General features: G+C 33.6%; 2 protein-coding genes across 2 annotated transcripts; both read right to left on the bottom strand.

The window, feature by feature from the left end:
• Positions 1-42,916: 42,916 nt before the first annotated feature.
• LOC139853355 (tubulin gamma-1 chain-like) lies at positions 42,917-57,895 on the bottom strand. The gene is made up of 6 exons (XM_071842743.1): positions 57,603-57,895; positions 54,326-54,400; positions 54,193-54,237; positions 53,910-53,994; positions 45,200-45,219; positions 42,917-45,113 (listed from the first exon to the last, which is right to left on the bottom strand). Exons 1-6 carry the CDS (start codon positions 57,642-57,644, stop codon positions 45,045-45,047), a joined length of 336 nt encoding a protein of 111 aa, XP_071698844.1. The 5' UTR covers positions 57,645-57,895; the 3' UTR covers positions 42,917-45,044.
• A 1,588-nt stretch (positions 57,896-59,483) lies between these two features.
• LOC139853354 (tubulin gamma-1 chain) lies at positions 59,484-65,398 on the bottom strand. Its single transcript, XM_071842742.1, has 12 exons — positions 65,146-65,398; positions 63,742-63,942; positions 63,514-63,625; positions 63,025-63,425; positions 62,886-62,939; positions 62,683-62,787; positions 62,287-62,361; positions 62,155-62,199; positions 61,927-62,055; positions 61,521-61,625; positions 61,362-61,439; positions 59,484-59,776 (listed from the first exon to the last, which is right to left on the bottom strand). The coding sequence occupies exons 1-11, from the start codon at positions 65,272-65,274 to the stop codon at positions 61,371-61,373; spliced, it is 1,425 nt and encodes a 474-aa protein (XP_071698843.1). The 5' UTR covers positions 65,275-65,398; the 3' UTR covers positions 59,484-59,776; positions 61,362-61,370.
• Positions 65,399-72,089: the final 6,691 nt, after the last annotated feature.

Raw genomic sequence — 72,089 nt, 5'->3', positions numbered from 1 at the left:
GTTTGAATGATTGGTGGTTCTAGAGGAAAGATTAGTGGTTCAGGATCTCTGAATTGTCCCTGAATATCTTCCGGGTTCTCAATTGTGAGGTCGGGTTCAAAAAATGGATTATCAGAAATTTGAATTGGAGTACTTAGTTGACTGGATGACGATTCTAAAGAAAAATCAACGGCGACAATATTTGCTAGATGTCTTGATCGAGTTGCAGGTGGTGAACGTACAAAAGGTGGTGAACGTTTTGCTCGGTGCATTCACTGAATATCCTATTAGTTATAAAAGATAAAAATTATTTAAGTTATCAAATTAACAGACTTTTCTGCTTTTGCCCACGTTTCGAATAGCCAAAAGATGTAGCAGGGAGCCAGAACCCTTTAAATCGGAAGCTCACAACTCAGCCACTAACAAATCCAACTATTACTACGAAGCAGAAAATTTGAATGTCTATCAATTTAACCGCTTAAAATAATTTTTCGTTGAATTTTAAAGAAATTTAGAGAAAAAAATAGAAAATTCTATGTCCTAAAAACTAGAGCGGCGAAAAATAAGAAAGAAAAAGAGCGCGTCGAAAAAACGTCGAAAAATAAAAATCGAAAAATAAAAATAAGAAAGTAGCGCGTCGAAACTTAAAAAGGAACTAAAAACTAAGAATTAAAAGTTGCGTCTAAAAATATTAAAGCTTAAAAGAAAAACTATATCCCAAATGGCAATAACTTAAAAAGGTACTAAAATATATAAAACGGCGTCGCAAAATTCTAAAGCACTTAAATCTTAGTCTAAAGAAAAAGCACTTAAGGGATTTTACAGCAAAGCCTAAAAATCTAGAAATAAAAATAACTATGGCAAAATACTACACTTAAAACTAAATACGAGCGAAAAATACAAATATTATGCTAAAACGAATAAAAAGAAACAAAATATAAAAATAAACTTAAAGTTGTAAAAAGTACAATTTTATAAAAATATTATTTTTATATTATTTATTTTATAAAACTATTAATTTTATATATTAATAAAACTAATTACACTTAATAATACAAATTAATTAAAAACTAAAACAAATAATTATTAAATATAACCCTAATTAGGGTTTTAATTATAATAATTATAATTAAACTAAACCCTAAACAGTCGGCTGAGGTTACCAGGCCTGTCAAGTCAAGCCATGCGATCGCATGGTTTGATAGTTAAAACCTCATGCGATCGCATGAGGTAGGATTTCGGGCCATGATCTGGACTGCTACAGTAACGGGCCAAGAGTGTTTTTATATTTTTTTCCTGTTGTTTTTTCTGTTTTAATGTTTATAAAAAGTATTTATATAAATTAAATAAAACTTATATTTTTACAAACTAAAAATAGAAATAGAAATAGAAATATTTTATAATTTTATATATTTTTGAACAACTCTTAAATATATATATATATATTTTTTTTCTTTTTATATTTTTGAATTTTTAATATTTAAAACGTATATTTTTTTTATACAAAGAACTAAATAAATCATATATATATATATATATATATATATATATATATATATATATATATATATATATATATATATATATATATAGTGTTTCGCTTCCGGCGTTTAAGCAATGTCCCCGGCAGCGGCGCCAAAAATACTTGATGTTATGCGAGGTGTATATGAAATAGTAGTATTTTTACAATGAAATACTATTAAATACGATACAATTTTACACAAGTGATTTATTTATTTATAGAGTGGATATACCTAAACCTTGCTATAACACTTATAGGCAGTGTACCTAATCGTACAGTAGTGTAGTTTTTAGTAAGTCCGGTTCGTTCCACAGGGAGACTTAAACTAGTTCAACGCTATATTAGTTTTAACTTATAATTGCAAAAATACAAAAATATAAATATGTAATATTATTATTATAAAAGGGGGGTTTTTACCGATTAATGACCGGTTTGTCGATTTTAAAACTTTAGTCGCAGTTAAAACCTAATGTAAAATATTAAAAATAAATATAACTAAATTTAAAGCGTAAAGTAAATAACGATAATGAAATTGCGATAAAAATGCGATAAATAAAAAGTACGACAATTAAAGAGTACGATAATTAAAAGTGCAATCAAATATAATGACAATAAATAAAAGTGCGATAATTAAAAGTGCAATTAAATATGAAATATATAAATTATGCTTATTTAAACTTCCGTAATCATGATGTTTGACGTGTTGATTTTAGTTTATTCCCATGGGTTAATTGTCCTTTGTCCTGGATTATTCGATATGTCCATACGGATTTGTCCATAATAGTCCATCAGTCATAATCATAAAGTGCGAAAGTCTTCGTCAAATTATTCTTATTCCCGAAGTCAAATATTCCAACTAATTGGGGATTCGAATTGTAACAAGGTCTTAATACTTTGTTTAATGAATACACCAGGTTATCGACTGCGTGTAAACCAAGGTTTTACTACTTTGTTAACAATTACACCAATTACCCTTGAATGTAATCCACCCCTGTTTCAACAAGTCTATTAACTATTAATCCAGTTCCGTGTCCGGTAAAATGAACAATTATTGGTATTTATAGATATCCCGCCCACCGTGCCCAGTTAAGCGTATGTGGTTATATATAAATACGTCAAATTATAAGTCTATATATTAAATTAACGAGGTATCATTTAGTTAATATAAAGCTCATTAATAGCCCATAGTCTAATTTCCACAAGTGTCGTTCTTTTGTCCAAACCCCAATTATGGTACAAAGCCGAATTACCCAATTTTAATATTTAGCCCAACATCACGATAACTTCAGCATTAAATAAGCATAATAATAACTTAGCTATGAGACATTAATTTAAAAATAACATTAACCATAACTTACAGTGATTAAAAATAGCGTAGGGTTACACGGACAGAATTTCGACTTATACCCTTACAACATTCGCTAACATACCCTTATTATTAGAATTAAAATTAAAATTAAAATTAAAATTATAATATAAATATAAATATAAATATATATACGTTGATAGATGAAAGGAAAAAGATGTGTAAAATCATCACCAAACTGTGAAATTTATAGGACCTGAGCTGAAAAAGTGTGCCATGCGATCGCATGGCTTTTGTGCCTCCAGGCCATGCGATCGCATGGAGGTAGGTACCAGCTCACATGTTTTTGTTCACAAGCTTGTCGACGTTTTAATAAATAAATATAATATATAAATAATTATAAGAATTATTTAAATATTATATTATATTTATGTGCATAGCTGATTTGTAATTTTTAGTCCGTTGCATCGAGCGTTGAGAGATGACTCTGGTTCCGGTTCCGGATTTTCGAACGTCCTTGCGTACAATTTTAATATCTTGTATTTTGCGTTTCGCGTCTTGTACTCTTGTAATTTTGAGACGTTTCTCATCAATAATTGGAACCACTTTGATTGTACTTTGTACTTTTGAGCTTTTTGGTCGTTTGCGTCTTCAATTCGTCGAATCTGTCTTTTGTCTTCACCTTTTATTATTTAAACGAATATCACTTGTAAATAGAACAGTTACAACTAAAAGCTTGTCTTTCTTGAGGGATAATGCTATGAAATATATGTTCATTTTTAGCATTATCAGCCGTTAATGGACTGTTTGGTCGAGGGCTTTTAAATTTCTGTTGGGCCGTGAGTGTTATATCATCATGCATATTTTGTTCAATTATATTAATGGTGACGAAGTGATAACGATTATGATATGATATTATGTGATATTGATGATGATACATGTTGATGATGAACAAAAATGATAAGAATAATGATGACCAACGATTTATGAATGATGATATTGATTCACGATTAGATGATTAAGTTATGATAACAAATAGATTGATGAAGCATGATGATGATTAAGATGGTTTATGTTAAATGGGTTTAGAAAGAGGAAAACAAAAAGTTTCATATACGTTAACTAATTAAATGTACGGGTTTTAACAAGAAAGTAATAGTGGAGCGGTGGTTGGGCGTGTGATTGTTAGATGAGAGGTAATGGGTTCGAACCCGGGCTAAGGCGTTTATTTTTTTTAGGCTTGTCTTCAAAGGTTGTATTCTATTATTATTTTTATTATTATTATTAACCATCATTATTACCTTATTATTTTGTTATTATTAATATAATTATAATTATGAAGTATTATTATTATTAGTGTTATGATAAAATATTGTAAGGATTTTGATTATATATAGATATGAAAATAAGTAAAATTATAAATAAGCCCTGATCTAAACAAAATATTATTATTATTATTATAAGTATTATAAGTATTATCATTATTATTATTAGTATTAACATGATTTTAAGATTATTATTATTATTATTATTATTATTATTATTATTATTATTATTATTATTATTATTATTATTATTATTATTATATTACAACAAATAAAGATTTTGTACATAAAATATACTCATTACATATACTATAAATATATTAATATTTCATACAACTATATATCAAACATAATAATATTATTTACATAAATATTTACATATAACAAATTTATGATTAAATAATATAATACTAATTATATAGATATATATGTATTAGTATAACTATATATATAAATATTAATATATAAAATAAATATATATACAACCTTTAAAATAACAAATATATTACTAAATTAAACTGGTTTGATTATTATTACATGTTAATTATATGTGTTAATATATATATAATTGATATAGGTTCGTGAATCTGAGGCCAACCTTGCACTTGTTTAGTGTCGTCATATGCATAATTACTACGAAATACAGTATAGTGAGTTTCATTTGCTCCTTTTTTAAATGCTTTTGCAATATACATTTTTGGGACTGAGAATACATGCACTGCTTTTATAAATGTTTTACGAAATAGACACAAGTAATCGAAACTACATTATATGGTTGAATGATTGAAGCCGAATATGCCCCTTTTTGCTTGGTAGCCTAAGAATTAGGGAACATCACTAATTTTGAGAATTAGTGCACCCCTAAGTGATGCGAATCCTAAAGATAGATCTATTGGGCCTAACAAATCCCATCCAAAGTACCGGATGCTTTAGTACTTCGAGTTTTTATATCATGTCCGATGGATGTCCCGGAATGATGGGGATATTCTTATATGCATCTTGTTAATGTCGGTTACCAGGTGTTCAATCCATATGAATGATTTTTGTCTCTATGCATGGGACGTATATTTATGAGAAATGGAAATGAAATTCTTGTGCTCTATTAAAATAATGGAAATGATTGATTATGATAAACTAATGACCTCACCAACCTTTTGGTTGACACTTGAAAACATGTTTATTCTCAGGTTTGAAAGAAATCTTCCACTGTGCATTAGCTCATTTTAAGGATAATACTTGGAGTCATTCATGGCATATTTCGAAAGACGTTGCATTCGAGTCGTTGAGTTCATCAAGATTATTATTAAGTCAATTATAGTTAGATATATTATGAAATGGTATGCATGCCGTCAACTTTCGATGTAAAGAAAGTTTGTCTTTTAAAAACGAATGTAATGTTTGTAAAATGTATCATATAGAGGTCAAGTACCTCGCGATGTAACCAAATGTAATGTATTCGTTCAGATGGATTAGGACGGGTCTCTACAGGTGGTATCAGAGCAGTGGTCTTAGCGAACCAGGTCTTGCATTAATGTGTCTAACTGATAGTTGTTTAGACGCATTAGTGAGTCTGGACTTTGACCGTGTCTGTATGTCAAAAGTTTTGCTTATCATTTAGTGTCGAAAATTACCTACTTATCATCCTTAGTAAATTATCAGCTTATCATTCTTAGTCTAGACACATCTTACTGCATTGATTGCCTGAATAGTATATAGACAAAATTTATATCTTAGCGTATCTGCTAATTTATATCTTAGCGTATCTATTACGGTAAACTTTGCCTGATATCTTCCGTAAATTTCTCCGTAATTTAAGGGATCCTGGTACTATATACATCTATGCATATTATGCATTTAGAATACCATCCAACTATCATTTGCTGTCACTAAACGTTTCATACCAAAAATCTTTTCTGCGATCGCGTAAGATGACCTCTACGAAGCGACCAAGTTCATCTGACTCCGAAGATAGCATGACGGGAGCGCACCAACCGATCAACTACCGTGATTACTGGAGAAAATGGGGGTGGGTTCTGATAATGCTAAAAACGAACATATATTTCATAGCATTATTCCTCAAGAAAGACAAGCTTTTAGTTGCAACTGTTCTATTTACAAGTGATATTCGTTTAAATAATAAAAGGTGAAGACAAAAGACAGATTCGACGAATTGAAGACGCAAACAACCAAAAAGCTCATAAGTACAAAATACAATCAATGAGGTTCCAATTATTGATAATAAACGTCTCAAAATTACAAGAGTACAAGATTCAAAACGCAAAGTACAAGATATTAAATTGTACGCAAGGACGTTCGAAAATCCGGAACCGGGACCAGAGTCAACTCTCAACGCTCGACGCAACGGACTAAAATTACAAGTTAACTACGCACATAAATAAAATATAATATTTAAATAATTCTTATAATTATTTATATATTATATTATTATTTATAAACGTCGGCAAGAAAGAAAACAAAGATATGTGACTTCTCCCAGCTGGCCATGCGATCGCATGGCCTGGAGGCGCAAAAGCCATGCGATCGCATGGCTCTGAAATCCAGCCCAGGTCCTATAAATTCAACGCATTTTGGCCAAAATATATCCACCTATCTCTCTATCCTACAAACGTAATATATATGTATATATATATATATATATGTCTATCCTACAAACTTAATATATATGTATATATATATATATATATATATATATATATATATATATATATATATATTATAATTTTAATTTTAATTTTAATTCAAATAATAAGGGTATGTTAGCGAATGTTGTAAGGGTGTAAGTCGAAATTCTGTCCGTGTAACGCTACGCTATTTTTAATCATTGTAAGTTATGTTCAACTTTTTTAATTTAATGTCTCGTAGCTAAGTTATTATTGTGCTTATTTAATCCGAAGTAATCATGATGTTGGGCTAATTACTAAAATTGGGTAATTGGGCTTTGTACCATAATTGGGGTTTGGACAAAAGAACGACATTTGTGGAAATTAGACTATGGGCTATTAATGGGCTTTATATTTTTTTAACTAAATGATAGTTTGTTAATGTTAATATAAAGATTTACAATTGGACGTCCCTATAAATAGCCATATACACTCAATCGGACACGATGGGCGGGATATTTATATGTACGAATAATTGTTCATTTAACCGGACACGGGAATGGATTAATAGCCACTAGAATTATTAAAACAGGGGTGAAATTATGTACAAGGACACTTGGCATAATTGATAACAAAGTATTAAAACCTTGGGTTACACTCAGTCGACATCCTGGTGTAATTATTAAACAAAGTATTAAAATCTTGTTACAGTTTAAGTCCCCAATTAGTTAGAATATTTAAACTTCGGGTATAAGGATAATTTGACGAGGACACTCGCACTTTATATTTATGACTGATGGACTGTTATGGATAAAAACCAGACGGACATATTAAATAATCCAGGACAAAGGACAATTAACCCATGGGCATAAAACTAAAATCAACACGTCAAACATCATGATTATGGAAGTTTAAATAAGCATAATTCTTTTATTTCATATTTAATTTCCTTTATTTTATATTTAATTGCACTTCTAATTATCGCATTTTTATTTATTGTTATTGTATTTAATTGCACTTTTAATTATCGTACTTTTTAATTATCGCATGTTTATTTTATCGCACTTTTATTATTCGCAATTTCATTATCGTTATTTACTTTACGCTTTAAATTAAGTCTTTCATTTATTTAATATTTTACATTTTGTTTTAACTGCAACTAAAGTTTTTAAAATCGACAAACCGGTCATTAAACGGTAAAAACCCCCCTTTATAATAATAATATTACTTATATATATATATTTGTATTTTTATAAAAGTAAACTAATATAGCGTTAAGCTTTGTTTAAAGATTTTCCCTGTGGAACGAACTGGACTTACTAAAAACTATACTACTGTACGATTAGGTACACTACCTATAAGTGTTGTAGTAAGGTTTAAGTATATCCATCCTATAAATAAATAAATATCTTGTGTAAAATTGTGTCGTATTTAATAGTATTTCCTGCTAAAATTTAAAAGCTATTTTATATACACCTCGCATAACATCAAGTATTTTTGGCGCCGCTGCCGGGGAAACGCTTAAAAGCCAGAAGCGCAACGCTAATATAAAAAAAAACAAAAATATAAATATTTTTTTTTAGTTTGGTAAATATTTAAGTTTTATAAAGTTTCTTTATTTCTATTTTTTTTATTTGTAAAAATATAAGTTTTATTTAATTTATAAATATATTTTATAAATATATTTGACAGCAAAAACAGAAAAAAAAAATTTAATTCGGCCTGTACTGTAGCAGCCCATTCTGTGGCCCGAAACCCTAGCCCATGCGATCGCATGGCTGGGCAACTTAGGACTCATGCGATCGCATGAGATCGTCTGACACGCCACAGTTTACCCTAGTACTGCATTAATTACGTAATATTATTTATTATTATACTTTAACCCTAATTAGGGTTATATATTATAATAATTAGTTTAGTTATATTATTTATTTTGTATTTTAAAGTTTAATTAGTTTAATTAAATTGTAAAATTAATAGTTTTATAAAATAAATAATTTAAAAATAATATTTTTATAAAAATTGTAATTTTTACAAGTTTTTATATATTTTTATATTTTGCCCTTTTTAATAGTTTTAGCGTAACTTTTGTATTTTTCACTCGTATTTAGTTTTAATTCATAGTTTTTGCCATAGTTATTTTTATATCTAGAATTTTAGGCTTTGCCGTAAAATTCCTTAAGTGCTTTTTCTTTAGACTAAGATTTAGGTACTTTAGAATTTTGCGACGCCTTTTTAAGTTTTAGTTTCTTTTTAAGTTATTGCCATTTGGGATAGAGTTTTACTTGTAAGCTTTAATATTTTTAGACGCCTTTTACCTATGTATCAATTATCATTCCAATTAGTAATCTCAATTTGCGATTATAATTTTAAGTTAGTGATAGTAATAAGGTTGGGTTAGTCGAGTGTTTTTAAGTTCTATAAGTCATTTCTTTTTATTTCTTATTTTCCGACGCCTTTTATTTTTCAACCATTTTTCTTTTTCGACCTTTTTCGACGCACTCTTTTTCTTTCTTATTTCTCGCTATTCTAGTTTTTTGGACATAGATTTTTATTCTACTTCTTATCTAAATTTCTTAAAATTACGAAAATTTATTTTAAGTGGTTAAATTGATAGACATCAAAATTTTCTGGTTCGTAGTAATAGTTGGATTTGTACGTGGACCGGGTTATTGGAGCCAAACAGTCCTCAATTATATTGAGACCAAACGAATCCTGCCCCTCTGCTGTATCTTTTGGCAATTCGAAACGTGGGCAAAATCAGAAAAGTCTATTGATTGGATAACTTATATAATTTTTCTTTCCTTTTTAAAAACTAATAGGATATTCAGTGAATGCACCGAGCAAGACGTTTACCACCTTTTGTACGTTCACCACCTGTAACTAGATCAAGACATTTAGCAAATATTACCGCCGTTGATTTTTCTTTAGAATCGTCATCCAGTCGACCAATTACTCCAGTTCAAATTTCCGATAATCCATTTTTTGAATCCGACCTCACAATTGAGAATCCAGAGAATATTCAGGGACGATTCATAGATCCTGAACCATTAAATTTTCCTCTGGAACCACCAATCATTCAAACAGAGATTGTTGAGGAACGAACCATTAAATCATAATCCTCTAGTGATTCCGATTCAACAAATTCAATTATGGAGAATCTGGAACCTTTAAGTATGGAAGACCGAATGAGAGCTAAACGCACTGGCCAAGGTCACGCAATTACTCATCCAGACATTAATGCGCCAGATTATGAAATCAAAGGATAAATTCTACACATGGTGACTAATCAATGCCAATTTAGTGGTACGCCGAAGGAAGATCTAAATGAACATCTTCGTACCTTTAATAGGATCTGTACTCTATTTAAAATAAGAGAAGTTGAGGATGAACAGATATATCTCATGTTATTTCCCTGGACTTTAAAGGGAGAAGCCAAAGATTGGTTGGAATCGTTACCTGAAGGGGCGATTGATACATGGGACGTTTTAGTTGAAAAATTTCTTAAACAATTTTTTCCTGCATCTAAAGCCGTAAGACTTCAAGGAGAAATTGTTACGTTCACACAGAAGCCAAATGAAACTCTATATGAGGCGTGGACTAGATTTGGAAAGTTATTAAGAGGATGTCCGCAACATGGTTTAGATACCTGTCAAATAGTACAAATATTCTACCAAGGATGCGACATCACTACAAGGAAAGACATAGATATAGCAGCTGGTGGTTCTATTATGAGGAAAACCGAAACTGATGCTTACAAAATTATTGATAACACTGCTTCCCACTCACATGAGTGGCACCAAGAAAAAGATATCGTTAGATCATCTAAAGCAGCTAGAGCCGATTCTAGCCATGACTTAGATTCCATTTCCGCAAAGATAGATGCTGTCGAGAGACGAATGGAAAAGATGACTAAGGATATTCACTCAATACGAATTAGTTGTGAGCAGTGTGGAGGACCACATTTGACAAAAGATTGTCTCAGTATTGAATTAACAATGGAACAAAGAGAGAATATTTCATACATAAACCAAAGGCCTGGAAATAATTATCAGAATAATTATCAACCGCCAAGACCGATTTACAATCAAAACCAGAACTATAACCGAAATATTCCATACAACAACCAACAAGGTCCTAGCAATCAACAAGTATCCAACAATACTTACAATCAGCAAAGACCTAATTTTCAAAACAAACCACCACAACAAATCGATGATAAAAAGCCGAATTTAGAAGATATGATGACGAAGCTAGTTGAAACTCAAACGCAGTTTTTCACATCTCAAAAACAAACCAATGAACAAAATGCTCAAGCATTTAAAAATCAACAAGCTTCTATTCAAAATCTGGAACAAGAAGTAAGTAACTTAGCAAGATTAATAGGTGAAAGAAAACCGGAAAGTCTACCTAGTGATACAAATGCTAACCCCCGGAATGAAACAGCTAAAGCCATTACCACAAGAAGTGGTACAACACTTAAACCACCTGAAATACCTGTAACTTCTGATGAAGCTATTCCTACTCCACAAGAACCACAACCTGATCAAGATAAGGAAAAAGAACCGGTAGTTGAAAAGGTTAATGAAGATAACACAGCTAAGGATAAGCCTTATGTTAAACCATACCAACCACCACTTCCTTACCCGAGTAAAATGAAAAAAGAGAAACTTGAAGCCGAGCAATCCAAATTCTTGGATATGTTTAAACAGATAAATGTAAATCTTCCTTTCATTGATGTGATTTCAGGAATGCCTAGATATGCTAAATTCTTGAAAGATCTAATCACAAATAGAAAGAAAATGGAAGAACTCTCGGCTGTTACTATGAATGCTAATTGCTCAGCAGTGCTGTTGAATAAGATACCAGAAAAACTATCTGATCCAGGAAGTTTCACAATTCCATGTTTTCTAGGTAGTCTTAGTTCAATAGAAGCATTGGCAGACTTAGGTGCTAGTATAAATCTAATGCCGTATTCACTATACGCTAAACTAGACCTTGGAGAATTGAAACCAACAAGAATAAGCATACAACTAGCCGATCGATCAATAAAATATCCTAGAGGGATAATGGAAAACATGCTAGTTAAAGTTGGTACTTTAGTATTTCCAGTAGATTTTGTTGTTCTGGACATGGAAGAAGATTCTCAAGTTCCTCTCATATTAGGAAGACCATTCTTAAACACGGCTAAAGCAATGATAGACGTGTTCGGTAAGAAACTGACCCTAAGTATAGAGGACGAGAGTGTTACCTTTTCAGTTGATAGAGCAATGCAACAACCTCAATCTGCAGATGATACATGCTATTATATTCAAACTATAGATTCACATGCAGAATTATTAGAAGAATTTCCAGAATTACAAGGAACAGGAGAATGTTCTTTAGGAGAAGGAACAGAACAAATTGATGAAGCTGAAATGTTAGCTACACTTATAGCTAATGGATATGAACCAACAACAGAAGAAATTCAAATGCTAAAAGAAGAAGATAGATATCGATATAAATCATCGATAGAAGAACCTCCGAAATTAGAGTTAAAGCCACTTCCAAACCATTTGGAATACGCTTATTTACATGGTGAATCTGAATTACCTGTAATAATATCGTCTTTTCTTACTGAAAATGAGAAATCACAACTCATTTCTGTGTTGAAAGCTCATAAACCAGCCATTGCATGGAAGATTCATGATATTAAAGGAATAAGTCCTTCGTATTGCACACATAAAATCCTTATGGAAGAAGGTCATAAAACGTATGTGCAACGCCAACGAAGACTAAATCCTAATATGCAAGATGTAGTTAAGAAAGAAATTATTAAACTGCTAGATGCAGGTTTGATATATCCAATTTCTGATAGTCCATGGGTAAGCCCAGTTCAATGCGTACCTAAGAAGGGTGGCATGACTGTCATTACAAATGAAAAAAATGAGCTTATTCCTACTATGACTGTAACAGGATGGCGTGTATGTATTGATTATAGAAAATTAAATGACACCACCAGAAAAGATCACTTTCCCTTACCTTTCATTGATCAAATGTTGGAAAGATTAGCCGGAAATAGTTACTATTGTTTTCTAGATGGATTTTCCGGATATTTTCAAATTCCAATAGCACTCAAAGATCAAGAGAAAACCACATTCACGTGCCCTTATGGTACTTTTGCTTACAAACGCATGCCATTTGGACTTTGCAACGCCCCTGCAACCTTTCAAAGGTGCATGATGGCGATTTTTCACGACATGATAGAAGAATGCATGGAAGTTTTCATGGATGACTTTTCAGTCTTCGGTGATACATTTGAATCATGTCTAGTTAATCTTGAACGAATCCTGATTAGATGCGAACAGTCAAATCTAGTACTTAATTGGGAGAAATGCCATTTCATGGTTAAAGAAGGCATTGTTCTTGGACATAAAATTTCAAAGGAAGGAATTGAAGTGGATAGAGCTAAAGTAGATGTAATTGATAAACTTCCACATCCAACCAATGTTAGAGGAGTTAGGAGTTTTCTAGGGCATGCCGGATTTTACCGACGTTTCATAAAAGATTTTTCTAAAATTGCCACTCCTATGAATAAACTCCTAGAAAAAGATGCTCCATTCATCTTTTCAGATGAGTGTATCAAATATTTTAATATTCTTAAAGAGAAACTAACTAATGCGCCGATCATGATAACACCAAATTGGAATCTACCATTTGAACTAATGTGCGATGCAGTGATTTTGCAATGGGAGCCGTTTTAGGACAAAGGATTGAAAAACGATTTCAACCTATATATTATGCTAGTAAGACGTTACAAGGAGCACAAACGAACTATACAACTACTGAAAAAGAACTCCTTGCTATTGTCTTTGCTTTTGACAAATTTCGATCATATCTCGTTCTAGCAAAAACGGTGGTCTATACCGACCATTCTGCTCTTAGATACCTATTTTCGAAACAAGATGCTAAACCACGATTAATCCGTTGGATCTTACTCTTACAAGAGTTCGATATTGAAATCCGAGATAAAAAAGGAGCAGAAAATCTCGCCGCTGATCATCTTTCTCGTCTTGAAAATCCTGAGTTAGAAGTTCTAAATGAATCGGCCATACAAGACAACTTTCCTGATGAATATCTATTGAAGATAGATTATAATGAAATACCATGGTTTGCAGACTATGCAAACTACTTAGTATGTGAATTCCTTGAAAAAGGATTATCGTACCAAAAATGAAAGAAATTCTTCAGTGATATAAAACACTATTTCTGGGAAGATCCACATTTGTTTAAAAGTTATCCCGATGGAATAATACGCCGATGTGTATTCGGAGATGAAGCCAGTAAAATATTAAACTATTGTCACACAGGACCAACAGGAGGGCATTATGGGCCTCAATTAACAGCAAGAAAAGTTTATGAAGCTGGATTCTATTGGCCTACAATTTACAAAGACGCACACCTTCTTTGCAAATCCTGTGATGCTTGTCAAAGGGCCGGAAAAATAAGTCAACGTGATGAAATGCCACAAAATGTTATCCAAGTATGTGAAGTATTTGACATTTGGGGTATTGACTTTATGGGTCCATTTCCAAAATCTCATAATAATCTCTATATTCTCGTAGCCATTGATTATGTATCTAAATGGGCGGAAGCACAAGCTCTCCCAACTTACGATGCACGAGTTGTAGTCAACTTTTTAAAACATCTTTTTGCAAGGTTTGGAACACCGAAAGCTTTAATAAGTGATCGGGGTACTCATTTTTGTAATAATCAACTTGAGAAAGTTCTTAAAAGATATGGAGTAACTCATAAAATCTCCACCGCATATCATCCACAAACAAGTGGACAAGTTGAAAATACCAACCGAGCTTTAAAACGTATTCTAGAGAAAACCGTAGGATCAAATCCGAAGGAATGGTCCATTAAATTGGAGGATGCACTCTGGGCTTTTAGAACAGCCTACAAAACTCCAATTGGAACCACACCTTTTAGACTTGTTTATGGAAAAGCATGTCATCTTCCAGTAGAAATTGAACACAAAGCATTTTGGGCTTTGAAGACATGTAATCTTGATATACATGAAGCTGGACGTCTACGATTAAGTCAACTAAATGAATTAGAAGAATTAAGACATGAAGCATACGAAAATTCGTTAATCTATAAAGAAAAAACGAAGAAATGGCATGATAAAAGAATCGGAAGTTTAAAAGAATTTAAAGAAGGAGACAGAGTTCTTCTTTTCAATTCACGATTCAAGCTATTTCCTGGAAAATTGAAATCAAGATGGTCTGGACCATTCATAGTCAAAAGAGTTTTCCCATACGGAATGATAGAATTAATAAATTCAAATGGGATTGAATTTAAAGTTAATGGTCACAGAATTAAACACTACATAGATAGTCCAATGGAATTCGACAATGAAGTTAATCACAATTTCGATACCACGGCTAACTAAGTGTGGGGAGAATCAAGTCTTTAAAGGATAATATGTATTTCTGTTAGAGTTAGATTATCTGTTTTCGTGTAGTTCTCGAAAATGGAACCCGAATGGTCTTTCCCTAGCAGACCCTAAAGAACTAGTCTTCTCCCCCCATTCTGAATTTTTATTTTTTTAGGAAATGAAGACTGCCTGTGAACTAAACCATGGTCTAATGCTACACGCTTTGATCACTAAACGTAATAATGACACACTACCGAGTGAAATAGTATCAGTAATCAGAGAAAGATTGGACGGAGTAAGAAAAGAATCCAGATGCGAAGATAATAAGTTACAATTTGGTAAAGGGAAATCAAAATCCGCAGCGAAAAGAAGAGCACGACACCTTGAAAGATGTCACAAATGCGGAAAATGGTCACATGGAGGTAAATGTTCAAATAATCAAACCTATTCAAATACCGAATTTGTTACTTTATGCAGAGACGGACCGTTCATATGTTTAGAAGAAAAAACACTGAATGCTCGAGGTTACGCCTATGTAGCTATGGAAAACCAATTAAACCGACTATCTTATGAATGGGATAGATCATATAACTAAGAATACTATCTCACAGGTATGTCTGTACAGTTTTTATTTTTTTTATTTTTAACCTTTTGATAATAAACGCTAATTTGTTCGCTATAAAGTATTAAATTGGTATTAAATAAAATTAGGTTTGGCGACCGAAATTATTGATATCATACAAAAATTTATTACATCACTGTGAAATTTAACGTTTATTCTTAAGGTATAAATATCTTTAATCAATCAACCCAAAATATTTCAAAAATTCGTCATGAGTTAAATTAGGTCATGGAACCGAAATTACTTTACCGAAAAGAGGGGCGCATATTTTTGATAATATTTGATTGATTAAAGTGGGATAAAAAGTCAAAAAGATTTTTAATTTTATTTTTACCATGTTTTTAAAATTAATATATAAATCTTAAATTAATATTGTAAACTTTGTAAAAACAATATATTTAAAATTGTAAATATTTGAAAAAATATAATATAAGTTTGGTGTGATTTTATAATATGAATTTTTAAATTAAGTTTGGTGTGAATTTTTAATTTTTAAAATAAGAATTTTTAATTTTATGCATTTCAAATTTTAAGTTTGGTGTGAATTTTTAATATTAATTTTGAATTTTATGTATTTTTATTTTAAGTTTGGTGTGAATTTAAAAACAAAAATTTACTTTATCTCATTAAGTTAAAAATATGATTTTTAAAATTCGTCGTAAGTTGAAGACTAGGTCATTGAACCGAAATTGCTTTACCCGAGGGAGGGACGAGAACTTTTATATCATTATTTTTAATCTTATTGAATTAAAGTATGCCAAAAACATTAAAAAACCCAAAAATCTTTACTTTTAAAAACCACGCTTTGATTTGACAAATTTTAAAATTTTGTCGAGGGACAGATTAGGACAACGATCCGAAACGCCCTCGCTCCTAAATGAAAACAAAATTTTTAAAATTTAATTAATTATAAGTTTTATAAAGTATAAGGTTTTATAAAAAAATAAAAAAAACATGAAATTACTGTAGCCGGCACCCCATGCGATCGCATGGGGTTTGCACTTGGAACCCATGCGATCGCATGGGGACCAAATGCAGGCCAGAAACAAATAGACAGCGAGTTCTGCTCTTCATCCACAAAACACACACTCAACCACGAACCAACCCCAAAATCCTCTCTAAAATTCGCCATTTTTCACCGTAATTCGTCATTTTTCTTGCTCTAATCATGCCTAGATTCTCATTCTTCAGCAAATTGGTAAAATTTACACCCCTAAACGCTATAAATTCCTAGTTTTTGTGATAATTACCAATTTTTTACCTAATGCAATTTTGTTAATTTCTAGTGTAATTAGTGTTAAATTGTTAGTATTTTATGCATGTATAACCTAGATTGATGCTATTTAACATGATTTGAAGTCAAAAACTTCAAAATTTTTAGAAATCTAGGGTTTGTGTTCTTGAGCAATTTGGGGCTTTTTGATATAAACAGGTTATGGCCGATTTTTGTCATGAATTATTGCTAAATTGAGTAGTGTAACATGTTTAGATAGTTAAATGATCCAAACAATGATCCTAAACATGATTTTTGGAGATTAAAGTGGACTTTTTAAGTCCAAAATTCATGAACTTGATTAATTTGATGTAATTGCCATTTGAGACTTGTTTAATTATTAGTAATGACTATTTTGACATGTTATTTGAGTTAAATTCTTATGAATTTTGTATACATTTTCATATGTGCTTATTTGAAAAGTGTAGAATTGTGAAAAATTGTGAAAATGTGTATAAGTTTAATTTTGATTTAACATGTTATAGTGATTGTTTTAAGTTGTTATTTTGCTAACACTAATGCATATTTGGATGCACAAATTTTGTGTTTAATGTGTTTTGCAGAAAGTCGACACTGGAGGTTCAGGAGCATCATCATCTAGACGACCAGCACCAGCACCAGAACCAGAACAAGAAATGCAACACGAACAAGAACCACAACAGGAACAACAACAACAGCCTGATCAGCACATACCTTATTATGATCCGGTACAGTTTGTTGATGAATTCATAGTATTCCCAATGAGGCCGCCAGTAGAATTTCAAACGATTCCTGAGCACACTCTGCATCCTAATCTGAGATTTGATAGGAGATGGAGAGATTACGAGACATATCAAAGGAACAAATTCAAATTGGTAACAAAAAATGTAGAGGTGCCAAGGGTAATCGATTGGGCCCCTTTGGAAACGGTCCATCTAGCTGACCGTGTTAGACAGCTTTTAGTTCAAAGGTATGGCAGTTCTTCTTTTACAGATTGGGAACGTTTTTTCACCATTCGTAGACCTGTATATAAGGAATGGTGTGTTGAGTTGATGAGTACTGTATCACTTGATACAAATATAGTTAGAATAGATGATAGAAGATTTCTTAGGTTTATCCTTGGCGGTAGGATGCACAGAATGTCCATGCTGGACATGGCCAGGGCCTTACAGATATATACTCCTGGTGAGTTGCTATTACCCGATTGTACAAATTTGATTCATTATGGTGAAAGGGTAGATAGTAACTTTGACGCTGACGCCATTTGGAGGCGTATGTCACATTTTGATGTTTTTACACGAGCAGGAGGACACTCCTATACACATATTAACAGAGCCGAGCTTCGTATTATTCATAGATTTTTGGCTAACTCGATTACACAGAGAGGTCATAATAAAGAAAAAATTACCTTACATGATTTATTCTACCTAAAGTGTATTCGGGATCCTAGAAGCTTTGTCAATATCCCTTACTGTGTTGCTTTTTATTTATCTAAAATGGTAGAGGGAATGCAGGACGGGAGTATAATAGGAGGAGGTATTTTTGTTACTCTCATTGGAGAGTATTTAGGTGTTGATAGGAACCAAGGGGGTCCATTACAGCTTTGTAGAGAACAGGTTGAGCCCTTAGGATTGAAAGTTTATGTGGGTGCTAAGGTATTGAAAAGTAGACGTAACCAGGCAGTACCCTATGAGGGATCTCATCCTCAGGTAGAGAGAGGCTCAGACGAGGAAATGGAGGAGGTGAAAGACATTAGGGATGTCTTTAGAGATGCTATTCTTGACGTCCACGTTCGTATAGATGAGGAAGCAATGACGAACGCGGCCAGACATAGTATGTATGAGCAGTGGAACTCCGAGCGAGTATACGAGGATTATAGGCGACGCCAACACGATAGCTGGTTAGTTCATCAGCACCAAATCATGAGCCATCTATCATATCAGGTACCAAATAACTATGTACCTACTCGACCTGCTCATTTTCCGCCACATAGCCCAGATATCCGACCACCCTTTAACCGGTATGACTATAACCAAGCCTATCAAAACACCTATAACCAACAATGGAACCCACCTGACGAGATGAACTGGAACCCATATCCAGACTGATTTAGTTCCATTTGGTTATTTTTATGATTTTTATGTTTTTATCTTTTGACTTTTTCATGTTTAAACTTATGTTATTGGATATATTTGTGTAATTTTTATTATTTTTATTATTATTGTGTACTAATATTTCATATTTAGAATTTGAAAGTGGGATATTAAGTCCCATTTCAAATTGCCATGCATGATTATATTTGTATGTATGTATATTGTCGATTGTACAAAATAGGGTAAAACAGCGCATTTTCAAAGACTGACATTAAGTTCAGCAAAAGCTACTAATTTTGACGACAAGATGACAAATAAATGTGATGTAACAACAGACGAAATGAACAAATGATATGCACCATTTATCATTCAGCAACCAAACGCCAATATGTTTGGAAACTTTGGTAAAATTTAATCATTTTTACGCTAATCACCCTCAATAATTTAAATTGTTACTGATTTCTTGCAAATGAGGGCATTGCAAGATCTTAAGTGTGGGAAGGGGTTAAATTCTTTTGGATTTTTTAAAATTTTTATCTTAAACACTTGGTTACCATTAAAAATACTAGTAACGTAGTAGTTGTATTAGAATCCAGTGCTCTCGGATGATAAAGAACAGCCCTAGTCTTATATACTGACTACCCAATTCTAGTAAAACCCATTTTCAAAATTTTTAATTAAATGAACTCAAAATCATGTTTATACATATTTATGAACGATAAAACTAGGTGTTAACACCGAAATTATTGTTACCTCAGAAAGGACATAAAATGAGAAACAAACCAAAATGTTAAAATTCATTTAAAATGGAATAGAGGACAATAAAAAGGAAAATAAAAGCCAAGTGTGAGAAAAATTACCAAGTTATCTTAAACATATGTCACATATTTCTGTAACAAATAACTGAAAATACTTTTGCTTTGGACTAAACTAAACTATTTTACCCGATGAAAGAAACGAAGAAATAGATCTACACGATGAATCAATTCCATCATTAAAAGGAAGTAAAGTCTTCCGAAAAAGAAACGCGCTTCTTGATTTAGGTCATGAAGTTGTCGTCCAGACCAGCTGTAGGTTGACGAAAAACCTAGAAAAGTCATCACTAAAATCAGCAGGAAATCCACGGACCTCAGCATCAAACAGGGTCGCCAAGTGGTCAGACTTATCCTAAACATGAGAGGATCTGTCTTGTAAAATGGGGAGGGCACCGTGCAAATTAGCTGGATAAGACTAATGAATCAGATCCCCAGAAAGGATAATCTCCTTAAAGATTAAAAATCAGTTTTTAAGCCTGATATTACTCAATCCTAGATATTGACCTTAAAGATTGAGAATTCAAACTCATGGAATTCAATGATATCTAAACTCGAGCTTGAACGAGAAAATATTTTGATCAAATTATAAACCGATTTATTATCTGAAAACCCATTTTCAATGCGTTCATTACCATTGAACGTAAAATCCTAGGAATTCACCGGGAATTCATTAGGTCATCTGAACCAAATCGGGTGTCAACCGTAAGAACGGTGGTTGCATAGCATGGTCAAAGACAGGACCTTGTGCCAGACCAACAAATTATAAGGGTGAGCTTTACTATTGCTCCTACAAAGGATAGTAATTGCGTCCGACACGTTATAGACCATAATTAAAAACATGTCAGGGGACATTGCCTTAACAGTTGCTTGTTCAACGCTTTCCTTTACAACCGGACAGTAGTTTACTGAAAGGTAATATACGGGACAAGTAAACTGGAAGTGTTGCTTTCCTAATACAAGGTTAGCAAGTGGGTGACACAAAACCGCAAGTTTTGAGCTAAAATTTTCAAATCTGAAACCCACCAAGCCCACAAAAATATTTAGCAAACACCGGTGAAGGGTTATTCCGGAAAACTTATCTAGGGTAAAAACTAGATTTAATTTTTAAAAGATCAAATGTTTTCATAAAGATCCAATTTCCTTAATGGATCTAAATTTTATAGTCATGTGGGACTGTAAACCACATCGTTGCTACCATTGTTTATACCGCCGTAAAGAAATCACTGATGTACAAAGTGTGAAGAATAAAGAAGTGATTCTTGTATTTCAAGACTATATTGCTTGAGGACAAGCAACGCTCAAGTGTGGGAATATTTGATAATGCTAAAAACGAACATATATTTCATAGCATTATTCCTCAAGAAAGACAAGCTTTTAGTTGCAACTGTTCTATTTACAAGTGATATTCGTTTAAATAATAAAAGGTGAAGACAAAAGACAGATTCGATGAATTGAAGAAGCAAATGACCAAAAAGCTCAAAAGTACAAAATACAATCAATGAGGTTCCAATTATTGATAAGAAACGTCTCAAAATTACAAGAGTACAAGATTCAAAACGCAAAGTACAAGATATTAAATTGTACGCAAGGACGTTCGAAAATCCAGAACCGGGACCAGAGTCAACTCTCAACGCTCGACGCAACGGACTAAAAATTACAAGTTAACTATGCACATAAATAAAATATTATATTTAAATAATTCTTATAATTATTTATATATTATATTATTATTTATAAACGTCGGCAAGAAAGAAAACAAAGATATGTGACTTCTCCCAGCTGGCCATGCGATCGCATGGCCTGGAGGCACAAAAGACATGCGATCGCATGGCTCTGAAATCCAGCCCAGGTCCTATAAATTCAACGCGTTTTGGCCAAAATATATCCACCTATCTCTCTATCCTACAAACGTAATATATATATATATATATATATATATATATATATATATATATATATATATATATATATATATATATATATATATATATTATAATTTTAATTTTAATTTTAATTCAAATAATAAGGGTATGTTAGCGAATGTTGTAAGGGTGTAAGTCAAAATTCTGTCCGTGTAACGCTACGCTATTTTTAATCATTGTAAGTTATGTTCAACCTTTTTAATTTAATGTCTCGTAGCTAAGTTATTATTATGCTTATTTAATTCGAAGTAATCATGATGTTGGGCTAATTACTAAAATTGGGTAATTGGGCTTTGTACCATAATTGGGGTTTGGACAAAAGAACGACACTTGTGGAAATTAGACTATGGGCTATTAATGGGCTTTATATTTGTTTAACTAAATGATAGTTTGTTAATGTTAATATAAAGATTTACAATTGGACGTCCCTATAAATAACCATATACACTCAATCGGACACGATGGGCGGGATATTTATATGTACGAATAATCGTTCATTTAACCGGACACGGGAATGGATTAATAGCCACTAGAATTATTAAAACAGGGGTGAAATTATGTACAAGGACACTTGGCATAATTGATAACAAAGTATTAAAACCTTGGGTTACATTCAGTCGACATCCTGGTGTAATTATTAAACAAAGTATTAAAATCTTGTTACAGTTTAAGTCCCCAATTAGTTGGAATATTTAAACTTCGGGTATAAGGATAATTTGACGAGGACACTCGCACTTTATATTTATGACTGATGGACTGTTATGGACAAAAACCAGACGGACATATTAAATAATCCAGGACAAAGGACAGTTAACCCATGGGCATAAAACTAAAATCATCACGTCAAACATCATGATTATGGAAGTTTAAATAAGCATAATTCTTTTATTTCATATTTAATTTCCTTTATTTTATATTTAATTACACTTCTAATTATCGCATTTTTATTTATTGTTATTGTATTTAATTGCACTTTTAATTATCGTACTTTTTAATTATCGCAAGTTTATTTTATCGCACTTTTATTATTCGCAATTTCATTATCGTTATTTACTTTACGCTTTAAATTAAGTCTTTCATTTATTTAATATTTTACATTTTGTTTTAACTGCAACTAAAGTTTTTAAAATCGACAAACCGGTCATTAAACGGTAAAAACCCCCCTTTATAATAATAATATTACTTATATATATTTGTATTTTTATAAAAGTAAACTAATATAGCGTTAAGCTTTGTTTAAAGATTTTCCCTGTGGAACGAACCGGACTTACTAAAAACTACACTACTGTACGATTAGGTACACTGCCTATAAGTGTTGTAGCAAGGTTTAAGTATATCCATCCTATAAGTAAATAAATATCTTGTGTAAAATTGTATCGTATTTAATAGTATTTCCTGCTAAAATTTAAAAGCTATTTTCTATACACCTCGCATAACATCAGGTTCACAACATACTCACCCTATGGAGAAGGGAAGAAGGTACTCCATATCATGATCCGAATCTACCGCTTAACATCGGAGTACTCGACCCGCTCACTGGAGAACCTGTTCGCAACACTGTTTATACCCTCTTTGCGAGAATTTTTCGTCTTGAGGTTACCATTAACGGAACTAGAGAAGATATCCAACCTCCACCTCATACTGATAACCAGCCAGGGTGAGTAGAAGAAGTCAACGAGCTTCGCGCTCGAGTAGTGGCTTTGAAAATTATGGTGCAAAAATTACCAGCTTCAGCAACATCACCGACATCAACAGCACCACCAGCATCAGCACCAATAGCACCAATACCACCAACAACACAAGCCTCAACATCCACATCCCAAGACTTAATTTTACAATCTGTCCCACGACCATCAACATCATACGCACCATAGATACCAAGGAGTACCAACAACAAGGAACGATGAAGTATTGATCCATAACTTCATTGAAGAAATATTCTGCTAAGAATATGTGGTTTCTAAAAGTTTTAGAGATTATGTATTCTAGTTCTAACCGAATATCAAATGAGCTTAATATCATATTAACTCATTAAATTCATGATTTCATCTGAAGAAAATATATATGTATATATATTTTCATAAAGATTGTAATTAAAAGATTCTCTTGTACAAACTGTTAATGATGAAAATATTTTAACGGGTAGGTAATACTTGAGGAATATTTAGATTTCACATTAATAAGTTACACTGTACTTTCTTCAATTTAGAATCAGCAGTCATTAACAATACTGCTCAAGTCCGCACATATACGTAACCGTTCACCAAAGAATAACCATTTTCATTCCAATTCAATTTCATATACGAGTTTCTGCCGATCAAAATCCAAGTCAAGATTTGACAAGTGGCATAATGGAGAAAATAATGAACAAAATAAAATTGATTAGTAACCAATTAATTAACTACGTAAAATTTTAAACCTATATTAACTAAATCCTAGCTGACTGTTCCTAGCTAACTGTTCCTATATGACTATGTCCTTATAATATACTAGTTTTGGTTGAACTATTGGACTACTATCATGGACAATTAAAAAATATTAAAAGAGTAGGAAATAGTAATTACAATACATTTTGACTTAAAAGATTGTAAATAAATTACATCTACTACAGTTAAATATTTTCTCAAGTTGCCACTTGATTTCATCTTAAACATCCTTTGTATCTTGGCGATTACAATCAACGTTTAATCATTTAAAAAACATAATTCTCTTGAAACCACCTAGGATTGATAACCGATAATTCAGATATGGTAGCATTAAATGCAGAAGAAAATAGTAAAATTGTAGATGGTCTAAATGGTCAAGAGATTGATAATAAAGAATGGAATGTTGGGAACGCTCGATAGAAAATTTGGTACTGAAAAATGAATTGAGCTAACCATGAAGGAGACCAAGGAAAAATACAAGAACCATACCCTATATTTAAAGAATCCAGATAATTCAGGATTCGTTGAAATCTTTAGAGAATATCTTGCTTCGAAGTCATGTTAAAATCTTGCGGAAAATTTTTCTTCATCAACCTTCGAACTTAGAAATTCTAAAATATCATCATAAATATCTTCGCTATTTCTAAGGATATTTTTATAAATATTCCTGTCCGAAATTATCTACCTCTTCGTGTTTTCTGTATTCCATTATATTGGAAACTTCTGTAAAATCTAAGTATAAATTATGAATGAATTGTGGAGAAGTGTTGGGAATTGAAGCATGGGTTAGTATAATATAATGACGCCCGGTCAATGTGATTATATAACAGTAAGTCATGCTGAGTTTCTAATGAGACGTGATGATGGTTCACAGTAGATCATACCATCATCATGTGTCATGTTACATAACTCTTTCATTCTGCTTAACTTCTAAACATATCAAGAAAATATATTCTTGATAGTTCTATTCTCAGTGATTCTGGTAATTTGACAAATCAAATAGTGCTATTACGTTCTTTCTTGTTTAGAACATTAATTTCATTCGAAACTCTATACTTACGAATTCTGGACCATTACTCGCTTTACTAGAGGTCGAGAAGAGAATAAAAAGGCAAAGAGCTTCGAAATATAAGGGAAGATATAAAACTCGACAACAACAAAGAAATCACAAACCGTGTACATTAATACTAATAGCAATATAAAGACATGGGAGTATGATAAACACAATAACCCCAAGAGTGAAGTAGAAGTAAACGGATTCCTCCGATGGTAGATGAAAAAGGAGAATAATCGATATGAAAGTCAGGAATATATCCAGAATTAAAACTGGATGAAGCATATTGACTAATGATTTGAAAGTATGAATTAAAATATAGAAAATAGGAGTGGTGGGAAATAATGGAACGGGAGAAGTTCATTTATAGTGGAAATACCAGACAAAACAATCGAGACTGATGATCGCACTTAATTAAAGAGATCTTAATTTCCATAAATCCCGAAGAATCAAATCTTATAGATTTCGAAGATTTTCTTTTAAATCCCTTGAATTTCGGAATTCAATCAAGACAACGTAAAAGTTAAGATGAACCTTATTTTCCTAAATTCAACCGTGACTACGTCAAAAGTTAAGACGAATCTCTATTTCTTCAATTCACTATTTTGTGATAACTTCACTCGTACGCTTCACATGATCAAATCGTTTTATCTATATTAATCAATAATGATAAAACTCTATTTATCAACTCATATTCTTCATGAAAATATTTTTATTGTTAGCCATGACCACCTCAATCAAATTTCGGGATGAAATTTCTTTAACGGGTAGGTACTGTGACGACCCGAAAATTTCCGATCAAATTTAAACTTAATCTTTATATGAATTGGACACGATAAGCAAAGTCTGTAATGTTGAGTCTCAAAATTTTTGAACTGTTTTCATGAATTCATTTTAACATTTGACTATTCCCGACGAATCACGATACGATTACTTGTAAATAAATATGCATATATAAATTTGTATATAATAACATGAAATATTATATATTGTAATTGTTAGAATTAGTTATATAAAATAATAATAATATATAATAAATATTATCTATATATATAAATAAAGTATATAGAATATATAAATAGGGTTTCCAAGTTATTTAGTAAACGACGGTAACGCTCAATTGTCATTCGATTAATAGTAAATAACTGAAAATGGAACTTATGTGATTTTAAAATAAACGGTGATCCGAAAAAGAGTTTTATAAATTATAGACTTATTATTAATATATTTAGAAGTTATTTGATAAATCTTAACACTAACTATATTTTACTTGGGGTTGAAAGTGAATAGTTAATTAAATTTGTATTTAATAGTTAATGACCGATTTTATTACCATAATAACTGAAATAAATAAAGATAATTAATGTAAAACTTTGGGATTTTTCTGAATATTTTTATTCGCCACTGATTAACGACAGGGCACGAAATACAGAGAGGAAAACATTTCGACAAATAAATGATGGCGGCTTTTTAGTTTAACACGTTTTATTATGTCTATTTTAATTAATACTAGTGGAATATTACTAACCACTTTTCAACTAAATATATCTTATAGATTCATACAGATGCATTTTACATTACACTTCACTCCATCAAACATCACCAATCAACCTTTTTTCTTTTCTTTCCACTAGATGTATTATTATATTTATTATTATATTATATATATTACATGTTGAGTTGAATACACGTTTTAATTTGTGTGATTGAAAATTTAAGCAAAAACAATTCACGGGACTTTAAATGATTCAATCAAGTGGGAAAAATCAAGAAACAAGTTGAGATGGACATGTAATGTTTTTATATATATTATTTTTTGCCTGCCACTACTTCATTTATCCATTGATTGATTCACATGATTTGCTAATTATTTGAGTTACTAAATTATTGTGTTATTGTATTATATATCACACATGCTTGATCACATATTTCAACAAGAATTCGGTGTCTTTTATCTTACTCTTATTCAATCATTAACTTCACAACTATGCACTAGTGGTCTTCTATTTCCTTTTTCGTACAACACCTGTGATTTATTGTTGTTATTAGACCAACCACTACAACATTTGAACACCACTTCAAATTCTATCTTTGTGCTACTTATTTGCTATATCCACTAACCTTCTCACAACATTATCATCATCGGTCTAAATTTAAGTGCTACTACCTGCAACTTGTTAGAATCTCAAACCAAGTCAACACCACCATGACCCATAACCTCACCATAAATTTTATTATTATCAACCGATAACTCGTCTCTACTCTCTGCTATTACTAGGTTGATATCAACAGAGAACCAACACCATAATCTACTACTAATAGCTGTTACATTGTTGTTTCACTATTCCGATCAACATAACTATTAAATCATCATAATCTAACATCACCACCCTTCACCATCGACCCTAAATAACCATCACCATTATTTACTACTGTTGGGCAGCCGAATACCACTCCTCTACCACCCAAACCACCCTAATCCACCATCAATACCATCGATGGTAACGACTACACTTACTACTATTTTTCTGGTTCGTTCGTCATCTCAAAACCGTAATAAACATGAACTCGTCTAGTTTTAACAATCAACACAACCACCGATGATCACCTTCAACCACCATCTTCGTTGCATCACCGGGTGCAACCATAACAATAGTCATCGAAATTTAATGCTGCTGCTATCTGTTTCTTTTTGGTTGACAACCACAGCTACAAACACCATAACCACCGCCCTACAACCATCGGAGACCACACCTACGCGTATGAATTTTTTTGTTGACTGTTCCTGTCGAACGCCACCTAAACCGCCACCATCATTGATTATTTTTACTGCTATTGGTGATGTTCTCCTTACCATTACAGCCGTTACCACTTTTGTTTCTATTCTAACCAACGAACCACCACACGCCCTCACTTCCTGCTATGTTTATCTTCTATTTTAACTACCACCATAAACCACTACTCCCAACCGCCATAATCCCTGCTGTTACAGCTGCAATTATATCAGGTTTCTATCAAAGTCAGCAACTTCTACTGCTACATATTTTCTTTTATGTTTTGGGTCATGCGAAGATACAAAGATGATGGTGAACATGAATTATTGATGATGATAGATGATAAAGTTGCATTTTCTTTCTTTCCAGCTGGTATATTTCAGTTATGATATAAATAATTGAATGTGACGTGGGGTAAGGATGGGGACATGTATTGGATTCCAAATCCAACATTTTTTTTTTTGAACGACTCCGTATTCTATTTTATTTGAATCGGGCCACGAATTCAAATCTTGTTGGGCCGTTAATTGCTAGATGGGCCGAAGCTTTTATTTTTCTGTTGGGCTTTTAATTTAATGGGTGGAGTTATACAAAATGGGCGGTTAATGGACTGTTTGGCCGAGGGCTTTTAAATTTCTGTTGGGCCGTGAGTGTTAAATCATCATGCATATTTTGTTCAATTATGTTAATGGTGACGAAGTGATAACGATTATGATATGATATTATGTGATATTGATGATGATACATGTTGATGATGAACAAAAATGATAAGAATGATGATGACCAAATATTTATGAATGATGATGTTGATTCACGATTAGATGATTAAGTTATGATAACAAATAGATTGATGCAGCATGATGATGATTAAGATGGTTTATGTTAAATGGGTTTAGAAAGAGGAAAACAAAAAGTTTCATATACGTTAACTAATTAAATGTACGGGTTTTAACAAGAAAGTAATCAGTGGAGCGGTGGTTGGGCGTGTGATTGTTAGACGAGAGGTCATGGGTTCGAACCCGGGCTAAGGCGTTTATTTTTTTTCAGGCTTGTCTTCAAAGGTTGTATTCTATTATTATTTTTATTATTATTATTAACCATCATTATTACCTTATTATTTTGTTATTATTAATATAATTATAATTATGAAGTATTATTATTATTATTATTATTATTAGTGTTATGATAAAATATTGTAAGGATTTTGATTATATATAGATATGAAAATAAGTAAAATTATAAATAAGCCCTGATCTAAACAAAATATTATTATTATTATTATAAGTATTATAAGTATTATCATTATTATTATTAGTATTAACATGATTTTAAGATTATTATTATTATTATTATTATTATTATTATTATTATTATTATTATTATTATTATTATTATTATTATATTACAACAAATAAAGATTTTGTACATAAAATATACTTATTACATATACTATAAATATATTAATATTTCATACAACTATATATCAAACATAATAATAATATTTACATAAATATTTACATATAACAAATTTATGATTAAATAATATAATACTAATTATATAGATATATATGTATTAGTATAACTATATATATAAATATTAATATACAAAATAAATATATATACAACCTTTGAAATAACAAATATATTACTAAATTAAACTGGTTTGATTATTATTACATGTTAATTATATGTGTTAATATATATATGTATATAATTGATATAGGTTCGTGAATCCGAGGCCAACCTTGCACTTGTTCAGTGTCGTCATATGCATAATTACTACGAAATACAGTATAGTGAGTTTCATTTGCTCCCATTTTAAATGCTTTTGCAATATATATTTTTGGGACTGAGAATACATGCGCTGCTTTTATAAATGTTTTACGAAATAGACACAAGTAATCGAAACTACATTATATGGTTGAATGATCGAAGGCGAATATGCCCCTTTTTGCATGATAGCCTAAGAATTAGGGAACATCACTAATTTTGAGAATTAGTGCACCCCTAATTGACGCGAATCCTAAAGATAGATCTATTGGGCCTAACAAACCCCATCCAAAGTACCGGATGCTTTAGTACTTCGAGTTTTTATATCATGTCCGATGGATGTCCCGAAATGATGGGGATATTCTTATATGCATCTTGTTAATGTCGGTTACCAGGTGTTCAATCCATATGAATGATTTTTGTCTCTATGCATGGGATGTATATTTATGAGAAATGGAAATGAAATTCTTGTGGTCTATTAAAATAATGGAAATGATTGATTATGATAAACTAATGAACTCACCAACCTTTTGGGTGACACTTGAAAGCATGTTTATTCTCAGGTTTGAAAGAAATCTTCCGCTGTACATTAGCTCATTTTAAGGATAATACTTGGAGTCATTCATGGCATATTTCGAAATACGTTGCATTCGAGTCGTTGAGTTCATCAAGATTATTATTAAGTCAATTATAGTTGGATATATTATGAAATGGTATGCATGCCCTCAACTTTCGATGTAAAGAAAGTTTGTCTTTTAAAAACGAATGTAATGTTTGTAAAATGTATCATATAGAGGTCAAGTACCTCGCGATGTAACCAAATGTAATGTATTCGTCCAGATGGATTAGGACGGGTCTCTACAAAACCAAAGGGCATAACCATAAACTCATAATGACCGTAACGTGTCCTAAAAGCAGTTTTTGGAATATCGCCCTCCTTCACCCGCATTTGATGATACCCGGAACGTAAATCGATCTTCGAATAAACTGACGAGCCTTGTAGTTGATCAAATAAGTCGTCGATTCTTGGTAGTGGAAAACGGTTCTTAATGGTAAGTTTGTTCAACTCTCGGTAGTCGATACACAACCTGAATGTACCATCCTTCTTTTTGACAAACAAAATAGGAGCTCCCTACGGTGATGTGCTTGGTCGAATGAAACCACGTTCTAAAAGTTCTTGTAATTGACTCTGGAGTTCCTTCATTTTGCTTGCTGCGAGTCTGTATGGAGCATGAGCTATTGGTGCAGCTCCTGGTACAAGGTCTATTTGAAATTCAACAGATCAGTGTGGAGGTAGTCCCAGTAATTCTTTCGGAAATACATCAGGAAATTCTTTTGGGACGGGAACATCATTGATGTTCTTTTCTTCAGTTTGTACTTTCTCGATGTATGCTAGAACGGCATAGCAACCTTTTCTTATTAGCTTCTGCGCTTTTAAATTACTAATAAGATTTAGCTTTGCGTTGCTCTTTTCTCCGTACACCATTAAGGGTTTTCTCTTTTCGTGCATAATGCGAATCGCATTTTTGTAACAAACAATTTCTGCTTTCACCTCTTTCAACCAGTCCATGCCGATTATCACATTAAAACTCCCTAACTCTACTGGTATCAAATCAATCTTAAATGTTTCGCTAACCAGTTTAATTTCTCGATTCCGACATATTTTATCTGCTGTAATTAATTTACCGTTTGCTAATTCGAGTAAAAAATTCATTATCCAAAGGCATCAATAGGCAACTTAATTTAGCACAAAAATCTCTACTCATATAGCTTTTATCCGCACCCGAATCAAATAAAACATAAGCAGATTTATCGTCAATAAGAAACATACCCGTAAAAAGCTCCGGGTCTTCATGCGCTTCAACCGCATTAATGTTGAAGACTCTTCTACGGCCTTGCCCATTATTATTCCCTTGGTTTCGGCATACTCTGCTGAAATAGCCCAGCTTTCTGCATCCGTAACAAACAATAGAATTATTTGTTTTATTATTTTTATAGGCCGTCGGTCCATCGATGTCACATTTTGTTACACCATGACCAGGTCTGTTACACTTGGTACACACTACAACACAGTATTTCTCCGGATCGTATCTGTCACACCTTCTACATTGAGTCTTCTGATTGTTGTTACCATTGTTGTTATTGAAATTGTTGTTGGGATTGTTGTGTTATTGGGGCGTTTGTTGTAGTTATTGTTGTTGGGACGTTTGTTGTAGTTGTTGTTGGGATTGCGATTGTTGTTGTTGTGATTGATGTTGCGGTTGTTGTGATAGTTATTGCGATTGTTATTGTGATTGTTGTATTGGTGACTCTTGTCACTGTTTTCTTCCCACTTTCTCTTGACTTGCTTCATTTTGGCCTCCTCAGCAACCTGCTCTTTAACGCTCCCCTCAATCTGGTTTATGAGTTTGTGAGCCAATCGACTTGCCTTTTGTATGGAAGTGGGCTCGTTTGAACTCACATCCTCCTGAATTCTTTCTGGTAACCCTTTTACAAACGCGTCGATCCGCTCTTCTTCATCTTCGAACACTCTTGGATACAATAGGCACAACTCTGTGAATCGTCATTCGTATGTGGTAATATCGAATCCTTGCGTTCGTAGTTCTCTAAGCTCTACCTTGAGCTTATTGACCTCGTTTCTGGGACGGTACTGCTCATTCATCATGTGTTTAAATGCAGACCACGGTAGTGCGTAAGCAACATCTTGTCCCACCAGCTCGAGATAAGTATTCCACCATGTTAACGCAGTACCTGTGAAGGTATGTGTGGCGTACTTTACTCTATCTTCTTCCGTACATTTACTTATAGCAAACACCGATTCAACCTTTTCGGTCCACCTTTTTAATCCGATTGGACCCTCTGTTCCATCGAATTCCAGAGGTTTACAGGCAGTGAATTCTTTGTAGGAGCATCCTACACGAGTTCTTGTGGCGTTACTTCCATGGCTAGATTCAGAATTATTGTTGTTTTGCATCGCAGCCTGTACTGCGGCTATGTTTGCTGCAAGAAAAACACGAAAGTCTTCCTCGCTCATGTTCAAGTTCTGACGAGTCGTCGGTGCCATTTCCTTCAAAAATAGCCAAAAGAATTAAGTTAATCATATAGAATATTAAGAGTAGTCAATAGTATTTCGTAGCATAATATGAACTCATTTATAAAAGCTTTTTCTTCATATTAGCGTTTTATAAGTTTTAATTCGGGTAATACCTACCCGTTAAGTTCATACTTAGTAGCTAATATACAATTCAACTACTACCATTCTATATGAAAAACTGATAATAATAATTCGCGTTCAAACTTTTATACAATATTTTACAAACATACAATACCACTATTTTACATACAGGATGAAATATAGCACACAATGACTTTGATACAAGGCAGTTGTGAAGACAATTCTAGTTAATACGCAAGTCGTTCAGCAAAGGCAATAAAGACACGTAATTCATAAGTCCAGAAATAAGTCATGCATTCGGGTTTTATTAGTATTATTTTCCATCCTTGGTCTTGTGGAAAATAACCGTTGTGGTCGTTGGCAAGACAGCATGTTGTAACGTCGTCACAAAGACGAGGGTTACGTAATGTCCAACAGCCCCGTAACAATCTAAAAACCTTTTCTCTCACTCCAACTACTGAATCCATCACTTGTGGGAATGTTTTATTTAACAGTTGTAATCCGACGTTCTTTTTCTCAATTTGGTGAGAAGCGAACATCACTAACCCGTAAACATAACATGCTTCTTTAAGTTGCATGTTGGAAGCTCTTTCTAAAGAACGAAGTCCTATGTTGGGATATGTGGAGTCAAAATAGGCTCTCAACCCGTAGCGTAAAATTGAATTTGGGTTCCCCGCACTTAAAGCCTTAAAGTAAACATGGCGTAACTTAAGGTCTCCCTAATGTGATATACCCCATCTCTCAAAGGAAAGCCTTCTATAAATTAAGGCATGCCTGGAACGTCTTTCAAATGTTCGACACACTAATTTCGCCATAAATAATTGTGCCGATGAATTCTGACCGACTTTGGACAAGATTCAATCAATCATATCCCCTGGTAGGTCTTCTAAAATATTCGGTTGTCTATCCTTAACATCCATTTTGTGTTTTTATACTGTAAAATAGACGAGGATTAGATTCGTAAAAGATAATTAACAAACAATACAAGCAATTTTTACATATATCATAAAAGTACAAGCACACTACAATACATATATTACACAGCATGATTACAACTCTTTATTCCATTTCACTTGTTTCTTCCTCTTCGGACTCGTTTCGTTTTGCTAATTTCCTAGGGATACATGGTGCTCCTCAAATACGAGCCGTCGTTTTCACAAATGGTTTAGAAAAACCTGGTGGCTTAGATGTTCCCGGGTTATAGTAAAAATTTAAGAAATACGGGTGTTTACGATACACCCCATCAGGATATTTCATGTTAACATAAAGTTCATCGGGGTTGGAATCAGGTTTCTCTATTTTGATGCCTCTTCCTTTATTATTTTCTTTTGCTTTCTTAAATTGGGTCGGGGTAATTTCTATAACATCATCGAAATCCTCGTCGGGATCCGATTCATCAGAAAATTGGTAATTTTCCCAATATTTTTCCTCCTCCGCGGAGACACCACAAACCATTTTTAATTTTGGTCTATTTGTTGATGATTTTCTTTTATTTAACCGTTTTTCTGTAGTTATTAATATTTCTTCCTCCGAAACCTCTTCTTCTTCCGGTTCCTCTTCTTCCGGTTCTTCTTCTTCCGGTTCCTCTTCTTCCGGTTCCTCTTCGGAAATTTGTGAATCTTCTCAAAATATATTCGACTCTTCATTGTTATTAGGTGAGTCGATGGAATTGGTACTGGAAGTAGACATCTATCACACATTAACTAACACATTAGTAATATACCACATAATATTTACATGTAAAAGTATATAGTTTCCAACAAAGCGTTAAGCAATCGTTTTTAAAGAAAACACGGTCGAAGTCCAGACTCACTAATGCATCCTAACAAACTCGATAAGACACACTAATGCAAATTTCTGGTTCTCTAAGACTAACGCTCTGATACCAACTGAAATATCCCGTTCATATCAATTATAAACTTTTCATATTAATTAGTTTCGTTGCGAGGTTTTGACCTCTATATGAGACATTTTTCAAAGACTGCATTCGATTTAAAAAAAACAAACCATAACCTTTATTTTATCGATAAAGGTTTAAAAGCATAGTTTAGATTATCAAGTAATGATAATCTAAAATATAACGTTTTACACATGATCATTACATAATGGTTTACAATAATATTACACATCGATTCAAATCCCCCAATGCAGTTTTTAAACAATATTATACAAACATGGACTCCAAATCTTGTCCTTAATTTAGTATGCAACAGCGGAAGCTCTTAACAATCACCTGAGAATAAACATGCTTAAAACGTCAACAAAAATGTTGATGAGTTATAGGTTTAACCTATATATTTATCAATTCGTAATAATAATAGGCCACAAGATTTCATTTCTCATAAACAGCCATCTGTATAAAAATCATTCATATGTTTGAACACCTGGTAACCGACATTAACAAAATGCATCTAGAATATCCCCAAAATAGAACCACTCGTCTGTAGAGAAAAATCGAAGTACTAAAGCAGTTCAAAATCTCTGACTGGGGCGTGTCAAAGCCGGTAGATCTGCCTTTAAGATTCGCGTCAATTAGTGGCAATTATAATAAACACTAATTCATGGGCTACCAAGTTCAACAAGGGCGATATCCGGTATAGCAATTCAACATAGAATGTAGTTTCAATTACTTGTGCCTATTTTTACAAAACATTTATAAAACTGCATGTATTCTCATCCCAAAAAGATATTAGATAATAAAAGTGGGACTATAACTCACTTTCACGTATTTTCAATTCGTCGAAAAATAAGACTTGGCCACGGGTCGATTCACGAACCTAAAACAAATATATATATATATATATATATATATATATATATATATATATATATATATATATATATATATATATATATATATATATATATATATATATATATATATATATCAAAGTATGATTGAAATATATTCACAACATATTTTACTACATTTTAACGATTTAAATTTGTTAAGTTAACAGTCCAACGTTAGTAGTCCACAATTAGTAGTCCACAGTTAGTAGTACATAAATGAATATATTTTCTCGAATCAATCCACGACCCAGTGTATACAAGTCTCAGACTCGATCACAACTCAAAGTATATATATTATTTTGGAATCAACCTCAACCCTGTATAGCTAACTCGAGCATTACCGCATATAGAGTGTCTATGGTTATTCCAAATAATATATATAGATGACGTCGATATGATATGTCAAAACATTGTATACGTGTCTATGGTCTATCAAGATTACATAATATATGTTAGAATACATGTATAATACAATATAAGTTAGTTAAGTTATGGTTAGTATAGATTTGTTACAAAGTTTCACGTAGCTAAAACAAGCAAAATTATCCGATCTTGTTTTACCCATAATTTCTTCGTTTTAAATCCGTTTTGAGTGAATCCAATTGCTATGGTTTCATATCAAACGAAAGATTAATAATCTAAACAGAAAAAGTGATGGTTTATAGTCGGAGTTACAGGTTACAAGTCAATTTTGTAAGAGGTAGTCATTTCAGTCGAAAGAACGACGTCTAGATGACCATTTTGAAAAAACATACTTCCACTTTGAGTTTAACCATGATTTTTTGGATATAGTTTCATGTTCATATGAAATATCATTTTCCCAGAAGAACAACTTTTAAATCAAAGTTTATCATAGTTTTTAATTATCCAACCCAAAACAGCCCCCAGTTTTACTACGACGGCGTATGTCCGGTTTTACGGTGTTCTTCGTGTTTTCAGGTTTTAAATCATTAAGTTAGCATATCATATAGATATAGAACATGTATTTAGTTGATTTTAAAAGTTAAGTTAGAAGGATTAACTTTTTTTGCCAACAAGTTTAGAATTAACTAAACTATGTTCTAGTGATTACAAGTTTAAATCTTCGAATAAGATAATTATATATATATATATATATATATATATATATATATATATATATATATATATATGAATCGAACGATGTTATGAACATCATTACTACCTCAATTAAAGTAGGTAAACCTACTGGAAGTGACAAAAAATGGTCTAGCTTCAAAGGATCTTGGATGGCTTGAAAGTTCTTGAAGTAGAATCATAACACGAAAACAAGTTCAAGTAAGATTTCTACTCGAATTAAGATAGTTATAGTTGTAGAAATTGAATCAAAGTTTGAATATAAGTATTACCTTGAATTAGAGAGATAACCTACTGTAAATAACAAAGGTTTCTTGATCTTGGATGATTACTTGAAATGGATTAGAAAGCTTGGAAGTAAACTAGTAAACTTGAAAGTGTTCTTGATGTGTTCTTGAGTAGTTGTTTTGTAAGTTGATCTAGGTTAGCTAGATTGAGCTAGATTATGAAGAAAATGATGAAGAACACTTAGAACATAATGAGAGAATAAGAAAGAGATCAATTTGATGCATGAAAGTTGAAAATGAAAGTGTGTTTGTGTGTGTTCTTTCACGTGAAATGGAGAGTCAATATAGGCTCCATTAGTTTGTTGTTTTGTTAGATATTTCATGCTAGATGTTAAATGATGGTTCTCACATATTTAGGTGACTCATTAAGGATGCTAAGAGCTGATCATTGAAGTGTATATACCAATAGTAAATACATCTAGAAGCTGGGTATTGTACGAGTACGAATACGGATGAATGCGAGTAGAATTGTTGATGAAAACGAATGAGAATGTAATTGTGACCAACTTTGATAAGTATGAGTGTTTTGATATGTGTCTTGAAGTCTTCCAAAAGTGTATTAATACATCTTAATACACTACATGTATATACATTTTAACTGAGTCGTTAAGTCATCGTTAGTCGTTACATGTAAGTGTTGTTTTGAAACCTTTAAGTTAACGATCTTGTTAAATGTAATTAATCCATTGTTATTATATATAATGAGATTTTAAATTGTTACATTATCATGATAACATGATGTATGAATATATCTTAATATTATTTATATATATATATATATATATATATATATATATATATATATATATATTAAAACATTGTTACAACGATAATCGTTACAAATATAACTCGTTTCAAAACTCTTAAGTTAGTAGGCTTGTTTTACATTTGTAGTTCATTGTTAATACACTTAATGATATATTTAATTATCATTTTATCATGTTAAACATAGTGTACCAATATCTTAGTATGATTCATATGTATTTAGTAAGACGTTGTTATAACGATAATCGTTATATATATCGTTTCGAGTTTCTTAATTCAATAGTCTCATTTTTATGTATATAACTCATTGTTAATATACTTAGTGAGATACTTACTTATCATAATCTCATGTTAACTATATATATATATATATATATATATATATATATATATATATATATATATATATATATATATATATATATATATATATATATATATATATATATATATATATATATATATATATATATATATATATATATATATATATATATCATCATGTAGTTTTTACAAGTTTTTAACGTTCGTGAATCGCCGGTCAACTTGGGTGGTCAATTGTCTACATGAAACTCATTTCAATTAATCAAGTCTTAACAAGTTTGATTGCTTAACATGTTGGAAACATTTAATCATATAGTTTTCATTTAATATAAACATGAAAAAGTTCGGGTCACTAAAAAGGGTCACTTGGGAATTGAACTCCAAACTCATCGGTCATGAAGACACGCATTTAACCACTGATCCAATCTCGCATATGTTACATGATTACGATGTTTACTATATAAAGTTTAAATTAATTGATATTTGGGAAGGGCACTGTAGAAGAATAGTAGCTTGGATTTGCTCAAATGTAATATTATATTATATTATATTATATTATATATCTAAAAGATATAGTCCAAGTGAATAGTCAAATTTAGAAGTTTCACAAACTTACACCAAACTTTTTATTTTTTACAATTCAACCACACCCTTTATAATAGTTACCTTCATAGTTTTTATAAACTTATCACAAATTTTTCACATTTTATAATTTACCCATAAAACTTCTCATTCATTATAAATCGCTCACACAATTTTCACTATCTAATAACTACTCACTATTCTTAATAATAATAATAATAATATTATTATTATTATTATTATTATTAAAAAAAAAAAAAAAAATTTTGAGAATGGCATTCGCGATTTGCCTAAACCCATTCGCAAATAGCTAATGGCGTTTGTGAATGAGTGACCGAGATCCTAACACATAAACTTTGCAAGGTCATATCTTTTGTTTTATAGCTCCGATTTTGTCACTGTTATTTTAATGTGTTTATATATATATATATATATATATATATATATATATATATATATATATATATATATATATTTCTAAATCGGGCTAAATTTTACTTCACAAAACATGAAGAAAAAAAACGTTAACATTCTTCACGATCAATATTATCTTGAATGTTATTTTTGTCGAGTGTTTTCTCGCCTAAATAATAACATTCATCACGAAGTGTCTTTTCTAAATGTTCATATTTTCGTGTGATCTTGATGCCTGAAAAAAAAAATCCAAAAAAACGAAAAAAAATAAATTTTTTTGCTACCCCCGCTTCCCCCCGATTGGTTACTTCCCCATTGATCCTGCCCCTATATATGTATATATATATTAAATAGTTTTTCTTATTTTATTAAATAGTTTGTACCAATCGTTGATGTACGTCTCACTTTATTGATTGAGCATTTGGGTCTTTTCTCTCGACAAGACGAAAACTAAAATAAAAAATGATGAATAATTACTTTCACGCTTATTACAAATCAATCACATAACTATTTTGGCCTCTTCCTCGACAAAACGAAAAATAAAACAAAAAAAAATGATAATAGTTACTTTCTCAATAATTAGCTATGTAAGGGTGAAGAACCGGCGCAAAGTCGGGTAGCCCAACTAGTTATTATTAATTGATATTTGGGAAGGGCACTGTAGAGAAATAATAGCTTGGATTTGTTCAAATGTAATACTATTAATTAATAGTAGCTTGGATATGCTCAAATGTAATATTATATTATATTATATCTATATTCTAAAAGACATAGGGGAAATGAATAGCACCCGGCGGTATTTTCGACTTTTTGCCTTTTTTTTTTCTTTTTTGCAAATTCAACCACAAACCATCCCACACTTTATCCAAAAAATCAAATCCACCCCCAAACGGGGGGGTAAAGTGTCAATTAACCATTCTCATAAAAAAAATCTTAAACAAACTCCACCCAAATATTCAACGGGCCATATCTTCGCACTCGCAACGAGTTAAATTTTTAAGCCACCATCGTTAAACTCGAAATAATTTTAGGAACACAATGTCACTAGCTATACGCAAAACGGGCGCTTTTTAAAAAACGCTAAATATTTGGGGTACTTTTCATACACGTTAATTCACCGTTAAATTTTTAAAAGTCGACAACTCCATAGCGAAACGCGGAGATGCACATATATTGTTAATTTTAAATAACATTTAAATCTTTCACGGGTTATACCTTAGTTCGACTCGAGTTGCGTTTCAACAACATCATCGTTAGCCACAAAAAAAATTTACAAACTAAACGCAATAAAATACATTAAAAACCGAACCTCCGGCGCGAAGCGAGGGTTCGAACACTAGTTATTATTAATTGATATTTGGAAGAGGAATAGTAGCTTGGATTTGCTCAAATGTAATATTACTAGTAAATGAGCCCCCGCACTTCGCAGCGGAATGCCAGAACGGACACTAAGGGACAACAAAATATTAAAAAAAAAAAAAACAATGTGTATGAATAATAGCCCGTGATATTTATCGTTTTTTGAAAAACGTCCATTTTGCGTATAGGTAGTTGCGTTGTGTTCGTAAAATTATTTCGAGTTGAACCGTGATTTCAAAAAAATTTAACGCGTGGCGAGCGAGAAGATGTGGTCCGTTGAAGATTTGGGTGTTTTTTTTTTAAGTTTTTTTATTTAAAAATACATAAGTTTCACTTTAGCCCTTGAAGTTTGGGGTGTTTGACATTTGTTAGTAAATGGTGCTAGTGAGTACGACGATTTAAGCATAACGTACAACTCCTCTAAAAATGCAAGTGGACTACTATTCATCAATAATAACCTACTTTTGTTCAAATGTAATAGTAATATTAAAATAATTAATATTAATTACAAATTGCGAGCGCATTTTATGATATTTAAAAACAAAAATACGTTTTGGTGAATATCACCATAGACTATCATATTTAAACACTTCTAAGTTTAACATCCTTCCTACTTCAAATTATAAATTTTACCTATTCTTTCGCCAATTCAAAGATTAACAGAAGGGATCCATCAGTCGTGACCTTTGACCATGGCCCTAACCCACTCTCACATGGGATCGTACCAAACCCCTTACCAAATCCAGCACATCAAGGACCCACAAAAGCACAAATTGTGATCCCTATGTACCAATTAAACCAGTCGAACAATCCAATTGAAGAATATTGACCACAATATACATCTAGAGCTGTGCATGGTACGGTTCCGTCCCAAACTAATTCGGTTCGGTTCCGTCCCGAATCCCAAATTATTGAAGAAATTCGTACCAAAGACCGTACCGAATAATATCGGTTTGGTTCGGTTCGGTTCGGTTCCATAGGTTTCGATTCGGTTCCGTGAAAAGAACCGTCCCACTGATTTTTAAGGTAATTTGTTTAACCCACTTCAATCCTTTTGTTATTTTTTTTGTAATATACAATACCTATTATTACGTATATCGATCTATATACGAACCATATTATAAATAATTGTGGTTCTGGCTGAACTATTATTATTATTTTGTTGTAACATATACCGTTCTGCTTGTAACTATTGTTTACGTATACTGATCATATATATACTTCGTACTTTCGTAGTATTGTTCACAGACTAGACTGCATAAACATACTTATTTAACTAAAAATGTCAAATAAATAGTAGATCAAGACAACAAAAGGTTGTCTGACGAACATAAAAATCTAACAATGCTACTCTAAAAAAATATAATCCATCAACTAGGTGAAATGTTGACAGTAAATAAGAGTAGATATAAATAAAAATGTAGTTTATTACGTTAATTCTAAATAAATCATAATTTACACTAATGCATAAGTTATAAATAAACTATTAAACTATAATCATAATATCTAAAAATCATTGAATAACCATATCTGATGCTTTATACTTAAGAATATGAGATTTTTACGGAAACAAAACATGTTATGATAGATTAAAAAAAAAAAAACTAGATCTAGAAAATGTAAATATTTCGGTCCGTTTCCCCTTTTTTCGGGTTCGGTCCGTCCCGTACCGAGGACCGAAAAATATGAAAATTAAGGACCATGGACCGTACCGAAAATCCTCGGTTCGGTTCGGTTCCGGTCCGGTCCTCCGTTTTTCGGTTTTTTCCCGTACCATGCACACCCCTATATACATCCATAAATGTTAAAGAATTATGTGGGCATAGCCATCTTAGGAAGATCAAAACAGCATTCTCTAATGTTATAAATCAAAGTATTGTTTTTTTTAATCGTAGTAAACATGTTGAAGGCTCGACTATGGCACAACTTGCAAATGGTATCAGTATGAAGTAGAGATCGCATGTAATCTCGATTTTTACAACCGACAATAACATAGTATGGAGTAATAGATATAATTGATACTCCGTACGTCTCTGTAGTAAACATTTTCTTCGTTGCACAATATACAATGTGGTTCGAAAACCTTGTATATAAGTAACAGTCCAAGGATTTCTTTTAACTATGTGTTGAAAGAAACCTTTTTTTTTTTTTTGTTATAAAATACAAACATACCAAATGATATTTCATCACAATTAGAGTTTTCACCTAACTAAGAATCCGAGTGAATACAACATGGGCAATGCTAAACAATCTCAAAATAATGCTAGAAGGTTAACAAACTCAAACTTGAACAGCAGTTTCACTAGACGGAAAATAAGATCACAACGTCTAATACATGACATACCAAATTTACAATATTCATTTCAATGCACACAAAATAAGATACACACCATGCAGCCTTGTAGTAAGCTAAAAAAACAAAGCCATTCTTGAACACTTTTTCTACATAATCAGCATACACTCCATGTAACAATATGTGGTGCCATTGACCATTTATTATTCATCAGAACGTAAAGAATTGGTTGCATAAAAATATTCAACATCAGATAATCAAATGATCATGTGTAGGTCAGTATATTATACATACCTGGCAAACGGGTCGAGATGGGGTTGGGTCAAAGATCAAATGGGTTTGGGTCGAAACGGGTCATGTGCCGAAATGGGTCAGAATTAAAATGGTCGGACGGGTTGGGTCGAGACCCTGGTTGGGTTGGGTCATGGGTCGGTTGGGTCGGACTAGTAAAATTGTTCTTAATTGTATTTTTTGATGTATCTCTTCCGAATACGCGCCTTTTTAGGACCCCGTTTTTGATATATTTTTTGGACCCCGCTTTTGGAACGAAAACACGCGTCGAAAAAGCGCCTCGAAAAAGGCGTGTCTAAAACACACGTAAAGAACGGGCGTCGAAACACGTGCGCCAAAATCGCAGGCCAAAAACGCGCCTCAAAACTAGGCATCGCAAACGCGCGTCGAAAACGCGCGTCGAAAACAGACGTACAAAACGCGCATCGAAAACGCGCCTCTAAAACGCGGTTCAAAACTGGCGAGCCAAAACCGGGCGCCGAAAAAGTGAGTCGAAATCGGCACGCCGAAACCGAGCATCGAAAACGGGCGTGCCGAAACGGGCGCCGAACCGGGTGCCAAAACCTGATGTCGAAAACGTGCGCCGAAACTGGGGCCCGAAAACGTGCGCCGAATCCGGACGTCGAAAACGGGGGCCGAAAACCACGCGCTGAAAACGGAGTCCGAAAACGGGCGCCGATTGCCGAAAACGGGAGGCCAAAAACCTCGCGCCGAAAACCGGGCGCTAAAAACGCGTGCCGAAAACGGGAGCTGGAAACGGGCGCCGAAACCAGGCGTCGGAAATGCGGGTCGAAAAAGCGGGTCGAAAACGGGGGTCGAAAACTCGCGTCGAATAACGCGCCTCGAACTCGCGCTCTGAAATCGAATCTTTTAAAGTAAACCCATTTGGACCCATTTGGGTCCTCAAGTAATTTATATTATGTTATTGGACCCTGGTCTTGGAGTAATTTTTGATATTATGTGCTTGGACCCATTTGGGTCTTCAAGTAAACCCAATCGACCCCTTTTTTAAGCTTTGGGTCTTGCTTGGACCCATAGCGTATTATACAACATGAATATGCTATGCGTTTCTTGGAGAGTTTGTGTGTGTATGTGAGTTTTCGTATGTGTGTGTGTGTGTGTGTGTGTGTGAGAGAGAGAGAGAGAGAGAGAGAGAGAGAGAGAGACGCAAAAACAGTCCAAGAAATCATGTACCCAGTCACAGTCATAGAGCTAAGTTATAATGGGTGCAGTCGGTCAGATAACCGGTTAAGCCGGGCAGACCCTTATCAGTCCATTCTCATTCATTCCCGCTTATATAAATATTATAAAGTTTATAAAGTTGAAATCGTATATATTACTAGAAATCTACAAGGCCAAAACTTATTTAACTTAATATAATATAAATTGGTTGTTACCAAAAGGATACTACTTTGAAGCAAGCACATATATTCCAAGTATTTCTTCCATTTTTATTTTCTCAACATATTTAATATGCATAGGATTCAATATCTATCTTTTATCCACTGAGATCATCAAAACTGGAAATCTAAGATTTTTAAAAGTTGACTGTAAACCAGCAATTTGGTAGCAGTAACCAGATTAACTACCATAGTAAACTTCTGAAAGAAGAAACATGATACAGCTTGAATCTAAACATCATTGTATGTTGATTAATTTACTGGTGAGATCCATCCATCATAAGAGAGCCAATTACTTTATCATTTGTGATATGTAATTCGTAAGTTAAGTATATAATATAAGAAACATACTTGGCCTGTTGTTTACATTGCAACCCTAGGATCCACTGTTCCAGTGCCACTTCCTTCCCCTGTTAAGATATGGTCAGGATCCTGAAAAACACATTAATCATCATCATTAGCAGAATAATAATGAAAAAATTGGATATATAATAAATAATTAGGGAATACTGCATTACCTCCATTCCCCATTTTATATTGTAACATCCCGCGTTTTTCCGTTAAATTTATTTTTAACACCGTCTTTTTCTTTTAAATAATACCTTTCGTTATTTAAATTCGTAGTTTCCGTTGACTAACATTCATAATAATTCCGTCATTTAATTATAACATCTCTCGTTAACTTGCGTTTTAAAAATATTCGATCGGTTAAATCCCGCACCCGCTTTGAAACTCGAGGGACCGGAGTTGCCAAATGGGCAAACTAGTTGACTAGGTCAACTAGTCAACCCATTTCATCCATTCCATCATCTCCCTCATCCCTTTTCTCTCCATCTCAAGAACACACACACAAACCCATTCCATTCATTCATCATCTAAATTCAATCTTGGAAGCTCACAACAAATCCGATTACATATTTGGAATCCTCTCTTCATCCTCTACAATTTGATACCAACTTCATCTCGTTTGGGTAACATTTCTAAAACTCTAGATTTCTCTAAATTCGTGTTTTTTGATTTGAAATGGTGTTAGTTAGTGTCTATGGCTCGAGTCTAACATGAATATATGTTTGGTTTGCTCGATTTGTTGTTTTTGGAGTAACTAGCATGAACTTAAGATGGGTGTGCTTAATCCTTGATTTTGGATGAGTTAATGTTGTTAGATTGTTAAAGTGCATGTTTTAATTGTGTTACTAGTATCACTAGCTTCATTTTGATGTGTAGGTTGATTTGTAAAACTTCAAAAACATGATTAATGATTTTGTGATTCTTGACTAGGGTTTGATGGTTCTTGACATGAATTTTTGGATGCTTGAATGCCATGGAATGTTAATTGTTAGTGTTTAGTTGTAATGTATGCTCCATTACCTTCAAAACGGCATATCATATGTGTGAATTGGTTTCCCGAAACTCAAATTGCATTTGATGAACTTGAAACCTTGAAATGAACGTTTAATGATCACTTGATGAGTTTTCGGCTATTGTAAATGATGTTGTCGTTTGATGATAAGTGCTTAGTTGTGTTCCTTGTCAAAAGAGCTTTCCAACGGTATAAGATACGTCTTCTAGTTGTTTACGGTTTGCGTTTTATGGTTATTTGAAGTTTTGACCAAGACTTGAACCTTGAAACTGACCAGGTGCCAGACCACGTGTTATGTCGCGGCGCGACACATCTGGCCGCGGCGCGGCATATGCCGTGGTCAGATTCTGACCTATTTTGTCAAATTTCGAAAAATGTTTGCTATGCTACGCACCTCCGATTAACATGTAACTTGGCCAACATGCTCATATATGACTTCTAAGCTTAGAAAAATAGTTCGGAACCCGACCCGAACGTGTTGACTTTCGTTGACTTTGACCGACCAAAGTTTGACTTTTAATCAAACTTAACCAAATATTTGTGCAATCGTTCTAACATGTTTTTATACTTGTACCTTGCATGAAACATGACAATTTGATTCACATGCTATTATGATCGAGTCTTAACGAGCCATAGGACTAATTGAACATCTTTGACCTATCGTGTTTACCGTTATTGATACAACCTATATGTTTAGGTCAAGACTAGCTTTGTCTTTGCACGCGTCTACTTGTTGAAGTACTTTATTAACTCTTGCACTCAAGGTGAGATCATAGTCCCACTTTTACTCTTTTTGAACTTATATTTGGGATGAGAAAACATAAACGATTCTTTTGAACTAAGTGAACACAAGAACGGGAAAACAAACATTCTACATACGAGTTTAGAACAAAATCCTCAATTCGATTATCATTAGTTACACTTGCCGGGTGTAAGCGAGAACTTATGTTATATGGCCATATGGGTTGACAACCCTCATCCTTGACGGTTCGCTACCGTCTACGGATGAAATATATTTTCGAGAATCAGTGTTTGTTCTAGCACTAAGTGATGGGGTATACAATGGAAGGAATGTTAAGCTTTGATAATTGGGTGCTCGTGAAACAAACTTTTGGAATGTATTACTATTATTTCATTGATGCAAATCTTGTGGTTCACTTGTACTTACTTACTTAAACCTATGATTTCACCAACGTTTTCGTTGACAGATTTCTATGTTTTTCTCAGGTCCTTGAACGATACATGATACATGCTTCCGCTCATTATTTGATACTTGCATTGGATGTCGAGTATACATGCATTTCATGGAGCGTCTTTTGACTTTACTTTAAACCGTGTCGCCTAGATTTCAATCGTATCTATAACGTTGTAACTTAACTTTTGGTTGAACAATTCTTGTAAACTTTGAAACAAGCTTTATTTTGAAATGAAGGCGACATATTTTGGTCAAACGTTATCTTAAAGACTTATAATCAGGTAATGGGATCCACGTAGCCGACGCCGTCACTTGACGATTTGTCGGGGTCGCTACAGGTGGTATCAGAGCCTTGGTTGTAGGGATTTAGAGTTCATTTGTGTTCACCCCGAGTCATAGGGTACATAGGTGAATCTAGACTACAACCGGCATATAGACTGAAGTAGGAATTATTTGACTAATTGTGCATTTATACTCGAACTCTTCTATCATATCTAACTCGTATTCGATCTTGATCTTACGTTGATAAATTTTGTTGGTGCGCCACCTTGACTTTATGAAGTAATGTTAAATGCACATGAGAATCAGGGTAATATAATTTCCGGGATTATATTACGGTGATTCACATGGACGTTCCGACATTATGACATAGAGAATTTAAGGCGAGTCAAGGAAAATTTTCTCTCTATCCTTATTCCATGCCACGGTTAGTATTGTTGAAAATACTAACCAACGATATTCTTGTCTCATGAAGGAACAATGGCTCACCAAGGTCAACACAATACTCCTCTCGAAACTCTAGAACAAGCTCTTCAACGAATGATAACCACCGCCGTGAGTACGGCCGTGGCCGATCACTTTTCTAACAACAACAATCAAGGAGCCGGTAATTCAATCGGAGGTTGCTCCTACAAGAACTTCATGAAGTACAATCCTCCCACTTTCGATGGAACCGGAGGACCGGTTACTCTCACCCGATGGTTTGAACAAATGGAGACCGTTTTTAACACAAGCGGTTGTCGAGACCAAGATAAGGTCAAGTTTTCCACCCTCACTTTCACCGGTATTGCTCTCTCATGGTGGAACACGTATGTACAATTAGTGGGAAGCGATGAAGCCCACACACTCTCTTGGACCGAATTAAGAGAAAGAATGATCACCGAATACTTCCCGCGCGACGAGACTCGAAGGCTCGAACAGGGTCTAAGGAATTTAAAAACGGCCGGAAATGACCTCAAGGCTTATAATCAACGGTTTACCGAACTAGTCTCGATGTGTCCAATTCTCATGACTCCCGAATCCCTAAGAGTCGAACTTTACATGGATGGCCTCCCTAAGAGCATTCAACACAAGGTAATGACATCTCAACCCACTAACCTACAAGAGGCTTTAACAATGGCCCGCCAAGCCTTAGAAACGGTGAATGAAATGGAAGCACCGGCACCAATGGTCGAGAACCACCCGAGTAACAACAAAAGAACATGGGAAGCCTCTCAATCAAGCAACCACAACAATAACAACAACCCCGCCAAGAAGCCCTTCATCCCCAACGACAAGAAAGGTTATACCGGACACCTACCGTATTGTAACGAGTGCTACAAACATCATTTAGGTGAATGTGGCAAACCTTTTTGCTTGAAGTGTCAAAGAAGTGGCCATGTAGCCCACGATTGTAGGAATACCGCTCCCGTCGCTCAAAAGGAGCCCAATGCACCCAAGACGGGTGTTTGTTTTGAATGTGGCCAACTGGGTCATTTTAGGAATGTGTGCCCAAATAAGAAAATCAACCCCAACGCACGCCGTTGAACCTTCGACATCGACACCAAGGATGCCCGGAACGACGATGGACTAGTAACGGGTACGTTTCTTCACAACAAACCGTATATTTCATACTTGTTCGATTCGATTACCGCTAGACGTTTTATAACCAAGGATTTGACTCATGCTCTTTATATTCCACCTCTTTCCCCCAGATACTACTTAGACGATTTAAGTGACCGACGGAAAAATATTGTGTGCCTATAAATTTTATTGGAGGAAATACGTTAAGACTTTTGACTTGACACCTATAGAACTAGGGAACTCGGAACCTATTCGTTTAAAAAAAAAAAAAAAAAAAAAAAAAAAAAAAAAAAAATGTGTTTCCCCATCATCTTGTATAGATTATTGTGAACTGAGTAATTTTCGGTTGGAAACCGATACCCTCTCCCTCGCATCCATGACCTCATGATTTCTTGCATGAATCCCGTGTGTATTCCAAAACGACCTCCGTTCCGGTTATCATCAATTGGGGGTTAAGGGAGACGATGTCTCCTGAGTCTTTTCCGAACTCGCAACGTTAGTTGTAAATCTCTCTTAGTACCGTTTGATTTATTTAGGACTCCGTCCGTATTCATGAACCTCCTAAACCACGTATGCAACTTATCTAGACAAATCTGTTATCGTATTTATGGATGACATCTTAACTTATTCAAGTAAAGAAGGCAAACGAACAACATCATCATCTTACGCTCGAACTTTGAGAAAAGAGCAACTCTATACCAAATTCTCCGAGTGAGAATTTCTGTTAAACGAAGTCAAATTTTCTAGACCATGATGTTAATGGTCAAGGCATTACAATCAATCTCGAAATCAAGCCACACGTGATCATGAAACTCTCTCAACTCAGACTTGTATTCGTAAAATCTTAGAACTCGCCTGTTATCACCGAAGATTCATTTCTGACTTTTCTCGTGTTACCCGACTTTTAAACTCGTTAACTCACTAAGGGAAAACTTTAAACCTCTCCGTGTTCGAACCTTGAGCGTGATTCTTCACACCAACATTTCTAGTTAAAATCGTATAGCAACAGATGGAACTCAAACATGGAAATATTTCTACATGAACGCCGAAAGGCATACTCTCTCGACTCAAAAATTAACGTAACTAAAATTCGTTATTTTGCACGAAGAAGTCGAATACTAAATTGTGGATCCGATCAATTTTCTCGTCATCACGTACCACACTACACACCTCTGATATTTCACCGTTACCGTCTGATATTACTGGAACTTAAGATAACACACAATCCAATGATACTTCACTCTTCTTTGACTTAATGTCATTGTGTTCCTGATAATCGGCCAACTATTATTCAACCCCGAACTATACAACTACGTGTACTATCTCGTTTCTCTTTCAGACTTCAACTTTTGACAACTAGAGGCACGTTATGGCAACCTCGAGATGTAAACTCATCCTATTCTAAGTCCTCATTTCACTCCTATCTTTATCGCTCGCATTTCCGTTTAAGGAAACTCCTTGTAACATTTCTCCATGGGTAGAGAAACTCCTCACATTACATTAGTATTCGCCACGAGGGTGAATAGTCCTAACGAACATTTTTTGTGAACCCTAACTGACTTGTTCAAACATATCTTAAGAGATTCTATTCCAACACGGTGTATCCTTGTCAATTATCCCGTATCGAAATACTCGTTTCACTTCTAGTTTTACAAGAAACCTTGGGAACCTGCTTAGACATGAGTACCGCGTACCACCCACAAACTGACGAACCGAGCAAACGAACGATTTACGTCTTGGAAAGACATCTCACAAACTCGTATTGTCACCTATAGTAGATCACTCTTACAACAGTAGTTACCACTCGTGTGTTCACGCGCACTTTTCGAAACCTTATATGACCGCTAATGTCATACCCCTGTTCATTTAACCAAAGCATCAACCACCGAAATCTGAACTCCATCAAGAAACAACAATTGAGGTCGTTCAAGTCCGAGAAGGGCTCGAGACAACCCATTGTCGCCAGAAGAGTTATACCAAACTTAGAGGAGAACCTCACAAATCCCAGTGTGTAACCGCGTAATATTGAGAACCCGCACCTTGGAAGGGTGTAATCCGTTTCGGGAATCAGGGAAAGTTAAACCCGCGACATGTTAACCCTTTTGAAACCTTGGGGCGTATTGGAACCGCTCCCTACCGTTTAGAACTTCCGACCCAATTAAGTTTCCGTTTACCCTACATTTCGTGTAACAAACTTAGAAACGTGTCCTGCGGAACAGGAACGTGCAATCCTGCTGGATACATCAACTATCGATGACAAACTTCTCTTCATAGGAAAACCAGTTGAAACTGGGGATCGTAAAAACCGAACCTTAATGCAACGTAAAACCCTGACTATCCAAATTCATGAGAACCCTCAAGAACGTACTTTCACTTATTCATAGCATTGACAACGTAAAGTCTCGAGTAAGAGATATCGACTACTACTTCCAACTAAATTTCGGGACGAAATTTCTTTTGAGTTGTGGATAATGTAACATCCCGCGTTTTTCCGTTAAATTTATTTTTAACACCGTCTTTTTCTTTTAAATAATACCTTTCGTTATTTAAATTCGTAGTTTCCGTTGACTAACGTTCATAATAATTCCGTCATTTAATTATAACATCTCTCGTTAACTTGCGTTTTAAAAATATTCGATCGGTTAAATCCCGCACCCGCTTTGAAACTCGAGGGACCGGAGTTGCCAAATGGGCAAACTAGTTGACTAGGTCAACTAGTCAACCCATTTCATCCATTCCATCATCTCCCTCATCCCTTTTCTCTCCATCTCAAGAACACACACACAAACCCATTCCATTCATTCATCATCTAAATTCAATCTTGGAAGCTCACAACAAATCCGATTACATATTTGGAATCCTCTCTTCATCCTCTACAATTTGATACCAACTTCATCTCGTTTGGGTAACATTTCTAAAACTCTAGATTTCTCTAAATTCGTGTTTTTTGATTTGAAATGGTGTTAGTTAGTGTCTATGGCTCGAGTCTAACATGAATATATGTTTGGTTTGCTCGATTTGTTGTTTTTGGAGTAACTAGCATGAACTTAAGATGGGTGTGCTTAATCCTTGATTTTGGATGAGTTAATGTTGTTAGATTGTTAAAGTGCATGTTTTAATTGTGTTACTAGTATCACTAGCTTCATTTTGATGTGTAGGTTGATTTGTAAAACTTCAAAAACATGATTAATGATTTTGTGATTCTTGACTAGGGTTTGATGGTTCTTGACATGAATTTTTGGATGCTTGAATGCCATGGAATGTTAATTGTTAGTGTTTAGTTGTAATGTATGCTCCATTACCTTCAAAACGGCATATCATATGTGTGAATTGGTTTCCCGAAACTCAAATTGCATTTGATGAACTTGAAACCTTGAAATGAACGTTTAATGATCACTTGATGAGTTTTCGGCTATTGTAAATGATGTTGTCGTTTGATGATAAGTGCTTAGTTGTGTTCCTTGTCAAAAGAGCTTTCCAACGGTATAAGATACGTCTTCTAGTTGTTTACGGTTTGCGTTTTATGGTTATTTGAAGTTTTGACCAAGACTTGAACCTTGAAACTGACCAGGTGCCAGACCACGTGTTATGTCGCGGCGCGACACATCTGGCCGCGGCGCGGCATATGCCGTGGTCAGATTCTGACCTATTTTGTCAAATTTCGAAAAATGTTTGCTATGCTACGCACCTCCGATTAACATGTAACTTGGCCAACATGCTCATATATGACTTCTAAGCTTAGAAAAATAGTTCGGAACCCGACCCGAACGTGTTGACTTTCGTTGACTTTGACCGACCAAAGTTTGACTTTTAATCAAACTTAACCAAATATTTGTGCAATCGTTCTAACATGTTTTTATACTTGTACCTTGCATGAAACATGACAATTTGATTCACATGCTATTATGATCGAGTCTTAACGAGCCATAGGACTAATTGAACATCTTTGACCTATCGTGTTTACCGTTATTGATACAACCTATATGTTTAGGTCAAGACTAGCTTTGTCTTTGCACGCGTCTACTTGTTGAAGTACTTTATTAACTCTTGCACTCAAGGTGAGATCATAGTCCCACTTTTACTCTTTTTGAACTTATATTTGGGATGAGAAAACATAAACGATTCTTTTGAACTAAGTGAACACAAGAACGGGAAAACAAACATTCTACATACGAGTTTAGAACAAAATCCTCAATTCGATTATCATTAGTTACACTTGCCGGGTGTAAGCGAGAACTTATGTTATATGGCCATATGGGTTGACAACCCTCATCCTTGACGGTTCGCTACCGTCTACGGATGAAATATATTTTCGAGAATCAGTGTTTGTTCTAGCACTAAGTGATGGGGTATACAATGGAAGGAATGTTAAGCTTTGATAATTGGGTGCTCGTGAAACAAACTTTTGGAATGTATTACTATTATTTCATTGATGCAAATCTTGTGGTTCACTTGTACTTACTTACTTAAACCTATGATTTCACCAACGTTTTCGTTGACAGATTTCTATGTTTTTCTCAGGTCCTTGAACGATACATGATACATGCTTCCGCTCATTATTTGATACTTGCATTGGATGTCGAGTATACATGCATTTCATGGAGCGTCTTTTGACTTTACTTTAAACCGTGTCGCCTAGATTTCAATCGTATCTATAACGTTGTAACTTAACTTTTGGTTGAACAATTCTTGTAAACTTTGAAACAAGCTTTATTTTGAAATGAAGGCGACATATTTTGGTCAAACGTTATCTTAAAGACTTATAATCAGGTAATGGGATCCACGTAGCCGACGCCGTCACTTGACGATTTGTCGGGGTCGCTACATATATAATCTGGGGATTTACAGGCCTTATATTCATCAACTGAACTCTCAATTATGTCATTGGATTTATCGAATTCTGAAAGATCATTGTCCTGTACAACGTTCAAATTAAAGTGATAAACAAAACTGATATATTTCAGAGTATCTCACAAAACATATACCAGTGTAACTTGCTAACATTAGCCCACTTACCTAAAAAATATACAAGAACGGGAATTTCATAATCTTTCTATTCATCACAATTAAAGAAACGCAGAAAAATATTTTTGCGAGATTAATAGAAGACTCACCCTGTGGGCAGTTTGAACATATGGAGACTTTCTTGAGAGAGCAACCTGTCTCATAAGTAAAATGGGAAAAAATCAATAGAAAGATAGAACAAAGATGTTAGTTGTAATATATAAGTGCCATTATGAAACATACCTGAACGCTAGCAGGGCCCCACTCAATGAAATTAACAAGCTTTCTTTCAAGTATGCGCTGCAAACTATCATGAACCTAATAAAAGAAACCAAAAAAACATCACAAGACTATATGTTGATTGCTGTTTTCATAAATCATTAAGAATAAAACTGTTAACTAAGTTCATATAGGGACAGGTCCCCTTTTAAAAGATACAATTGAACTAAAAACCAATAGCAGCATCCACGGAAAAACACACGCACAAACAAACGTTCTGAGCATGATGCATATAAGTATATAACCCATAATTTGGTACAACCAATTTGCTATGCGTGAACAAGCACTTTACAACCTTAATCTGCAATTATTATTCCATAGAGACTTCGTACTTTGTATGGTTTGGGCTACGGTAGTCTAGAAACTATTAATTTAGCACACCCTCGTAAACATTAATGAATGTGGTGTTCTTGTAAAAATATAAAATTTTAACTATAAAATTAGGTTACAGTCTCAATTTTAACGACACTATTTTCACCAAACAAATCTCATCGATTTTCACTGCTAAGATAAATTGATGGGTCATCAAGATCGGTTGATCCTATTGACTTGGAGGGGAAAAAGAAGAGGAAACTAGCGAAGTATAAAGAGCAAGTGTTTTCTATTCACAAGAAATCTAAAATTTAGGGATTGCGATGCAACGGCTACTTGTGAAGTTGTAACTAAAATCACTGACACTATTGAAAAAAGAGTGAGATTTTCGACCTCCGGCATGAATAGAGCGGTCGATGCAATTGCGAAATTGACTACAACAGATTCCACATCCGAAGATTCAAAGAAAAAGGTACATGTGATGCACAAAGTCATTGATGATATGTTTCTAGAACACTTGATGCGCCAGACTCTGTTTTGCATTCTTTAGCAATCTGGCCGAAACAACTATCCTTGCTGTGTCACAAGGGGAGATAAACTTCCAGACATTGCACAAGCAGGTGGAAAGGTCCTTGATGGTGCGGGTCTTGTGGCTGAAAGATTAGATAATGCCCCGATTCGTCTATTTGGAAAGGTAGTGTCAGATGCTATGGGTGGTTACAAAGAGATAATTCCTCGTGATGATGACAAAGCCTCTTCTCTGTTAAAGATTATGGATGCCACATTAGAGGCCATCACAACTACAATAAAATCCGACACACCATTTACAAGGGCTAGTGAAACATTTAAGAGGAAGATGATGGAAGAAGAAAACTAAGCCACTACCATCAATCCAGATTTTCACAGTCGAAGATCAGAAAAATGTGGTATGTTTTACACTTGTCAATACTTCAAGGTTTCGTTGTTTTTTATCGAAAGCGGTATATATTAATAATAAGCTCCCTAGCGAGCAACTATGAGGCAAAACCACACTTACAACGGCTTTAGAAGCCATGAATTCCAACTAAAATTACATTTACTTGTACTACGTAACCAATTCAAATATGAATTACAAATAGAATCGAAAAAAATACATTTCTTTTTAAGTTGGCATATATGGAGACTTCGCAACAGTACGTGTGATGTCCAAACAAATCATATGAGGAAATATATTCATTTTGATTCTATTTATAATTCATATTTTAATTGGTTACGTAGTACAAGTAAATGTAATGTTAGTTGGAATTTGTGGTTTCTAAAGTAGTTGTAAGCATGGTGTTGCTATCCTAGCTGCTTGTTGGCGAGCTTTTTATTGATATATATAGTTTTTCGAAAAGAAACAACGAAACCTTACAATATTCACAAGTGTAAAACATACCACATTCTTCTGATCTTCGACAATGAAACCTTGATTGATGGGAGTGCCTTGGTTTTCTTCCCTAGCATCTTTCTCTTGAATACTTCAGTAGCCCTATTAAATGGTGTGTCGATTCTGTTGCAGCCGTGATTACCTCCACCGTGGCATCCATAATCTTTAACAGAAGAGAGGCTTTGCCATCATCAGTAAGAATTATCTCTTTGTAAGCACCCATAGCATCCGAGACTACCATCCCAAATAGACGAATTAGAATATTAGCTAATCTTTCAGCAATAAGACCCGCATCACCAAGGACTTTCCCGCATGCTTTTGCAATGTCTGGAAGTTCATCTCCTCCTCGTGACACACCAAGGATAGTTGTTTCGGACAAATCGACTAAAAAATGCAAAACAGATCCTGACACATCGAGTGTTTTAGATGCATCATCTTGAACATCATCAATCACTTTGTTCATCAAACTAGACATGTAGATCTTCATTGAATCTTCGGATGGGGAATCTGTTGTTGTTATTTTTGCAATTGCATCGACTACTCTATTCATGCCAGAGGTCGAAAATGTCACTCTCTTTTCAATTGTGTCAGTGAATTCAGTTACAGTTTCATGACTAACCGTTTTATCGCAATCCTTAAATTTCCTGTGAATAGAAAACACTTGCTCTTAATACTTCGCTAGTTTCCTCATCTTCTTCCACTCCAAGTCGTCCAAGTCGATAAGATTAACCGAATTTGATGACCCATCCATTGTTTATCTCCGTAGTGAAAATCGACGAGATTTGTTTGGTGAAAATAAAATTTTAGCATAACCAATATATGTGAGCTATGCAAGATTTGTACATCGTTCTCCACTTATAAGCCCTTGATAGATTTGATCTTGTTAGCTAAAATGTGGGTGAGACCGGCTTCCATGTAATACGGATAGCGTCGGTTACGGAAGTTAGTGTAACCCACAGGGGTACCAGCCCCACCTGCGGAAAAACTTATAGTGTAAAATTTTTAATTTTTAGGGTAACATTTTAGACTATTCGCCCCCGAAGTTATTATGTTCGCACCCATGTTAAGATCTTCAATTTCCGCACTGGATACAGTATACCGTATATAAACGAAAACTTCTTGTGATTATTTACGTATTCCGGATTGTAGACATATATATCATCAATGAAAAAGTAACAATAGCCTAAATTAATTCAAAATCTCATAAGAGACCAAATGATTATTCAAATAAAAAACTTTAAACACAACACAATTCCATCTATTCTTATGGATAACAGTGAACATTATTGATGTAAATAATGTTAGAATCACATAAAACCTAATACTAAGCCAAATCCGGACCTATATATTAAACAGTAAAAATTATTAGGTCTACACTGCATCATCTAATAATTATTTTTTAATTTAATATTAAATTATTAATACTAATATTTATTTAATATTAATATTAATATCAAAATCAAAATCAATATTCAATTCAATTTTCAATATCAATATAAAAAGTAAACGTAAATTATTTACCATCACTAGTAGGAGCAGGTGCAAGTGCAAACGATTGAGCATCAACTCGAGGACAAACAATGCCTAATAATACCGCCATGATAACCGCCAAGTCACCAACAAAGATCGATTCACAGCCATCAATTTCCGGTTAAGCTAAATCAACAACGGAGATTCAAAAACGATGAACAATTGGCTCACGGAGGTGAAACACACGTTAATCCTGGATTCAAACCTAGATATAGATATAGATATAGAATATAGATGTAGAGAGAGGTTTAAAACATGTAATTGCGTGTCTGCAAGGGGTGACTGTATATGCCAAAAAAAGGGCGTTCTTTTTCTATTTTTTTTGAAAAGGGGCGTTCTTTTTCTATACTCCGTAATTCATTTTCAGTTTCAGTTTAATTAAAAAAAAAAAAAAAATACTTACTGTTTTTAAACATTATAATTAATTAGTACTCCGTATTAAAGTTTATTAGGCCAAGGCCCAATGTTATCCAAATGCAGCCTACGTTTTTTACTAAGGGTATGAAACGACAATTTTAAAATCAATACGGCAAACCCCCATTGTGTTTTTCGGTTTATTGGGTTTGATTTACTTCGTTTTGAGACTTTTAAGCAAAGCCAAAAACCAAATTGAACATGGAATACAAATTTGAAAATGAACCAATAATTTTATTCGAATTTAGTTCAATTTCGATTAAAACGAAAATCATTAAAATACATTTATACTAACGACATCTCTTAGAGTTGTCTTTAACACGTTTAAAAAATTTGTGTATAGTAATTGCTTATTAACTTTATGGTGAAGGTTTTTTAATTGTACGAGTATTTTAAGAATGTTAATGACAATTATAACTAAAACTAGCTATTAAAATACATAACTGAAAATATATAGGATTACACCATTTATATTTATAATACATATTTGATCATTAACAAATAGAATATTTAGTGAAACAAACCAAAACTAAATTTTTTTCCACATATAGGCAACATCTAAGTTAAGTAAAGTATTTAAAACTCTAAAATCTTCAAAATGAACTAAATAAATTCACCAAAATGCGTTTTTTAAAAACGGCTTATAAATTTTTGTCCAAAACAAATTATATTGTGAAAATGCTAAATCACTTTTTTTTTTTTTTTGCGATTTGCGAATGGCATCTGCGATTTGTGTAAGCCCATTCACAAATAGCTAATGGCTCTCTTGTGAATGGGTGACCGATATCTCGACACGTAAACTTTGTAAGCTCGTATCTTTTGATTCGTGGCTCCAATTTAGTCTCCATTTTTTAAATGCGTGTGTTTTTTATTTTTAAGATATATCTATTATTATAAAATTCAAAGTCCCAGTTTTAATTTTAAAATCGACCTCATGTTGTGATATGTGTATTTATATATACATAAGCACAAATTGTGATCCCTAAGTACCAATCAAGTCAGTCAAACAATCCAATTGAAGAATCTTGACCACAATATCTATATCTATATCCATAACTGTTAAAAGAATTATGTTGCATAGCCATCTTAGGAAGATCAGAACAGCATTCTCTAATTATATAAAATCTAAGTATTATTATTTGTGATCGTGGTAAGCATGTTGAAGGTTCGAGTATGGCACAACTTGCAAGGGGTATCAGTATTAAGTAGAGATGGCATGTAATCTCGAGTTTTACAACCCTGACAGTAACACAATAGATATAATTGATACTCCCTACGTCTCCATAGTAAACATTTTCTTAGTTGTGCAATACAAAACGTGGTTCGAAAACCTTGTATATAAGTAACAGTCCAAGGATTTCTTTTAACTATGTGTTGAAAGAAAGCTGCAGTATTTTTCCTCATCAATCCAGATTGTAAGAGATTAACAAACTTATAGTATTAGATAAAATACAACCATACCACATGCTATTTCATCACAATTAGAATTTTCACCTAACTAAGAATCCGAGTGAATACAACCTGGGCAATGCTAAACATTCTCAAAATAATGTTAGAACGTTAACAAACTCATACGTTAGCAGCATTTTCACTAGACGGAAATAAGATCACAACGTCTAATACATGACATACCAGATTTACAATCTTCATTTCAATCCACACAAAAAGAAACACACTCCACGCAAAGCTAAAAAACAAAGCCATTCTTGAACACGTTTTCTTCATAATCATCATACACTCCCTCTAACTTCCTGTAATCATCATATCATATTTATTATAAAGATTGGGTGCATAAAATGATTCAACATCACATAACCAAATGATCATCTGTAGATTAGTATATTATACAACATGAATATGCTATGCGCTTCTTGGGGTGTTTGTGTGTGTGAGATATATATATATATATATATATATATATATATATATATATATATATATATATATATATATATATATATATATATATATATATATATATATATATATATATATATATATAGTGGTAGGATCAAGAGGGAAGTAACCATTCGGGGGGAAACGAGGGGAAGCAAAAACCTTTTTTTTTTCATTTTTTGAAAAAACTTTGTTCACGAACATTATAGATGAGATGAAAATATGAACATTTAGTAGAGACACTTTGTGATAAATGTTTTTATTTTGGCGGGAAAACGCTCGAAGAAGTAATATATAACAATTGTCGTGTTTTTCGAGCGTATTTTGAGGTTTTAGCTATTGGGGTTTAAATATTAGGGTTTAGATATTAGGGTTTAGATATTAGGGTTTAGAAATTTAGGGTTTAGATTTAGGGTTTAGATTTAGGATTTAGATTGAGTTTTTAACACGAGCGGTTTAGAGTTTAGGGTTTAGGGTTTTGGGTTTATGGAATAAACCCAAAACACCAAACCCTAAACCCTAAACCCTAAATTGGGCTAAATGTTACTTCAGAAAACATGAAGAAAAAAAACGTTCATATTCTTCACGAACAATATTATCTTGAATGTTATTTTTGTCGATCGTTTTCCCGCCTAAATAATAACATTCATCACGAAGTGTCTCTTCTAAATGTTCATATTTTCGTGTAATCTTGATGCCGGAAAAAAAAAATTCAAAAAAAACGAAGAAAAAAAAAAAAAAAAGTTTGCTTCCCCCCGCTTCCCCCCGATTGGTTACTTCCCCATTGATCCTGCCCCTATATATATATATATATATATATATATATATATATATATATATATATATATATATACACACACACACAGAGAGAGAGAGAGAGAGAGAGATAGAGAGACGCAAAAAAGTCCAACACCTGCAAATAATCTAGCACTCATCCTGTACGGTGTACCCAGTAACAATCAGAGAGCTAAGTTATACAGTACGGTCAGGTAACCGGTTAAGCCGGGCAGACCCTTATCAGTCCATTTTCATTCATTTACGCTTATAGGAAACACTATTTTCGGTCAAAGGCCCTTAAAGAAAAGTATTTTTTTAAGTATATAAATGAATAAAGGATTGTTGTGTTGGTCATTATTTACACTATTCATCATTCGGTCAAAGGCCCTTACATAGGGGTTGTTTACTATATTTCTGAATTTGCCTCTTTCCATTTGCCTCTTAATGAAAAGGAATGTCTAATTCTATGTCTCTTGGAAACAAACCAATTTTCAGATTAAGTGTCAAAAAAACAACAATTTTACTTATTGAATTAAGAGCAGAAACAGACCATTAAGTGGAAAGTAAACAGGCCCATAGTATTCTACATAAGAAGCATAACAAGTGGATATCTAAGATTAATAATAATAAAAAAAAAAAAAAAGATAAATATAAGAAACATACTTGGCCTGTTTACATTGCAACCCTAGGATCCACTATCCCAGTGCCACTTCCTTCCCCTGTTAAGATATGGTCTGGATCCTGAACAACACATGAAATCATTAGCAAAATAAAGTCAAAATTATCATAAATGCTTTAAATAATTAGGGCATACTGCATTACCTCCATTCCCCATTTTATATAATCTGGAGATTCACAGGCCTTATATTCATCCACTAAACTCTCAATTATGTCCCTGGACTCATCAAATTCCGAAAGATCATTGTCCTGTTCAAGGTTCAAAATAAAGTGATAAACAAAGCTGATATATTTCAGAATATCCAAGAAAACATATGTTATAAAAATAACTAATTCGTCATTAATAATCATCATCGGTTCAAACGCGATTACAAATGCTTTAAATATACATCTAATGCAGTGATTCTCGATCAACTCTACAAAATCTATAGTTAATGTCAACTCTACCACAGAAACACTTTTATGGAATTTAATTGTAATTAAATAAAAAATTTATCTGCAACTGTTTTATAAAACAGCATACGATGAACAATAAGAGCGAACAACTTACATCAAACAACGGGAAGCTTCTGTATTTGTCAAGAAAGGCTTGTCTCTTTCTTAGGAGCGAATATTGACTCAAACATTTGGAGAATAGATGACGGATTCCAGTGTAACTTGCTAACATAAGCCCACTTACCTAAAAATATACAAGTGCATAAATTCATTATCTTTCTATACATCAAAATGAAAGAAATACATACAAAAACAATTTTTCCAAGATTAATAGTAGACTCACCCTGTGGGCAGTTTGAACATATGGAGACTTTCTTGAGAGAGCAACCTGTTTCATAAATAATGGACAGAAATCAATAAAAAGGATAGAACAAAAATGATAATTGTAATATGTATGTGCCATTATGAGATATACCTGAATGCTAGCAGGGCCCCACTCGATGAAATTAACAAGCTTTCTTTCGCGTATTCGCTGCAAACTATCATGGACCTAATAAAAGCACCCAAAAACATCACAAGACTAATAAGTGGAACAATTGCATGTCATTGTATACAAAATGATTGCTGTTTTCACAAATCCTATCATCTCATTAAGGATAATATTTCCACTTGTAAGTTTATTGAAAGACAGATCTTTAAAAGATGCATCCACACAAAATCACACACACACACACACACACACAAACATTCTGAACAGAATGCATATAGTAAGCTTGAAACTATTAATTTAGCACGCCCTCGTAAATTTGTAAGTATGTCTGTCATAAACACCATTATGTGTGAACTATGCAAGTCTTGTAGTTAGACTCACCTGAGTGGGATCAACTTCACCCTGAATAATGTTCAATATTGATATATATTTAGCCTGACTAGCTTCTTTGGTCCTAGCATGTGAAGAAACCATGATATTTTTTGTCTGCAAAATAAAATCATCATTAAAACACTAAAAATTTAACAAATTGATAATCCATGATTCCAAAAAAAAAAAAAAAAAAAAACATTCAGTGCTATTGCCTGAAGAAGTCTTCTCATCACATCCAGTACAGTAGTTTTACGAATCATATTGGCCTGACAAAAATATTACAAACATCAGAATGCAAAATGTAACATAAATATTTTAACAAATAATTCCACACAGATATCAAAATCTGACCTGGCGTTCAACTGTTAGTGGCGTATACCCCGTCATAAGAAAATGACACCTTGGAGTAGGAATCAACGAAGCAAGAAGACCAACCAAATCGTTGTTCATATAACCAGGGTAACGTAGTGTCGTTGTACTAGCAGACATAACAGTAGACACTAAAGAATTGGTCTGAGAAACAGAAGGATTTTGTATATGCAAACGTTCAACTGCGATTCTATTAAGTGCAGTGTTATCAAGAACAACAACACAGTCAGCATTTAGTGTGAGTCGTTTGAGAGTCAAAAGGGAGTTGTACGGTTGAACCACAACATCACTTGTTTCATTCTGGTTGGGAAACACACTGTATGTCTGAACTAGCTTTTTGCTGTAGCGATCATTTAAAGTCTCCAAAAGATATGAACCCATTCCTATAGATTCAATTTTGCATACATATGTTAATTCAAGATTAAAATTATACAAAAACTTAAAATAGAAGATCACAAAAATGGTAAAAACCTGAGCCAGTTCCTCCAGCAATTGAATGACATAGAACAAACCCTTCAAGACTATCACTTCCATCAGCTTCTCTATCAATCATATCCATTAGATCCTCTTCAAAATTCTTACCCTGCATAAACATGATTATTCGTATAAAAAACATGAATAGTAAAAAATAGGAGTGATATTACTTAGGCATACAGAATAGTAGAAACTAGTGTGATGCCAAAAAGGCAGATTACTAACCTGATGATATCCACTAGCCCAATTGTTACCAGCACCCCCACCTTCTTTTGAGGTAAATATATTCTCATGATTATATAGATTTCTATATTCACCAGTTTGGATTCCATTAATCACTCTGGGCTCCAAATCCATAAGCAGTGCACGTGGTATGTAGTGTTGATCATCAGCTTGATAGAAAAACACATCTTTCCTATCACCTCCCTGCACCAATTAGAAACACATTAAAACAAATGACATAAACATCAAGATGAATAAATCCAGTTCCACGATTGTAACATTATACACGAATTTTAAATCAAACTCTTGCATTTGGAATCGGAACAAATCATACTAATAATATAAGCTTCGAATACAGCTGAAACTCCAATAGTCCTATCTAATGTCACACTCACTACACATTGCATCTAGTTCCCCAAACTTAAATCAGCAAGCTTCCCACATTTTGTATTAGGTCAACAAAAACAGTATAACTTGAATTCCTAAAATCCACTTTTTAGGTCTAACATAGATCCAACAAACTTTCAGAGTGCTATCCCTAGTATGTTTTTTTTTTTCTTTTTGAAAGGCAAGTTGTTGGCATCGAATACTCTCATTTTCTACGCACGCACGCGCTTTCGGGCAGGAAACCCGAACCGCATTACAGGGATCCGAACCTTATACCATCCCGAGGGGCAGGCAGTCGACAGTGGCGACGTTATATTGTTACTCGTGGGGTCATGGGACACCGCTAGTTTGAAAATTTTTAGTAAAAAATACATTGTAAATTGTATAGGACACCACTAAATTTAACTAAAGGACCCCATATCTTTTTCGAATTTATAGTTATTCCTTTAAAATGTATAGGACACCACTGTATTTTAACAACTCGGACCCAATATATTACCTAAACTTTTAGTTTTTTGAAAGTAAACAACCACTAAAATAAAATTCAATATAATTAGTACTAAAAAAAATTTCAGGACCCATTGAGTTTACATCCTAGAATCGCCACTGGCAGTCGAACATGAGTCCTGAATACGGGTCGGTAAAACCTTACCTGGGGCAATTCGGCTTTCATTGAATAAATCCCACGAATACTTTTGAGGGGAGGGACTCGAACTTGAGACCTCCACACCCCCATCCCAATGCACAAGTGCAAATGGGTGAACCAGTGGACCACAAGGCTATCCCTACTACGTTAAAAAATCAAATTTAAACATCATCAGATTACAAAGAACAAAAATAAAAATGCATAATTATCTATAACATAACACACTACACAAAATACTTGTACTAACAAGCACAGATATGCATCTATCAACAAACGTATAACAAATTATAAGCTAAAACTCAATAATTGTCGCTTAGTTAGTGAGATCGGATACAATTACGACTACAATTAGAGTATAATGATGAAAAAGTGACCTGAGTAGCGAAATCTTCAAGGATACCATCTTTAGAGATACCGTGTTCTAAACAAAGCTGTTTCCAAAATTCCATTCCGATCTGGTTTCCGCATTGTCCTACTTGAAGTGTTATAATTTCACGAGGCATTTGTTAGTTTGATTTGATTTGATGAAGTTTTTGCAGTTTCTAGGGTTTTAAAAGTAGGTGTGACTGGCGGGGACGGCAAGGGTTTTAAAAATAGGAAATGAAGAGAGAAAATAATTATAATGTGATTGACGTCGTTTGAGTTGTTAAAATTTCATATGTTTGTTGTCCCGGTGTGAACTAGCGATGTGTAGAATTTTATTTTCATTTTTGTGAAGCAGGGAGATTTTTTATAACGCAACTACTACAGTTCACACTCATATGGGTGTGTTTGAGTGACGAGCTTGTTGGAGCTTATGGAAGCTTATAGGAGCTTGAGCTTATGATTTTAATAAGCTCCAAGTCATAAGCTTCGTTTGGTAGAGAAAAAAAAGTAGAGCTTATGAAAATCATAAGCTCTGAAAAAATAAGCTACTTTTAGTAGCTTAGGGTGTGTTTGGACGAAAGTAGCTGGAGCTGGAGCTTATAGCTGGAGCTGGAGCTTATGAACAGGAGCTGGAGCTTGTTTTTGAAGCTGGTAGCTGGAGCTTATTATTTTTTATGGGTGTGTTTGGCGTGTAGCTTATTGGAGCTTATGGAAGCTTGAGCTTATGATTTTAATAAGCTCTAAGTCATAGGGTGTGTTTGGGTAAAACTAGCTGGAGCTGGAGCTGGAGCTTATGGACTAGAGCTGGAGCTGGAGCTTATTTTTAAAGCTGGTAGCTGGAGCTTATTATTTTTTATAAGTGTTTGGTAAACTAGCTGGAGCTTATTTTCCAGTTCATAAGCTCTACTTTTTTTCATAGGGTATGTTTGGCAAAACTAGCTGGTAGCTGAAGCTGGAAGTTAGAAGCTGGTAGCTGTTAGCTGTTAGCTGAAAGCTGGAAGCTGTTAGCTCGTAGCTGAAGCTTTTTAGATATATTTAGGTGTTTGGCAAAGTAGCTGAAGCTGTTAAAAATTTGATAAAATGACAAAAATGGACACAAGAAAAAAACACTTAATGATACTAACTAGGATTTGTGGTCCGCGCGATGCCGCGGATTTTGTAACCCATTTAAGTTGAATAGAATGAGGATAATGCACGCAATTCAAACTCAAAAAGTTTACAATACTTAACTCTTGAAAATGGAAACAAAGCTTTTCTGCAACATTTACTGCTAATACGGATGACAAACATAAATCAACCAAACTATAACTAAGCAGTACTACTATAGTATTTATTAGTATTGTAATCAAACAATTCAAGGTTAGGATTATGAGGTCGTTAGTAAGATTAGGAGAAATTAAGGGTCTAGATTATTGATGATTAATTTAATGGATGGCTAATATTAGTAGTTTGAATTTTAGATGATCTATTTTTAGTTTTGTTATTATAATATAAAGAGATTATTATTATTATTATTATTATTATTATTATTATTATTATTATTATTATTATTATTATTATTATTATTTTGTTTTAAAAAGCTATTTATTTCACTAATTATATACAGCAAATGCATGGCATGAAAACATCATGCCTCTCAATTATTTACAGTGTCTTATTTACATTGACATTAACAAAACTAGCAGAAGCACATGGGATAGTATTACGTGGTGGTAGTATGCTAAAATATTGGGAAGGGTACACGAGTAATTCACAAAGAAAAAGCTCTTTACAAATCTTAAGCGCTTGTAAACATAGCGTTTAAAAAATGAAGCTTTTTTCCATTTCTAAAAGCTAGAAGCTTTTAAAACAAACGGAGCTTTTTTATAGTTACAAGCTTTTTCATAAAAATTAAAAGCTAAAAGCTACAAAAAGCTCTAAAAAGCTCTCTGCCAAACATACCCATAAGCTACTACAAGTAGCTTATTTTTTAAGAGCTTATGATTTTCATAAGCTCTGCTTTTTATGTCTATCAAACAAAGCTTATGACTTGGAGCTTATTAAAATCATAAGCTCAAGCTCTTATAAGCTCTCATAAGCTCCAATAAGCTACTCAGCCAAACATACCCATAAGCTTCGTTTGGTAGTCAAAAAAATTAGAGCTTATGAAAATCGTAAGCTCTGAAAAAAGAAGCTACTTGTAGTAGCTTATGAAAAAAAGTAGAGCTTATAACTGAAAAATAAGCTCCAGCTAGTTTACCAAACATTTATAAAAAATAATAAGCTCCAGCTACCAGCTTCAAAAACAAGCTCCAGCTCCAGCTCATAAGCTCCAGCTCCAGCTATAAGCTCCAGCTCCAGCTACTTTCGTCCAAACACACCATATAAATGTTTGGTAAACTAGCTGGAGCTTATTTTTCAGTTCATAAGCTCTACTTTTTTTCATAAGCTATTACAAGTAGCTTCTTTTTTCAGAGCTTATGATTTTCATAAGCTCTACTTTTTTTTACTACCAAACGAAGCTTATGACTTTGAGCTTATTAAAATCATAAGCTCAAGCTCCCATAAGCTTCAATAAGCTCCAATAAGCTACACGCCAAACACACAGTAGAGCTTATGAACTAGAAAATAAGCTCCAGCTAGTTTACCAAACACTTATAAAAAATAATAAACTCCAGCTACCAGCTTAAAAAATAAGCTTCAGCTCTATCTCATAAGCTCCAGCTCCAGCTACAAGCTCAGCTCCAGTTACTTTCATCCAAACACACCCATAGCCTTGAAATTAAATTTATGAGTTACATATGTGTATGAACTATTGAGTTAATTGTCTACATTTCACCCATTTCAAACTTCACTTTTATTAATTGGGTTTTGTTGTTTTTTATATGTGTATGAATTAGTGTGATTTTTAATGTGTTTGTTTCAAATATGTTTCATTGTTTTCAAGTGTACGGCGATTTCATGTAGTGGTATTGTGAATATACACAGTTGTAACACATAAATTATTGTATCAAATATAATTTAATTATATACTAAATCACGTAAAACATCGGCTGCAGTATAACAGTAAATATACAGTATAACAGTAACCCTTCATCTCTATACTAAATGGCACTCGCCCATCTCCCTTCTTCCCCAATCCTCTGGTACCTTCTTCCCTACCTTCCTCTTACACCCATCTTCCTTCCATCTATCATCTGTATCCTCTTCGACCCTTCTTCTCCAAATCATTATCCTTTACATACTAAAACCCATGTCCTCCATTATCATTCCTGGCTAAATCAAAAAAAAAATTAGGGTTCATCACCTTCATCGCTTCTCAGGTACTCTTCAGCGACATCCAGGTGAAAAACAAACTCACCATTGCTATCTTCATCTGCTGTTCCTAACCCTCCATCTTTCTTTTAAATTCTGATTTTGGTATAATTTTTTGGTGGGCTCGCTGATTGAAGAAATTAGGGTTCATCCCTTTATAGCTGTGCATTTTTCAAGAGTATTTGTAGTTGTTAGATATGAAAAAAATACACTTGCAGGCGTTTAACTTCAAACCCTTAACTTCGACTGATTTTCTTGCGGCGCCCTTGGAGGTAGCGTTATGGTTGCCGTGGCTGCTGTCGTCATCCTCTTTTTTCGGAATTTCTTCTGTTTTGTTGCATATTCGGTAAGTGTTGCTGCTTATTTTCAGTGCATCAGTTGTCTTCTATTGTGTCTTGAATTATGTTTTATTTATAGCTATTTATTTGTATTTTTGTTGTAATTGATAGCGATTTTTACATTCCGCTGATATACTTTCTGTTTGAAATCTATGTTGTGTTCGATAATTTCTATTCATGCATATGTTGGGGTAAGATAAGTTGCTGCGTTTACATATAATAATGCCTTCTTTAGTGACAAAAAGGATGCTTACTAAGAATTTGTCTGTTGGAAGTAGTACGTTTCGATTTTCTGATTCATTGGTTTTTTGTAATGATGATGTTCCTTTGTTAAGTGAATCTGCAAATGTTTCGGGTACGTTTTGATATCTGTTTGATCTATGTTTTTGTATTGTTAAGCTCTTTATGTTCGCATTTTGATATAATGGCTTTGCGTGTGTGATATGTAGTTGATGCCCCTGCTATTGTTTCGTTCGCTCTCTGCTACGCTGATAGGCTTATGACCGAAGGTATTCAACTGTACGTTGCTCTTTCAAGAGCAACATGCCCACATGGGCTTAGAATACTCATAAAAAAGGAAGATAAAAACCCAAACGTTAGCAAAGAGGTACATGGAGAGGTATCTTGGAGGTTTCATTTTCATTTATCTTTCAATAGAGAAGATAGAAAGTGCTGTAGCGATTCGACCAAATCGTCATTGACGGCGCCGACTACTTAGGTCACGTTGTGTGGTCATAGTCCCTATATGAGACTCGTTTGACTAAAATTATGTCGCATTCATTTGAAACGTACAAGACTTACAAAGTTTAGTTTACAAAACAATTCGACAACAAGTTTAAGTTTACAAAAGTTGTAAAGTATAAATAAAATAACTTGCGACATAATTAGTTTAAAATCACGGTTGCTATAAATAGCGTAAGTATGTAAACAAAAGTTTGAATCCAAATGTGCTATCACTAGCGTATGTATGTATGTATGCTTGACCCCAAGCAAGAAATCAGAGTGTATGCATGTATGCTTAACTCCAAGCAAGTATGAGTGTACGCGGAAGCATGTATCAAATAGCCAAGTATGAACCTTAGAAACATATAGAAAACTGTCAACGAAAAACGTTGGTGAAATCATAGGTGTTTTAGTAAACATTGCATTTGAACCACAAGATTTAATATAAGATGATTATCAAAATCATTTGCATTCCAAAGTTGTTGTTTGTTTCGCGGGCACCCAATTATCAAACTTAACTGTTTTGCACCCTTTGCATAGTGTTAGAACATACACTAGACCCGAAAATATATTTCATCCGCTAACGGTAGTGAACCGTCCGAATGAGGCTCGTCAAGCCCATGTGATCACATAATATAAGTTCACGTTTACACCCTACAAGTGTAACTAATGATAATTGAATTGAGGATTTTGGTTCAAACCCGTACGTGAAATGTTCGTTTTCGTACTTGTGTTCAAAGTGTAAAAGTATGATACGTATATGTTTCTCATCTCATAGTTTAAAGCATAAAAGTTGTTTGAAAGATGGGACTATGATCTCACCTCGAGTGCACGAGTATAAAAGTACTTCACAAAGTAAACGTGTGCATGAAAGTTGCTTAGCCTTGACTTAAACAAGTAAGTTGTATCAATATCGGGTAAGACACAAACAAGGTCGGTCGAAATGTGTTCAATTAGTCCTATGGCTCGTTACGACTCGAATAGTATAGCATGTGAATCACGTTGTCAAGTTTCATGCAAGAATCATGTATAAAAGAAGATTAGAACGATTGCGTAAACGTTTGGTTAAGTTTGACAAAAAAGTCAAACTTTGGTCGGTCAAGGTCAACAAAAAGTCAACACGTTCGGGTCGGGTCCCGAACTATTTTTCTGTGCTAATTATTCATATATAAGCATGTTGGAATAAGTTTCATGTGAATCGGAGGTCCATAGCATGCCACACATTTTTCATATAATTGACAAGTAGGTCATAACCTGGACACGCCTTAGGTCGCGCCGCGACCCAAGACTGCCGCGCCGCGGCATTTAACGTGTGCTGGTACCTGGTCAGTCTCAAATGTCCAAGTCTCAAATCAAAACTCTTTTAAGCATAAATCACAAACCGCTAACACTTAGAACTCGTATCTTATATCGTTGGAAAGCTCTTTTGACAAGGAGTACAACTAATTACTTTTCACCAAGCAAAAACATAAATTACAATAACTGAAATCTCGTCAAGTGATCATTAAAGGTTTATTTTCAAAGTTCCGAGTTCATCAAATGCATTTTAAGTTTCGGGAATCCGATTCACACATATGATATGCCGTTTTGAAGGTAATGAAACATACATTACAACTATACACTTACAATTTACATTTCATGGCATTCAAGCATCAAAAAGTTCGTTTTAAGTATATCAAACCCTAATCAAAATTCACAAAAATTAATAATCATGTTTTTGAAGTTTTCTAAATCAACCTATGCATCAAAACGAAGCTAGTGATACTAGTAACACAATTAAAACATGAACCTTAACAATTTAACAACATTAACTCATCCAAAATGCAAGATTAAGCAAACCCATTTCAAATGTTTAAACTAGTTACCCAAAACAACAAATCGAGCAAACAAATCATATATTCATGTTATACACGAGCCATAGACACTAACTAACACCATTTCAAGTCAAAAACACGAATTTAGAGAAATCTAGAGTTTTTAGAAAGTTACCCAAACGAGATGAAATTGGTACCAAAATGTAGAGGATGAAGAGAGGGTCACGAAAATGTAATTTGTTTTGATGTTTGCTTCTTGATTCGATTTTAGATGATGATTTTGTGAGTTGGTTGTTTAAGTTCCAAAAATGGAAGTATGAAGAGAGAAAGAGGAGAAAGAGATGAGAAGGTGGGTGGAGATGAATGGGTGGATGAGGTGGGTTGACTAGTTGACCTAGTCAACTAGTTTACCCACTTGGCAACCTCGATCCCTCAAGTTTCAAAGCAGGTGCGTGAATTCGCCAAACGAATATTTTAAAAACGCTCGAGTAAACGAGTGACGTTATAATTAAATAACGGAAATATTATGAATGCTAGTCAACGGAAACTAGGAATTTAAATAACGAAATATATTATTAAAAAAAAGACAGTGTTAAAAATAAATTTAACGGAAAAACGCGGGATGTTACAAGTGCCACCAAAGAGGTAAACTTCTTTATAATCTGAATTGGAGTATAATTTTCAGTTTGAGATCATGTGAAGTATATTATGTTTTTCATAGTGGGTTTTTCAGATCAAGTAAATTAGATTTGATAAGATCAATTGGAGTATGTTTTATGTTTT

Source organism: Rutidosis leptorrhynchoides, chromosome 6 (genome assembly GCF_046630445.1).
Source record: "Rutidosis leptorrhynchoides isolate AG116_Rl617_1_P2 chromosome 6, CSIRO_AGI_Rlap_v1, whole genome shotgun sequence".
NCBI classification, from domain to species: domain Eukaryota; kingdom Viridiplantae; phylum Streptophyta; class Magnoliopsida; order Asterales; family Asteraceae; genus Rutidosis; species Rutidosis leptorrhynchoides.
This window is presented reverse-complemented; position numbering and strand designations above follow the sequence as displayed.

Coding starts and splice junctions, on each gene's coding strand:
- LOC139853355 (XM_071842743.1), bottom strand. CDS start 57,644: ATGCTCAATCGTTTGCACTTGCACCTGCTCCTACTAGTGATG. Junction 53,995..54,192: donor ATGTTCAAACTGCCCACAGG/GTGAGTCTTCTA, acceptor AACGTTGTACAG/GACAATGATCTTTCAGAATT. Junction 45,220..53,909: donor GGCCTGTAAATCCCCAGATT/ATATATGTAGCG, acceptor CGGGATGTTACA/ATATAAAATGGGGAATGGAG.
- LOC139853354 (XM_071842742.1), bottom strand. CDS start 65,274: ATGCCTCGTGAAATTATAACACTTCAAGTAGGACAATGCGGAAACCAG. Junction 63,943..65,145: donor TTGAAGATTTCGCTACTCAG/GTCACTTTTTCA, acceptor TAATTGGTGCAG/GGAGGTGATAGGAAAGATGT. Junction 61,626..61,926: donor GAAGCTTCCCGTTGTTTGAT/GTAAGTTGTTCG, acceptor AACCTTGAACAG/GACAATGATCTTTCGGAATT.